This window comes from Arvicola amphibius, chromosome 1 (assembly GCF_903992535.2).
Source record: "Arvicola amphibius chromosome 1, mArvAmp1.2, whole genome shotgun sequence".
Taxonomy (NCBI): Eukaryota; Metazoa; Chordata; class Mammalia; order Rodentia; family Cricetidae; genus Arvicola; species Arvicola amphibius.
In genome coordinates, this window is record NC_052047.1 from 157,745,739 (window position 1) to 157,817,827 (window position 72,089).

At 42.9% G+C, this 72,089-nt stretch overlaps 1 protein-coding gene across 2 annotated transcripts; it reads right to left on the minus strand.

The window, feature by feature from the left end:
* Positions 1-10,181: 10,181 nt before the first annotated feature.
* Positions 10,182-45,331, minus strand: Cep78 (centrosomal protein 78). 2 transcript variants are annotated; one of them, XM_038310378.1, is made up of 16 exons: positions 44,951-45,331; positions 42,281-42,453; positions 42,117-42,189; positions 40,731-40,834; positions 35,988-36,162; positions 33,711-33,824; positions 32,778-32,842; positions 32,347-32,458; positions 27,500-27,635; positions 27,117-27,162; positions 25,443-25,571; positions 18,344-18,421; positions 13,482-13,648; positions 12,090-12,258; positions 11,606-11,659; positions 10,182-10,799 (listed from the first exon to the last, which is right to left on the minus strand). In XM_038310378.1, exons 1-16 carry the CDS (start codon positions 45,201-45,203, stop codon positions 10,248-10,250), a joined length of 2,400 nt encoding a protein of 799 aa, XP_038166306.1. In that variant the 5' UTR covers positions 45,204-45,331; the 3' UTR covers positions 10,182-10,247. The 2 variants fall into 2 exon arrangements, with proteins under 2 accessions (XP_038166306.1, XP_038166297.1); XM_038310369.1 differs by lacking the exon at positions 11,606-11,659.
* Between the last annotated feature and the right edge of the window lie 26,758 nt (positions 45,332-72,089).

Below are 72,089 nucleotides of genomic sequence, written 5' to 3' on the forward strand. Positions count from 1 at the left end.
TCAGAGGGCAGAGCTAGTGACTAGTTAACTATAAAGGTCTGGAGGTCTGTACAGACAGATAGGAGATGATATGGCTGGGCAGTGAGAGGAATATAAGTGGGGAGGAGACAGAAGGTCAGTCCTTTTTCAACTGAGGAGTTAGCAAGGTAAGAGCTAGCTGTGTCTTGCTCCTTTCTCTTTCAGATCTTTTGGCATTTGCCCCGATATCTGGCTCCAAGTTTTTATTTAGAGCAATTAGAACTTATGCAACACATTTATTTTTTGTGTGTGCACAGTTCACAGATGTTCACTCATGGGGGTCAGAGGACAACTTGTAGGAGTTAGTTGTCTCCTATCATGTGAGTCCGGGGTCATTAGGCTTGGTGGCAAGTGCCTTTACCTTACGGCGACATTTCATTGAGCTCCAAGGCTTTGTCTTTTAAGTTTTAAAAATACATTTAGTTTGATATAATTTACTTTTATTAATTTCTCCACTCTACATTCTTTTTAAAATAATTTTTAAGATTATATTTATTTATTTTGTATGTGGTGTGTCTGTGTCGATCAGGGGAACACTCGCACAAGTAAGTTCTCTCCATCCCATTCAAAATAAGGTTATCAGTTTGGGTACTATACCCAGCAAAGCTATCTGCCACAGTAGAAGGAGAAATAAAAATTCCCCATGGCACAAAAAGCCTGAACACTTCATGCCTACCAAACAACCCTAAAGAGAATATTGGATGCAATACTTTGAATTGAAGAGAGAGATAAATGAGAGAATCTTAAAAGAAACCAAATAAAGCTATAGTTAAAGATATATATAAAGCACAAACAAGAACATAAACATCAAAAAATGATGGCAATCAACTCCTATTTTTCAATAATAACTTTAAATATTAATGGCCTCAACTCTCTAGTAAAAAGACATAGGCTACTTGAATGTATCAATGAACAAAATCCATCTTTCTTTTGTCTACACGAAGACAAAAAATGTCTCTAAGGTAAGTGCCACCTTAAAGTGAAAGGATGGGAAAAGTATTCCAAGCAAAAACCAGGGAGCAAGCAGGTGCTGCTAGCCTACCATCCATCCAGCAAAACCAGGGAGCAAGCAGGTGCTGCTAGCCTACCATCCAGCAAAACCAGGGAGCAAGCAGGTGCTGCTAGCCTACCATCCATCCAGCAAAACCAGGGAGCAAGCAGGTGCTGCTAGCCTACCATCCAGCAAAACCAGGGAGCAAGCAGGTGCTGCTAGCCTACCATCCAGCAAAAACAGACTTTAAACTAAAAGTCAGAGAGAGAGGGTATTTCATTCTAATCAAGGGAACAGTTAATAAAGAAAAATTATTATCCTGAACATTCATGCACAAAACTCTGATGCACACAGTTTCATAAAGAGCGTACTTTTGGAATTAAAGCACAGATTAACACCAACCCAATAATAGCCAGTGATTTAAATGCTCTCCAATAGGGAAGTCATCCACACAAAAAGCAAACAGAAACATCAAAATTAATTGACATCAGACATCAAATGGATATAACAGAATATTCTACCCAAACACCAAAGAGTACACATTCTATTCAACAACCCACGAAAGCCTCTCTAAAATAGGCCATGTGTTGGGACACAAACCAAGCCATAACAAATTCAGAAAAAGTGAAATAATTCCATAACTACTACCTGAGCATTATGTGATAAAACAAATCTCTAGTAAGTGCATAAACTCATTACTGCATGATGACTAGATCCAAGAAGAAACCGAGAAAAAAGCTAAAATATCCCTGGAACTAAAGAAAAATCAACACAGTAACACAGCAAAACCTCTGCTACAGGGGCTAGAGAGATGGCTAAGGAGTTAAAAGTACTATATACTCGTCTAGAGGACCCAGGATCAGTTCCCATCACCACATGGAGGTTTACAAACATCCTTATCTCCAGTTCTAGAGGATTTGGTGCCCTCTTCTGGCCTCTGTGAACACTGCATGCATGCTGTGTACAGACCTATGCAGGCAAAACTCTCATACAGATAAAATAAAAATAAATCTAGAAATTAAGTAATCCTCTAGAACATACTGAAAGCACTTCTAAGAGGGAAATTTATATCCTTTTTCTTGCCTACAATTAAAAATAACAAAGCACAAATAAGTGATTTAATGATATAACTCAAATATTTGGAAGAAGAACAAACCAAACCCAAACTCAATAAATGGCAAGAAATAACAAAAGTCAAAGCAGAGGACTGGAGAGATGGTTCAGAGGTTAAGAGCACTGGTTGCTCTTCCAGAGGTCCTGAGTTCAATTCCCAACAACCACAAAATGACTCACAGCTATCTATAATGAGATCTGGTGCCCTCTTCTGGCAAGCAGACAAATGTGCAAGCAGAAAACTGTATACATAATAAATAAATCTTTAAAAAAAAGGTCAGAGTAGAATTAATAAATTAGAAACAAAGAAAACAATAAAAAAATCAGTGAATCTAAGGGCTGGTTCTTTGAGAAGATAAACAAATTGACAGACCCTTGGCTCAAGTAACCAAAAGAAAGAAAGGGAGACAGAATCAGAAATGAGCAAAAAAACATACATTACAGCTGTTACTAAAGAAAGTCAGGTTGGGTGGTGGTGGCACACGCCTTTAACTCCAGGAGCCAGGAGACAGAGGGAGGCGGATCTCTGTGAGTTCAAGGCCAGCGAGCTAGTTCCAGGACAGCTAGGCAGCTAGGGCTATTACACAGAGAAACCCTGTCTTGAAAAACAAAAAGGGGGGGGGGTGATATTGTAAAGACTGTATCCATTAAGTTGGAAAACTTAAAAAGAAGTAGATGAATTTCTAGAGTCACCCAAACCTCCAAAGTTAAACCAAGAAGAGATCAACACTCTCAACAGACCCATAACATATGAGGAGATTGAAGCAGCAATAAAACCATTCTGACTAAAAAAAAATCCCAGGCCCAGGTGGATTCACGGCAAAATCCTAGACTTTGGAAGAAGATCTACAGCCAAACTTTAAATTATTAAAAAACAAACCAGAACAAAAAGAGCGCCCCAAACTCATTCTATGAAGCCAATATTACTCTAATATCAAATAAAAAAAAACCTACAGATGCAATAAAATGCTAGCAAACCAAATACAGACACGTATCAAGACCATCCACCATGGTCATGATGGCTTTGTCCTGGAAATGCAGGATGGCTCAGCACATGGGAGTCAGCAAGTGTACAAGTCATACAAATGGATTTGGAAATCATATGATCATCTCATGATGAAAGTCCTAGAAAATAGGTCTGGAGGGAATAGACCCTGATGCAATAAAGGCTGCACATGACAGGCCCACAGCCAGCATCTTCCTAAATGAAGAAAACCCAAAGCAATCCTATTAAAATCAGGAACGAGGCATGGCTGTGCACTGTCCCCTCTCTTCTTCAGTATAATGCCGGAAGCACTCGCTGGAGCAATAAGGCAAAAGAAGGAAATAAAAGGGAAACCAATAGAGATCAAAGTCAAATTATTCATAATTGCAGACATGATTTCCCATGTAAAAGTTTCCAAGTGAGTTCAAGACCAGCCTGGTCTACAAGAGCTAGTTCCAGGACAGGCTCTAAAGCAACACAGAGAAACCCTGTCTCAAAAACCAACCAAACAAAAAAGGTGAACAGGCCTTTTGTTGTCTGCTTTCACTATCTGGCAAGGAAAGAACTTGCCTGGACTTTTGAATTCATTTAAATCTATTTTATATTAGTTTTAAAAAGGATTAGATTTTTCTGTGTTTTTTTTTTCTAAAAAATTTGCTTTTTAGGGGCTTTGCAACTTAAAAGTACTTTTTCTTTGCCTTTAATGAATCACTTTTACAAGGTCCTATGGGTGTTCCAAAAGAATAGGCTCAGTGTTATGATGGATAAAAAAGCATCTAGGTTAGATGACATCATCATCTTGCCTTCTTGGATTTTGTAGGCTGTTTTCCCCCTCCCACCTAAGCCCCTAACCACTTGACTACAAGAATGCATGGCCATCCCAACATAGAAGTAAAAGGTCTGACTGTAAGTTTTAAATTATTATATAGTAAAACTTGTTTCTGTGGTATAGTGTTATCTCTATTTTAACACATGTTAAGTGGATCCAAGCTCCCAGCAACCATAGAACAATTCACCGGTACCCTCCCTCCCCAGGTAAAACCAGGGCCTCTCCTTTGAGAAACCCACACCCATGCTCTTAGATGTCTTCCTTTCTTCCTGGATGTCTTTCTCATAGCCCTCATGCTTAAAATCTGTGTTAAATCTCTTCACAGACATGTGCTCCTGCATGCACAATATATATTTAAAAATGCAACAAAATTATTTTTTTAAAGTAAGGGGGCAGGATAGCTCAGTAAGTTAAGACCTTGCTGCCAAGCCCGATGCCCTGGAACTCCCATGTTGGAGGAGAGAACAACTTCTACAAGTTGTCCTCTGACCTCTATACATGTGCCATGGCACACAAACACACATATATTAAGTATATGTAATGATTAAAAAGTAACAAAGTTCAGCTCGCTTTGAAAACAAACAGCACTCCCAAACAAAACCACAAAGCCCTCCTTTGCATTGATCGACACTTTAAGGGAAGCAGCTCAAGCCTGCTAGGCTGGGACTCTGCTCGGTTCAGGTTGTGCATACAGCACTCAGTTGGTTAATAATGAAATTAGTATTCTGAGAGCCTGACCTGAATGCACAATCTGTTCATACCCATCCCTGAGTGAGGTGCCCAGAAACCTGTCAGCAACAGTGTTGTTTCTGCAATGAGCAGCACACCCACCCAAACAACGGAGATTTTCTTCTTAATGCCAACAAACCTGGCACACTTTCAAGAATTGGTTTACTTAAGATTTATTTTTAATGAGTGTTTTGCCTGCCTGTATATATGTGCACCACATACATGAAGTGTACCCAGAGGCTGGAAGAGGGTGTCAGAGCCCCTGGTACTGGAGTTACAGAAGATTGTGACCTATTACATGGATGCTAGAAACAAAACCAGATCCCTCTCCAAGAGCAGCAAGTAATCTAAACTGCTGAGGGGGGGCATCCTCACTTGCAGGGGTTCTTACCTCCCACCAGGTGGGTTCTAGGGATGGAATCAGGTCACCAGAGTTGGGAGCAAGTGCCTTAAAAATCACTGAGCCATCTCAGCAGCCCAGTCTTGAACAGTTACAATTCAAATTTATCCCCAATACATCCTGGTCCAGGATATGAGGGTCAGTTCAGCCAGAATTGGATATATGCAAAGCTATGTCTCCAAATGAACTTTTAGGGAGAATCCCGTATTTGCTACCTTATGCCTGTAAATAATTGGAACATACATACACGATTAAAAGCAGATGAATTATGGGAAGGGACATATGGGTGAACAAAGGATGTTAATCAAAATAAGAGAACTATTCAAACTATGCTTCTAATAACCAAACCCCTCCCTTTTAAACCACACCAAACAAAGTCCCAAGCACTAGACAGAGCCCTTCAGCATCTTCACTCCCGTGCCTTCTTGTAATGTGTTTGGACTGTTCCATGTAGGCCTTTATTTATTTTGTTTTATTCTTGAATAAGAGGCCAAGGACCTGCAAACACCCAGGCCAGAGTCTGGCCAGTGGTAGCCAGGAGGTAAGAAAATAACATTCTTTCCTATCTCAAGGCTAAAAGGTTTCCCTCTCTACTTGTCCTTTCCACTCCGAGGTCTGTGGCTCACAGCCGGCTGAACCGGCAAGTCTGGATGGAAACCTCACCAATGGCATTTAGCTGTCTAACCTGAGCTCCTTGCTCTCAGTAGACAACAGATGTTTGGAAGACAGGAACTGCCAAGCAGAGGTAGTAGAGAGGGGTTCTCATTTAAGGAGGGAGTTTACTTGCTGTCCCAATAAAAGTTTAATGTTCCCACCTTTATTCTGTGTCTCCTTCCCTTTAAATCACCTGCATGCTCCACACACAAGCTTGGCAACTATTCGAGTAAAACCATAGCACAAGAATAAATCATGTGCTTAATGTCTGAATTTCAGCAGCAGACACTTTGTAATTTAGACACATATGAAATTAAAGGAAAAGCCGGAGAAACAAAACAAAACAAAACAAAAATCTAAGCTGCACATTAGGCTCTACTTCAAAGAACAGACACAATCTCAAAGGAAAGCAGGGGACCTCAGCGTTTTAGCTTCAGGGACAGAAAAAACTAGTAGAATGATTGCAGGTCCAGGTAAGACCAAAGGGAGACGCAGAATGAAAGGGAAAGAGAAGAAAAAAATGGCAAGTGGCCGCAGTTGGGCTTTGTGGCAGCCGCTGTCATCCCCTGGCCAGGACACAGCAGGGACTACAGGAGGACGGACAAAATGCCAGAATCTGGTCCTGGGGCAAAGTGGGTGAGTGCCCAGCAATGGCTGCTTTACCCAAGATGGAGATGGTGATGAAGGGGAAGATGAGCAAGTGTTGACAGAGGTTTCTGCCCTGCCAGGTCCCGCAGTCGTTCAGGCCCAAAGAAACACGCAGAGGCCTACATTAATTATAAACTGGTTGGCCTATTAGATCGGGCTTCTTATATTGTAAATTAGCCCGTTATTCTTGTGTGTGTTAGCCTCATGGTTTGGTACCTTTATCAGTGAGGCATTCTCATCTTGCTTCCTCTGCGACTGAGTGACAACTGAAGACCGAGGCTTTCCTCTTCCCAGAATTCTCCTGTTCTTTTTGTCTCACTTCTACTTCCTGCCTGGCCGCCCCGCCTCTACTTCCTGCCTGGCTATTGATCAATCAGCGCTTTATTAAAATACAAGTGACAAATCTTTACAAACTAAAAGACCATTGTCCCACAGCAAGCAAGTGCCATTTCTGCTTTGTAAAACAAAACCTAGGGGCTGGAGAGATGGCTCAGAGGTTAAGAGCACTGGCTGCTCTTCCAGAGGAAGAGTTCAGTTCCCAGCAACCATGGTGGCTCACAACCATCTGTAATGAGATCTGGTGCCCTCTTCTGGCCAGCAAGCATACAAACAGACAGAACATTGTAAACATAATAAATAAATAAATAAATCTTAAAAAAAAAAAAAAAACTAACTTGGAAGTGGAGGCTGGAGGATAGCCATGAGCTCAATTCTAGCCGGAACAAAGCAAGCTCAAGGTCATCTTGGGCTACATGAGACCCCATTTCATGAACACAAAACAGACTGAGTAGATCATACAGATTAGAATCCTAAGGATTTTGAGGCAGCTCACCTACATACTTCAGTAGAAATTCTTAGATCATCAATAAGTCTGAGAAACAGATAAAATCAGAAAGGGTCAGCTTGAAAAATATGTAAAAATGATTACTTGCCATTAGAGTGAGCAGACAAGGAGATCAAAGTGGAGCACCTGAAAGGAAGTCCATACCTGAGAATCTCTTCTCGCTGATGACAAACCTAAAACAAAAAGCTTGCTGCTGTTTGGCCTGATGTACTTCTATGTACCATGTATGTGTCTGGTGCTCGCAGAAACCAGGAAAGCACACCACATTTTAAATGAAGGCACACCCTGGGAACTAGACTTAGACGGCTGGGAGATGCCGTGTGAGTACTGAGACTCAAACCCAGGTCCTCGAAGAAGCAGCAAGTGCTCCCAACTACTGAGCCATCTCTTCTGCCCCTGACTATTTTTTAAAGCATACATACACATACATACATACATACACACATACATACACATGTACACATACACACATATGTACATACATACACACATACATACACATACATACACATACATACATACACATACATACATACATACACACACATACATATGTACACACATACACATGTACATACATACACATACATACATACACATACATACATACACATACACATACATACACATACACATACATACATATACACAAAGCTTTACAGTTAGGCCAGATGAGGTGGCTCACCAGGTAAAAGTGCTAGTTGGCAAGCCTGACGACCTAGGTTTGATCCCTGGAATCTACAGAAAGATACAGAAAACTGCCTCAAAGTTAAGGACAGCCAGGCGACACACTGAGATAGTTTAGAAACGCAAATACGGAAGCTAGAAAGACAGCTCGGAAGTTAAGAGCTCTTGTCCTGGCAGAGGACCTGGGTTCAGCTTCCAGCACCCACACTGTGGTTTACACTAGTCCCAGCTCCAGCGGAGCCACTGCCTTCTGACCTCTGTGGCATCAGACATGCATGCACATGCATGCAGGCAAAACATTCAAACACATAAAATAAATACATCTAAAAATCTCTTTTTCTTAACAAACAAAAGTGAAAGGCAAAACCAAATTACAGGCTGGCATACTTCTAATTCCAGCAGGGTGAGGGTAGGAGAGGGCTTTGAGACACAGCTCAGCGATGCTGATGAGCTAGTGTGGACAAGCCCCGGCTTCATTCCATAGCCCACGTGTATGTACACACACACCACACTAAATAACAAAACAACAACGAAAACCCCAATTATCAAAAAAACAATTAAGCTGGGCGGTGGTGGCGCACGCCTTTAATCCCAGCACTCGGGAGGCAGAGGCAGGCGGATCTCTGTGAGTTCGAGGCCAGCCTGGTCTACAAGAGCTAGTTCCAGGACAGGCTCTAAAAAAGCTGCAGAGAAACCCTGTCTCGAAAAACCAAAAAAAAAAAAAAAAAAAAACAAAAAAACAACAAAAAAAAACCAATTAAAAAACAGCTGGGCAGAGCAGCACATGCCTTTAATCTCAGCCCTTGGGATTAAAGAAAAGAAAACTCATCTGCACTTTAGTATATAGTCCACAGGTTTTTAAAATGTAAACCTGGGTATTTGAGGCCTCAATCCTGAAATCTCAAGCACCAAAAAGCTAAAAATAAAAATGGAACCCATATACGTAATTTTGGCTTTCTGCTCCCTTTTCCTACCCCCAGGTGCTAAGATCTTCTGTGGTCTCCCGGCCTCCACCCGTATGGCTTCAGTGGGTGAAAACTTGTGTCCGTGTGTGCTGCTCCCGTCTCAGGGATCTCCTCTCCATTTCCTTAGTCACCAGATTCTAACCAGCGGGTAAGGACTCTACGGAGGATGTGCGGTGACCACTTCTTAGATGAAGACACAAACCTTTATTCTCTTTAGACGGCCTCCCTCCTCCACAAACTAAATACTATGATACTGTATAAGACACCTGCATGTCTTCCCTTCTATTGAAGGGCTGAGACGATGTCTTGGGCAGTTTTTCTCTGTCCCTGTGATACTCCATCCACGACTAATGAATCCACAGTCTCCTTAACGATCAGGCAGGGCAGTCTACAAGAGAACGCCCTAGCTTTTCTCACATCTCGCCGCTGACGTAGCCCGGCTGTAGTAGAGGATCTGTGTTTTGCCAGGCAGGACAATTAGCCTAGAAGTCAGTTCATGTGCCTCTGACAGCCCCGCTCTAGCACTGTTGGTGCTCAGTGGCTTTTCTTTGGCATCTCCCTTGTGCTATCCTGCTCCTAGCTGGGAGACAGGATAAATCAATGATTTGGGGCCCAGTCCAAACTTAACTGTACCAGCTCCTTCCAAGCTGTTAGAACCCCGCGCCGTTCACGGGCTGCTTCCTCTTAATTCATTTATAAAAAGGCCCAGCAAACCCTTACTAAGGCTGCTGCAAACTCAACTATAAAGGACCTAGAAAGACTCCTGATGCTCTGCTTAGGAGTAAGATGTGGAAGCGGGTTCTGGCCATGTGACGCCTGCTTCTACACTTAACCAAATGCTGCAACCATCAGCTAAAACAGCCTAGTCCCTTTCTAGCAGCAGGATTTAGGGGGGATTTAGGGTTTTGTCCTCCACACAGTAGCATTTCCATGAAGGTAAAATCTTATTGCTGGGAGCCACCACACCCAGAAAGTGTTTTTTTAAATTTTTTTTTTAAATATTTATTTATTTATTATGTTTACAACATTCTGTCTGCGTGTACGCCTGCAGGCCAGAAGAGGGCACCAGATCTCATTACAGATGGTTGTGAGCCACCATGTGGTTGCTGGGAATTGAACTCAGGACCTTTGGAAGAGCAGGAGGTGCTCTTAACCTCTGAGCCATCTCTCCAGCCCCCAGAAAGTGTCTTATGAAGTAGGCCTTCCATAATTATGTGCCAAATGAATTATGCGAGGGAAAGAAAAAACATGGATTTTAAATAATAGCATAGATAAATTGCCTTATAGTGGTTCCAACTCTATTTCAAGGTATCACACATTATAGTAAAAACATAAGAAAATTTATTAAAATTTGAAGGTAAAATCATAATTTCAAAGGGTAGACCTACGTCAGGTGTGCCGATGAATGGATGCTTTCCTGAAATTCAAAATCAGACCCAACAGTATCATTCCCAGAATGTTCTAGAGGATTGGGTTTACTTTTGATTGTCTTGGATGAGACAGTCACTATTGTGTTTTCTTTCTTGACAGAAACGTGTTTTTTCAAAGATTCACTTTTAGTTGGCTCATTAAGCAAAGACCTTTTGTCCCCGATTCCTTTGCTTTTTGAGTTCACAGGGGGGTCAGGGTTGGAAAGCAGGTCCTTCCCAGAGTGCTTCTCAGTGGAGCGCTTGCTTGTCACACTGCCTTTCACGGAAGAAGATCTGCTGTGTCTGGACAACACGGCTTCTTCCTTTTGACTCCCGCTTCCAGAGGTGCCATCTGCTAAAGGAGAGCCTGTTCTAGCAGCAAGGCCTGCTGCAGGGCCCTCCTGCTGCTCAGGGGCTGGGACTCCAAGGCTGTCTCTGGAGGCCACCGCTGCCTCTCGTGCAGAAACGGGAACTTGGAAGGCTTCAAGAGGCAAAGGAATCCTAGCATCACTTCTAATCTTCTGAAACTGCAGGGGAAACAAAGCTTGAATGAACAAAGTGAGCCGCTAAAGAGCTGGAAACATCGCTGTTCCTGAGCTTTCCAGATTTACTTTTTATTATTGTCAGTTAGGGGTGTGTATGTGTGTGACGTGTACATGACTGCAGAGGCTCCCATGTTGCTATATGTATGTGTGTGACGTGTACATGACTGCAGAGGCTCCCATGTTGCTATATGTATGTGTGTGACGTGTACATGACTGCAGAGGTTCCCATGGAGTTATAGTTACAGGTGCTGGGGAGCCACCCAACATGGGTGCTGACGAGTCTATTCAAGTCCTAGGGATGAGAGTAGCTCTCATAAGTCAGGCCACCTCTCTGGTCCTGTAATTGTGATCTTATTCAGCAGTCAGCCCACCACTCAGAAGATTTTATGGTCATTCATTTTCCTAATTATACAAAGCCATGTGACTGGCAACTCAAAATTCACACACACACACCTCTCCAGAGTTAGCTGTGCAGTATTTTTAGAATTTTGTGCTTTATATCATAACCTTCCATTTTCCACATTTAAAAAACAAAATAAAATCATTTCTAAGAAACCAAGTTTCTAGCCTCTATGTGTATGTGAGAAGTATCCAATGTGTAACATTACTGAGTTCTCAACCCAGCAGCTCCTCAGATAAGTCTTAGACTGGTTAATGGGGCTCTTGGTGAAAACACTTCAGAGGGTCCTGTGAGGGCCAGCCCGCCCCATCCAGTAACGGAGCAACTGAGAGAGACTGCCTGCTAGGTCTGTCTAGATCACTGTGTTTAGAGCTCTCTGCACCGGTACCTGTGCCTTCATCAGTATCCCTTCATTGTAAGCTGACTGCATACAGATAGAGACCTAGACGAGACATGAATATAACAGACATTTAAACAACTTTAGTTTCCTATTATTTTACACTTTGATTTCTTTCTTTACTAAAGATAACTTATTCTAAGTACAAATTATCAAAAACATTCCAGTTTTTGTCCTTTTTTTTTTTTTAAATTTTGAGATAAGGTTTCATCATGTAGCCTTGGCTGATCTGAAATTCACTATGTAGACCAGGCTGGCCTCAAACTCACAGGCACCTGCCTGTCCCTAACTCCCAAGAGCTGGGATGAAAAGTATGCGCCATCATGCCTGGCCCCATTTTTTAATTGGCAGTGATGCAATTTCAGGAAATGGACACAAACTTAAGTCTGCTAGAGACAGACCAGCATTCCTTTCTCTGCCCTGGGGAACTCTTGCTAACGACCTGAACCAAGCAAGGTCTGTGGGGTCCACTTACGTGGATGTTCTGCACCTGTCCCCCAGGAGCCTGTCCCGGGTCTAGCTTTTCCTCCTCGAGGGCTCTCTGGTCTTCCACAGCTGCACTAACAGTAGAGTTCATCTGAGGACGGCCTAGTAGGTGGAAATCGGACTGATCTATACCAGCCATACTGGCAAGCTGCCCAAGACTGCAGAGAGGAAGAAAGGAGGAAAAGGCAATCACTTAGGAACAACGAAATTCACCCACACCTACAAGCATGAAATACATGTATAAATGAACACCAAGATTTAAAACCTCAGAAGCCAAGAACCTACTTCAGACAACAGCCCCATGCCAATGGCCGCCTTTCGCTCATGCTGAGACCACTGGGTCAGATCATCCAAGCTCTCAGCACTCCTATTCACTCAACAACACATGAAGTATCACTTGATTTCCATAGCAACCACCATCCCTTCATCTTCAACAGTCTCAGTGGCTTCAACCTCTACCACCTCCATGTATATGACCCTCTTTTCTTGACTTCACTCTTTCCTAGCTATCCCTGGCCTATTCCCCTAAAACACTGCTCCATCAACTATCTTCAGCTTTCTTTTTTATTTGATTTTGAGACTCATAGAGCACAAGCTGGACTCAAATGTTTATGCAGTTAAGGGTTACTCTGAACTCTTGATCCACCTTCCTCCACCACACTGGTGCCTGACTGGCATCTTCCTTTGATCCTCCTATTCTCAGGTGAGAACCTCTGACCTGCTCCTGTGTCTACAGCACCCCTGGAGATTAACTACCATCCCAAAGCCTGGGGACAAGAACAACTTGACTCAGGCTGGAGAGATGGCTCAGAGGTTAAGAGCACTGGCTGCTCTTCCAGAGGTCCTGAGTTCAATTCCCAGCAACGACATGGTGGCTCACAGCCATCTATAATAAGACCTGGTGCCCTCTACTGGCCTTCAGGCATATGTGCAGATAAAACACTGTACACATAATAAATAAATCTTAAAGGAAAAAAAAAAACTTGACTCAAACTTACTTAACAAGCAAAATAAATAAAAGGCAGGAAATCTATATATTCTAAATACCTTTAATAAAAATTATCCTTAGTCTTTTTTTTTTTTTTACCATGTCAAGGGGTATATTTATAGCAGACAAAATTATAGAATTCATTTGCCCAATGACATTAATTTAGTCTTCATCAAGACCAATTACTCTTCAATACCTCTTTATGATGGATTTCTAATGAGAAAGTTTATCACTTTGTATTTCTTTTAAAACAAATTCTCTATTAAAAAACAAATCAAACATATTGTTGATAATCACATAGTAACATGTGTCATGGAAGCTAAGAAATGCCGAGTTCCTTAGCAAGCTACCATTAAAACCACTGAAGAAAGAATGCCCACCCTACAGATATACCCAGCATCTTTAAGGAGGTCCAGGAACGCGTGAAACTTCTGAAAAGAATTCTCAATGCTGCCCAAGACGCCTTCATCATCCAGGATCATGTTTGTCAACGACTGTGTGTGAAGGGCTTCAGACAAGGAGAAATTTATATTTCTTAGCTGGGCATTTTCATGTTCTAGCTACAAAACAAAGTTGAGAATGCAGTGTTATTTTTCTCAGTCATCTACAGAAAACTTTTCAGCACCTAAAAACATTTAGCAATGTAATTAACTGATAATTAATCTAACCCTCAATGAAGACAATAATCATGAGACAGTAACCTTCACCTGGAGACACCTGTTGACATTTCCTATATAACAAGTAGATGAAATTAAAGTTACTGTCTTACTGGTAACTTTCCAACGGTCAAACTCCCAACTGCTTAAATTCAGACTGGATTATTCTGTATCAGAGAAACAGTCACCTAAGGGCCACCTTTCATTAGAAAATACAACAGTCTGATCAAGCAAAATTATGATCCTCCTATAATTAATTCATTAAGGATTGATTTTAACAAGTTGTGGTGGTTTGAAAGAAAATGGCCCCCACTGGGAGTGGTACTACTAGGAAGTGTGGCCTTGTTAGATAAGTGTGTCACTGTGAGGGTGAGCTTTAAGGTCTCCTGTGCTCAAGCTATGCCCAATGTCACAGTTGCTTCCTGTTGCCTATAGATCAAGATGTAGCTCTCCCAGCTCCTTTTCCAGTACCACGTCTACCTGCACGCTGTCACGTTTCCCACTATGACAATAATGGACTAAACCTCTGAAACTGTAAGCCAGCCCCAATTAAATATTTTCCTTTATAAAAGTTGCCATGGTCACAGTGTCTCTTCACAGCAATACAAACCCTAACCAAGACACAAGCTAAACAATGGTTCTACATGTATGTATGTGTGTTCACACATAGGCATGCACATGTGCCACAGTATGCATGTGGAAGTCAAGAGGAAAACTCTTGAGAGTTACTTCTCTCCTTCCATCATGTAGGGACTAGAGATCACACTCAGGTTGTTGGGCTTGGAGGCAAGTGCCTTTACCCACTGAGCCATCTTGCCAGCCCCCCAAGCATATTTACTGTGCTTATGTTAAAGTCTTTAATGCGGGCTGGAGAGTTGGCTCAGGGGTTAACAGCACTGACTGTTCTTCAAGAGGTCCTGAGTTCAATTCCCAGCAACTGTATGGTGGCTCACAGCCATCTGTAATGAGTTCTGGTGCGCTCTTGCGACCTAGGGACATACATGCAGACAGAACACTGTATGCATAGTAAATAAAGAAAAGTGTCTTTAATGCACAGCTACCACTGTGCACTTTCTTGAGCAATTCTCTGTGGCTTCTTGCTTTCTTCGTCTACTCATGCGATCACACATCAGACCTGACCCTGGCATTTCTCAGAAAGGCAAATGTTCTTGGTGTACCCTTGCCTATTATCACACAGTGCTCAATACTTAAAAATAAACGTGTGTCCTCTAAAACATACATTTTGAAGTCTTCCTTACACTCATTTTGTAGTTTAAAAAAAAGGAAAGAAAAATCTACTTGTAAAACTCGTTAGTTTAATGCAAATTACTCTACTGGGGTAGTTCAGTGCTCATGGTATAGACTTTTATTTCCCATGGCACTCTTAGGAGCTTTTTCACTATCTTAGACTTCTAACTTTTATTTGTCTATAAAAACAACCAAACAACTGAGCCTGGCCAGACACAATCCCCTAGCCTTCGCCTTCCAAGTACTAGCTCTAAAGTCATGTATCACAAGCCCACCCTCTTAAAGATTTTTAGATTACTTGCGTTCCTAACTCACTGTGAGTAGACAGCCTCACCAACTCTGTTCTTATACACACAGTTAAGTCTTATACATACGTTGCATACGTGGCAGTCTAAGGGGTGGGGGCAAGCTTCTTCTTATATTTTTTAGAATATACTCACATGACACTAAATAAATGCAAGGTTAAGATGGTGCAACTCAGTTCACAACACACTATACCTGACCATTTTGAAGTTATTCGCACGCCTTTAATCCCAGCACTCGGGAGGCAGAGGCAGGCGGATCTCTGTGAGTTCGAGACCAGCCTGGTCTACAAGAGCTAGTTCCAGGACAGGCTCCAAAGCTACAGAGAAACCCTGTCTCGAAAAACCAAAAAAAAAAAAAAAAAAAAAGTTTATTATCATTACATTTCCATGCCATGTTTTTTTTAATTCATCATTTCTTAAATTTGTTTTAAATACCAACCACACTTTCCCTTCCTTCCTCTCCTCCCACTCCCCCCCCCCCAACTCCTCCTCCATCTCCTTTTAGATGGGGTCAGGCCTCCCATGGGAATCAACAAAGCATGGCATATCAAGCTGAGGCAGGACCAAGTTCCTCCCAGCTGCATCAAGGCTGAACAAGGCATCCTACCATAGGCAACAGGTTCTAAAGAGTCAGCTCATGCATCTGCATTAGGGACAGGTTCCGGTCCCACTGCTAGGGGTCCTACTAAAGACCAAGCTACACATCTGTCACCTAGATGCAGAGGGTCTAGGTGGGTCCCATACCGGCTCCCTAGCTATTCATTCAGAGTCCATGAGCTCCCACAAGCTCAGGTCAGTTGTCTCTGTGGGTTTCCCAGTCATGATCTTGACCCCCATCCCCGACCCCGACTTGCTCACATAATCAATCCCTCCAAACTCTCTTCACCTAGAGCTCGGCCCAGGAAGGCTCCATGATGACAATTAGGGAAGTCACCAGTCTGATTACAGGAAGTCCAGTTCAGGCACCTTCTCCACTATTGCTAGGAGTCTTAGCTGCAGCCATCCTTGTGGATTCCTGGGTATTTCCCTGGAGCCAGGTTTCTCCCTAACCCTATAATGGCCCCCTCTATCAAAGTATCTCTTTTATTACTTTCACCCTTCTTCCCGCCCTCAACTCGACCATCCCTTTCCCTCATGTTCCCATCCCCGCCAATCTACTCCCCGCAGACCCCAGTCTGCCTTGGACACCTCATCTATTTCCCGTCCCAGGGTGATCCATGAGTACCTCTTAGGGTCCTCCTTGCTATCGAGCTCCTCTGGGGCTGAAGATTGTAGGCTGGTCTAATATCCACATATGAGTGAGTATATACCGTGTTTGTCTTTCTCAGTCTGGGTTTCTCACTAATTTTTTTCTAGTTCTATCCATTTGCCTGCAAATTTCATGATATCATTTTTTTCTGCTTAGTAATACTCCATTGTGTAGATATACCACATTTTCTTTATCCATTCTCCGATCGAGGGGCATCTATCTAGGTTGTTTCCAGGTTCTGGCTATTACAAATAATGCTGCTATGAACACAGTTGAGCAAGTGTCCTTGTAGCATGGTTGAACATCCTTCGGGTATATGCCCAAAAGTGGTATCGCTGAGTGTTGTCCTCTTTTTTAATGGCTGCTGCCTTTTACTCTACGGATATCCTAGTCAGCAACTGCAACTCTGCCGCTACAAGCAGCAGCTAGGCTGCATGAGCTGCAGCCTGAGGAAATTCTGTTCCCGCAGGCACCAACTCTTTCAAAGCTACTAAGAAAAAGTATCTAAATCTCTGTACTGCTAAAGAACTCAAGAGTCAAAGGTTGAGGTAGAATCCTGCTTCCTAGAGAGGCTGAATAACTCTGAGTAGAAGCTCACCCAGCTCACCTCCCTGTATCTCCCGAGAAGTCCTTGTGCTTTTTTCTTGCCCCTCCTTATAAACCCTTCTCCACATGACTCCCACCTACAATTTCCTGCCAGCGAGTGGGCGACTCAGTCTCTGGACTGCAGGTGAATTTTATATAATCAAATATATCTTTGCATCATCAAACAAATGTTTCAGAGCATAAAATAGTAATATGCCTTAAAATAATATTCTACAACAGTTGGGTCTTGAGGTAGATTGATTCCCAATTTTTGGAGAAACCGCCATACTGATTTTCAAAATGGCTGTACAAGTTTGCATTTCCATTAGCAGTGGAGGAGTGTTTAGCTTACTCCACATCCTCTTCAACATAGGTTGTGATTAGCATTTTTTTTTATCTTGGCCATTCTGACAAGTGTAAGATGGTATCTCAGAGTCATTTTGATTTGCCTTTCCCTGATAGCTAAGGATGTTGAACACTTCTCAGCCATTCAAGATTCTTCTGTTGAAATTCTCTGTTCTAAGTCTATACCCCATTTTTTAATGGGATTATTTGGTATTTTGAGGTCTACATTCTTGAGTTCTTTTTATATTTTAGATATCAATCCTCTGGTTGGTGAAAATCTTTTCCCATTCTGTAGGATGCCATTTTATCTACTGACAGGGTCTTTTACCTTACAGAGCTTTTCTGTTTCAGGAGGTCCCATTTAATGTCGATCTCAGTGTCTGTGCTACTGGTGTTATATTAAGAAAGTTGTCTCCTGCTGCAATGTGTTCAAGGCTACTTCCCACTTTCTTTTCTATCAGGTTCAGTGTAACTGGATTTATGTTGAGGATTTAATCCACTTGGACTTGAGTTTTGTTCAGGGCAATAGATATGGATCTATGTGCATTCTTCTACAGGTCACCATCCAGTTAGGCCAGCACCATCTGTTGAAGATTCTTTTGGCAAAAATCAGGTGTTCATAGGTGTGTGGGTCTTTGATTCAATTCCATTGATCCACTTGACTGTTTTTATGCCAATACCGAACTGTTTTTTATTACTATAGCTCTATAGAACAGCTTGAAGTCAGGGATGATGATACCTCCAGAAGTTCCTTTATTGTACTGGGCTGTTTTAGCTATCTTGGGTTTTTTTGTTTTTCCATATGAAGCTTAGAACTTAAAAAACAAAACTAGCAAATAACTCTCAAAATATGAGAAAAAGACGTACCTCACTGACTCGCTTGTCAGCCTTAAGCCGTATGACTCTCTCCTCCTTCAGCTGCTTTAGGCATTCCTCCAGTTTCTCCTAGCACGAAGAGATGGAGTAAATATGGTAAGTAAGGTACTCTGAGGCCTCAACAACCCCAGCTACACAGTGAAATTATCTGGCACGAGTGAGAACGAACCATAAATAAACCCACTTAGGAGTTTATTAGAGAAGACATGTGAACAGGACTGGGAAGTTGGTGTGCAGAAAGAGAGGGCTGAAGATGGTACATTCAGCTTTTAAAGGCTGCCTAGCGCATGCGCACAGACGGTTGAGTAGCTACGTCATACACACATGATGGAGCTCACGCATTCACACAAGGATTTATGTAGCTGAGTCATACCTAGGTAATGCAACCATGCTGCACATAGGTCATGTAGGGCCTTTTAAGGTACCCGGAGTGGCTAAGTATTTTGCTTGAGAGCTTGTGCGCACATGCATGGCCCTGGAACCCGGAAGTGCCAGCCACGCTGTGTGGCTCGAATCATAACACACAGTCCACAAACGACTTAGTGGCAGAGCCAGAAGTAATCTCAGACAGTAGGATGACATAGTCACTACTTGTACACATACCAGCCAGTGCAGTTAATTACTAGAATGGATCAAATTAGCACATTACAGACTCACTTAAGTCCCACTCTAACTTGAGCTGCAGCATTTACCATAAAAAGCATATACATAAAAGAGTCAATCCCCAATATTTAATTAAAGCCATGGAAGAATAATTTCTTACTTATGAGTTTCTGGGTTCCTCAGAATAATGGAAAACTCTGTAACATCCTCTTTTGTTTTGTTTTGTTTTGTTTTGTTTTTCAAGACAGGGCTTCTCTGTGTAGCTTTAGTTGTCCTGGAACTTGCTATGCAGACCAGGCTAGTTTCAAACTCACAGAGATCTGCCTGCCTCTGCCTCCCCACGTGCTAGGGTTAAGTGCGTGCGCTAACACCAACTGGCTCTATAACTTTTTTTTTTAAAACAGGGTTTCTGTGTAGCTTTGGAGCCTGTCCTGGAACTAGCTCTTGTAGACCAGGTTGGCCTGCCTCTGCTTCCTGAGTGCTGGGATTGAAGATGTGAGCCACCATCGCCTGGCTTCTATAATACTCTTCACATACCTGAATCTTGTAAGTGCAACAAAAAAAAAATCCTTAAAAGAGCAAACACTTTTAAAGCACTTTATTGGAGGCCAAGCATTATTCTCAGTTTTCTAGGCACTCCCTAACTTAACCATCAACACCTACAGGGCAGCAGTTAGTGATCTAGCATGTATGCTGATCACTCCCTCTGTCTCCTCCCGAGACATGAGCAACTACAAAACCAATAATACAGAACCTGACCTCAGCTCGCATGGAAACACAAAGACACAGACATAGCCGTAACCTCAAAGTACAGAACCTGAACCTGAATTCAACTGGCACGGAAATACAAAGTAAGTCACGACTGTAAACCCGAATGTACAGAACCTGAACCTGGATTCAACTGGCACAACTGGTACAAAAACACAAAGGACCTGCCGGCACACAGACAAAGATACACAGACAATGTCTCACCTCCAACCCCCAAGTGGGTCTTCGGAGACAAGGGTGGTCGCTAATCCCGGACGAGCCCCCAAATGAAAGACCCCCCCAGTGTGCAGAGACTCTCACTCAAGTCTCAGGATAACACGACCCCCCCAGTAACTCACGAGAGACCATCCTTGCTGCAATCACACGAGGTTTAATGATGAGACGGGAACCAGTGCACAGGGGCCGAGACTCATAACCCATGCAGGGGGAAGAGTTCGACCCCCAGTGACCGAGAGTAGGGGTTTTTAAGGGAAGAAACCACAGCCCAGTGATCCGAAAGGGGCAGGGAGGGTGTCATAGAAAATTCCGAAAATACCAGTGATGATCACAAGGGGGCAACTCCCTGCCTCTCAAGATTATTCTCAAGATTACAATCTAACTTTATCTTCAGCTAGTTCCTGAAACACAGTCACTGAACTGGCTAATCCTAGATTTATGATTCTTCTCTTCCTGCTTAGATTTTTGGCTATTTTCTTCCTGCTGGGGGGGAAGGTCTGGATTTATCCAGGTCTTTCAGTTTCTTCATCAAATGTAGAGCTCACGAACATAGGTAGTGTTGCTCGTCAGCTTGCTCTGAGGAGTCCCTCTCCACATCTGAGGCTGGAGTCACAGGTGGGCCATCACATACACCTGACATTTACGCTGTTTCTGGGATCCAAACTCTAGTCTTTCAGCTTTCATGGCAAAGGCTTTAACCACCAAGTCTCTCTCCAGGCCCTGGGTTTACATTTTAGAGGCTCCTAAACATTTACTTAATCACAGAATTTTAATTTAAAAGTTTAGTTTGGGGCCATTGAGACGGCTCAGTAGCACCACAAGGCAGCTCACAACTGTAACTCCAGTTCCAGGGGGCTGATGCCCTTTTCTGGTCTTGCTGGGCACTAGACACACATGTAGTACACATATATACATGAATACAAAACATCCATGCACATAAAATAAAAAAAAATTCTTTTAAAAAGTAATGTTATGTTTTTAAAGAGAGATATAAAATATCCAAAAGTATGTGCACACAGTTGTTTTCCTTTCAACAGATTGTTTTCAAATAGTCCTTCGAAAATAATGTCCAACTCTTTATCTCCTTAAAGACTCATCTTTAAAAAAGCGTTTACTCTGTATGTGTGCAGGGGTGGATTTCGCATGTGTGTACAGTGACTGTGGAGGCAGAAGAGCACTCTGGGTCCCCTGGCACTGGAGTTGGGGGGGCTGGGAACCACTGACAACAGTGACAGAAACTGAACTCCAGCCCTCTGTAAGAGCAATACACGCTCTTAACTTCTCGGCCCTCTTTCCAAAGACAAGATTAACATTTTCTAAAAGTAAAATGTTCAGTACATTTTATGGCATGCTGTGTGTGTGTGTGTGTGTGTGTGTGTGTGTGTGTGTGTGTGTGAGAGAGAGAGAGAGAGAGAGAGAGAGAGAGAGAGAGAGAGCGCATACATGGAGGTCAGAAACCACTTCTCCTCCACCATGGGATCCCGGGCGCTGAGTCCAGGCCATGAGGCCTAGCAGCAGGCATCTTCACCTCCTGAGCCACCTCACTGCCACAATCGCATTCCTTCATGTTAAACTAACCTAGCTCTTACGGTAGAGGGGAAAAGACATCGTAAACTCCTGTATTTAGGATTCACAAAACAGCTTTAACACACTGCAGCTGGAGAAAGGAAACTGCACTTTGCCTTTGATCTGCAAGCCAATGCTTTCACCAGGCTCGCTTACAGGACACAAACAAGGGGTTAAAGGGACGCGGGTGACTGCATAACAGTGGCAGCACCCCGAAGTCCTACCCAATCACGACAACAGTCTCCACATCTCCATTTCTGACCAGCTCTCCACAGCACAGCCAAGTGCAATGACACGAAACAGCTTCTCCCCCTAGTGGGTGAATCAGACTCAATGTCACATTTGGATGAAGTGTTCAGAGATAGTGGCTCATTATGTAGCTATGCCTGGCCTTAGACTCCCCAACCTGCTGCCTCAGCCTCCTGAGATTTAGAGGTGTGTGCATCAACAGACATATTCTAAGGCCCTGAAATACCTGTATCCCAAAGCTTTCTGATACTGTCCTAGGATTGGCACTGCTACCAGCAACAGGGCCTATCACTATGATAGGGCACGTCTACTATGACTACTGGCTCACTTTCCCCTATAAGCTGCAAGATGTGTGAAGGAGAGAACTATTTTATTAAACATTTATCCTATTGCTTCCTGTGCCTAGAATAAAGCAAGCAGGCAATAAATAAAGAACACGGAAGCCCTGGCCACATAAGATGTGTTTAAGATCGTAGATGTCTTCAAATAAACAGGTGGCAGCATGCTCTTTTCTTCAATCTCCATTTCTTTACTACTAGTTAGTAGTTAAGGTTTGGTTTTTTATTATTTTTTCCTATAAACTGAAGACTCTGGTGCAAAGTCCTAGTCCATTAGCTGGAAAACTCTATAACTCTGGGTCCTAATTTCTTCATATAGAGATTAGAGATAAATACAGGATGGTTAAATGAATTAACCCAGATACAAACTCAGAAGAGTGCTTGGAATATATAGTTGATCAATGCAAAATGAATGAACACGCGAATTCAATTAAGATAGACAGCTCATAATCAAATAGTCTGCTCCCACTCACACATTCGGAACTCCAGGGCAGCCACACCTAAGGCGGGCTTTTAGCCACAAAATACTGATATACCAAAATGTGCACAGAACAAGATCATCAGAGAATACTCACACGATGACCACCTCAGACCCACTGCCCAGTACCACCTCAAACCCTCACTGCCCAGAACCACCTAAGACCACCAATGCCCAGTACCACCTCAGACCATCACTGCCCAGTACCACCTCAGACCCCCACTGCCCAGTACCACCTCAGACCCCCCCACTGCCCAGTACCACCTCAGACCCCCCACTGCCCAGTACCACCTCAGACCCCCCACTGCCCAGTACCACCTCAGACCACCACTGCCCAGTACCACCTAAGACCCTCACTGCCCAGTACCACCTCAGACCCCCACTGCCCAGTACCACCTAAGACCCTCACTGCCCAGTACCACCTAAGACCACCACTGCCCAGTACCACCTAAGACCCTCACTGCCCAGTACAGGGAGCAAATCCTAGTGGAGTTAGGCTCCCTCCAGGCTGCAGGCTGTCCCTGCGTTTATTCCAAGAGATAGCTTTCCATATGTACAGGCTCAGTTACATTTCTTTCTACCCACTGTCCTTTTAGTTAAGCGAGAATCCCTTCTATGGTCTTTATTGTGGGTGTACACATTTTAATTGATTCTCAAAATGAAGAAATGCTGAGAGGGTCCTCAATACACCTTGAGTAAGAAGCTGTGTAGTTGCAGTTCCTAACCTTTGTTGTCCTCACTGACTAGAGATATTTTTACCACATTATCCCCCGGGTTGGGCCACAGCAGTAGAAAGCTTGCCTAGAGCATGCATAAAGTGTGATCTGTAGCATTTCAAATAAACAGAAGGAAAGCAATATAGAAAAACCCCACAGAACAAATCGCCCTCTCTCTTAGACCCCTGGTGAAGGAAACCAACACAACACATGGAAACAATGGGGAGGGCTTGATGCTCGAGAACTTTTACTTCTCTGTGCATCTTAGCAATAAACCACTCAGGTACGAACTGGAGGCGCTGAACTCACAAGATAAAACATGTTCCCAAATGGTCCACATGGATTCTCTCCCAAGAATCTATAATTTTCTAAGAAATTACTTTAAGAATTCTCTATATAAGTCAATTTTAATTAAAAAAATGAAGTTGTGGCATTCATCACTGGGGTGGGTAATGCTCTGGATTAAACCTAGGGCATTATGTGCTCGCCAGGGAAGGGGTTTATGATTCAGCTGTATCCCTCAGCTGGCTTTCATGTTTCTAAATCAAATAATGATTGCTGCAATCATATTTTTTAAAAAATTAAGTAAGTGCCCTTCAATCATGTAATAACATTTTAAGAAGGTGCTATCTGTGAACTAGAAATCTGGGTCCTTACCACAACATACCTGGTGGACGTTGATTTGGATGTCTTGGCTCTCAGAAATGTGAAACTCAAGCCTCTGCTGTTTTAAGCCAATGAATAAGTAAGAGATGGAGAGCCATGTCTAGGTTTTTCAGCTCTATACTGAGACAGGACTAGTTCTAAGCAGTCACTGTTGGGCTGTTGGCATGGCTCAGTGGTAGTATGTGTGCTGAACAGCATGAGGCTCTGAATTCAAACCTGAGTCCCCAGCAGCCTCCCCTAATTACACAAGAATCACATAACATACAGGAAAAGCCAAGCCCTTCCAGAAGGCAAGGTCTCCCACAACTAAATACAAATCAGCATATAAACGGTATGCTTAAGTGCAAAAATTTGCTATGTAAGTTCATTTTCCTACGGCCTACCCAAACAGAAAAATGGAATGACATTAGAAGCCGAGTTTTAGCTAGATGGAGGTGGTGCACGCCTTTAATCCCAATTCTTGGGAGGCAGACGGAGCTCAGTGAGTTTGAAGCCAGCCTGGTCTACAAAGTGAGTTCCAGGACAGGTAGGACTATTACACAGAGAAACCCTGTCTCGAAAAAACAAAACAAAACAAAACAAAAACAAAAAAAAAACAAAACCAAAAAACATAGTTCCCTACTGCAAAAGGGGAATATCAGTATCAGTAGCAAAAGTTTTTCCAAAGCCAGGGGTGGCTTACATGGGAGGCTAACAGAAGACCAGGAACCCAAGGCCAGCTTGAGGTACAGTGACTTCAAGGACAGCTTGAGCTACGTAAGACTCTATCTCAAAACAAAAGAACCTCTTTTTAATTTCACTTCTACTAAAAACAAAGTCATATTTCTCACATGATAAGTGAGCTCAGCGGGCACTATCAACTTTCTGGCCTTTAAAGTAACAGCACTGGGCTGAGGAGACAGCCCTGTCAAAGTCAGGTCCCACACGCATAAGGATCTAAGTGTGATCCTCAGAACAGGAAAAAAGGCCGGGTGTGGTGGTGCACACTAAAATCCCAGCACCCAGGAGGCAAGTGGGCGACCTCTGGGGCTCACTGACCAGGCAGCCAAGCCTAATTGGCAAATTCCGGGCCTGTGAAAGACTTAGTCTCAAAACCAAACCACCCAATGTGGACGCCAAGTGAGGAGCAACGCTAAGGCTGTGTACACTCTCCTCCACATGCATGCATTCACGTGTACGTATGTATGCACGTGTGCACGGACACTTACACACACACAGAGCACTGAATTAGCTAACCATATGTCAGTACTCAATTTCCTTCAGATTATTTTTGATCATTAGAGTTCTCCTTACAGCTAACATTCTGATTTCTAAGAAGAGGAAAAATTGGTGCCATGTTTCTCTTTTTATTTTTTGGAATATACACACTGTCATCTTCCCTTATTCCTCTTCACCACTGAATAGACTAGAGTCCAACAAGCTGCCCGTGCCTGTATGACAGTCGTTACTTTGCAATGGTCTTCTGTACCTTGAACGGAAGAGCTGCGTACCTGTAACGTTTCTTGTCTTGTGCTGGTTTTCTGAGGTGTTCCGTGGACACTGTCTGAAGAATCCTCAGCCTCATCAGTTTCAGAGGATGAAGGACTCTCTACTGTCACAGTCACAGGGAAATCTGATTGCTTAAATAAAGAGGACATGACTTATTAATGCTGTAAGCCAAATACTAAACACCAGAGGCCACCTAATTATATTGACCTGTCTGAAATATCAAGCTATTACCTATAAATGGATCTCACTGCTCCTTAATGTAACACAATAACAACAGAAAACTGCCACTAACTTTTTTTTTCTTTTTGGTTTTTCAAGACGCGTTTCTCTATGTAGCTCTGGCTGTCCTGGAACTTGTTCTGCAGACCAGGCTGGCCTTGAACTCAGGAATCTACCTGACTTTGTCTCTGCTTTCCAAGTGCTGGGATTAAAGGTGTGGGCCACCACCTCCTGACTACTAACTTATTCTTGCTGTTACTACAGAATCCTCTATCACATATGGCCGACTACTGTTTGGCATTGCCCATATTACTTTGTTAAATTCCTCCTAGAAAAATGAAGTGAAGAGCCAGGATAAACACTTCTTTTCAGGTCAGTTCTTGCACTGTGGATGACAAATTTACTCTCTAATGTGAGACATGAAGCGTGTGGAAGTATAATTTTAGGAGGAAGAGAATGAACAAAATATAAAGGCAATGAGCTTACCTGTAATTGGTAAATACTAGAATGGTTTTAAAAATTAAATCACATACATATCCACAACCACCAGAAAACCTCATCTGCACTTCTCCGCACCCCGAACTAGTGTAGTAACAGTATGACTCTCCTGGCGAGCTTCAGTGAGGTTTCCCTCTGGCAAACAACCTACTGAAAATGTATAGACTGACAGTGTGGGGACAACTCTGCCGGAGATGCAAACCTTCGGTGACAGAAGGAGATGACATTGTAACGTCTCAGTGTGTGGAGTAGTGCTGACACACAGGGTGGTACATCTGATGTTCCCCTCTCCTTTTTTGAGAATCTGTGACCTCCATGAGTGACTACAGAAGACACAGCACTATGGCAGAATCAGCCTGATCCATAACTGAGGCAATGGGATAGGGAATGTTTGTGACCTAATGTTAACACGTGGTGGGTGTGGGTGTGTGTGTGTAAAATGCATGCACACACCCCAAAGCAACATTTTTTTGAAAACTGGAACATTTTTGAGTGGCCATCCCCATGACAGCAAGAAACAGTATTCAAACCTATTGTGAGCATCAGCTTATTTGGTGCCTGGAGAAATAGTATCTACATAGAAGGCCTCTTCCAATGTGTGGCGCTGGAACAGAAATCTGGAGAGCTTTAAATACATTCATTCAGGGAGGAAAATCCATTTTTTTAAAAGTAAATTTTTAGAGGCTTATATATTTAGATTTATTTATTATGTATACAACACTCTGCCTCCATGTATGCCTGCAGACCAGAAGAGGGCACCGAATCTCATTACAGATGGTTATGAGCCACCATGTGGTTGCTGGGAATTGAACTCAGGACCTCTGGAAGAGCAGCCAGTGCTCTTAACCTCTGAGCCATCTCTCCAGCCCCCCAAAATCCATTTTATAATGCTCTATTCAGTTGCTCCTACATGTCTCCTACTCTAATCCCCTATCGTTAGAAACATGACAAATACATACCTTCAGATGATTAGATAGATCGCGAGTTTTGATTAATGGAAAACCCCTAAAAGGATACCAACAAATTAAGTTATATTTGACATATACACACTACATGATTACACTTATTTGTATTATGCACAGTAGCCATATAGAACCAGAGTACTAAATAACTCAAAATAACCTATGGAAAAAACCTGAGCACACTGAGCAGCATGCCTCAGTGACAGGTTACTTAGACATGTTGGTTCCCAGGGAATGGTGGATATAGTCTGCTTGTGGTCTTTCCTTAGGGCCCTCCTTGGCAGAGGCTATGCATGAGCCATCCTTTCCACTTACGAGATCAGCAGAAGCCCCCATGTGACGGCTGTCAGGGCTAAGGCACAGGACAGAGAACACCTTACCTGTTTCTTTTTGCACGTTCTGCAGTGCGCCACGGCAGGAAACCAGACACGCCTGGCGGCAGAGGATCCGGAGCATAGCAGTCTTTACTGAGCCCGTGCTTTCTCCCATTACTCACAGGTTTCTTTGTAGCTAACCCTATGTCCAAGGAAGTGATAAAAGAAAATCAAGATGCACTAGAGTCTACAGCTTGCCACTCACACACTCCTAAGGGAACACAGATGAACGACCTACTACGAGGCCAAGGCAATTACACTGGGAGTGACTTTGTTTGCCCTGTGTAGTTCAAGCTACACTTCCAACTCACGACCCTCCTGCCTGTGCCTTAAAAGTGTGTGCATTACAGGGATCCCTGCCTAGAAGAGCTGAAGGCAACCGGGTGGATGTTGTCCTCATTTTGATGACTTTCAGGCCTCACAAGTGTGGTGATACCGTTTTTTGTTCTACTTCAAAATACATACATAATATTTTATTATGAACACCCCAGTACCAAGCAAAAAAAACTTCACTGTGAGTTGTTGATCAAGGGAGTCCAGCAAACTCTCAAAAGGCTGCTGCCATTGCCTTTGGTTACCTCCAAGATCTTGATGGTAAGACCCTATTGCTGAAGACATCATGTAATTCAGACACGGGACGTGGAAGAATCAAGTGACCACTGGTCTGGAAGCCTCGTCCCTGAGGACTATCCCTCATAGTACCCAGTTTGGTGATACTGTGTTTGTATAAATAAAGCTTGACTGAAGATCAGAGGGTGGAGCTAGCTACTAGCTAACCATAGAAGTCTGGAGGTCTGTACAGACAGACAGGAAGTGATACGGCTGGGCCGAGAGAGGAACTGATAAGGCAGGAGACAGGAACTCAGTCTCTTCAAGTAGGTAAGGTAGCTGCGGTTTTGCTCCAAGTCTCTCTGATCTCTCAGCATTTTCCCCAATATCTGACTCCAGGCTTTTATTATTAAGGCCTATTAGAACTCATGACACACGTGAGTTTAGAGAACACACACACATACAATCAGAAGGATGAAATGAGGGGCTTACCTTAAAGTTAACGCTAAGAGTTAAACATGAAACTTGCAGCAGCTAAACCCATATAGTAACACTTTATTAGAACAAATCATATATTAAAGTTCACATTTAAGTTTTTGTCTCTGATATCACTGAGAACAAACAGCAAAGGTTTACTAAAACAGCTGTATTTAATCTTATCCCTGGAGAACAAGAGTTCTAGACCAGCCTTAGTAAGATCCTGTTTCTAAAAGAATAAAAAGTAATAAAAGTAAAATAAAACAGAATGATGGTGTATGTCCCTCTGACCTGTTATACTATCTAAGAACTCCTTCAGCAGTGCTGGGATGGCACCTAAAGGAAGCATATACCGTTATACAGGGCATATTTTTTTAAAAAATTAGTTGGCGATCAGAAGTAATCTCCTTCTACCGTGCAGGTCCTGAGAATGGAGCTTGGGTCATGAGGCTGGCCGCCTTCACTTGCGCCCTCTCAGTGCCCAAGACGGAATTGTTAAATTACAGGAACTGTGTTCATCCTGTGCTATTGCTCATTTTATTACTATTATTTTTTAAGGCAGAGTCTCATGTAGCCCAGGCTAACCTCAAACTTGCTATGTAGCCAAAGATGCCCTTGAACTTCTGATTCTCCTGCCTCTACCCCCAAGTGCTTCCATTTTTGTCTTTAAGTTAATTACCTTTACAAAACAAACATTCCGGTCTTTGGCAGTATACATATACTATTTGCTACAAATAAACTGCTTAATGCAAATATACTTCTTTTTTAAGACAGGGTCTCACTGTGTAGCTCTGACTGGCCTGGAACTCACTATGTAGACCAGGCTGGCCACAAACTCAAGAGATGCACCTGCCTCTGCCTCCTAAGTGCTAAGATTAAAGGTTTGTACCACCACACACAGCCCACATACGTCTTTTATATTACAACAAAAAAACTGCATTTCTATGGGTGTTTACAATGAGGTTTGTTTGTTTCTGCTCCAGTAGAGGCACAGAAGGAGGGATCCCATGCTTAGGAAAAGTGAAAATCCTTTAGGACAAACTGTGTCTTTCACAAGTCAGAGGTAGACTCGGAGTCATACGCAGCACAGGACACCGCAGAAGCTTGAGGACCATAAAACTCCCAAGTGTAAGATCAGATTTTAGAGTTATTTACTATTTAACTTTTCTCAATATTTCATCAACTTCAAACACTGCTCCACCACCTCAGTGAAACCCTGAATGCACAACTCTGCACTCTAAGAGCACGGCATGCAGTGACAGAATGCCAGTCACATCTAGGGAACTGTGTGGAAAACACTGGAAAGGACCAGTATAAAGGTCCTGGAGGTGCTCTTTAACTATCCCACTGTTATGCTAATGTCTTCATGTAAAACCTGAACAAAAATCTTCAAACACATTGTTCTATAACTATACTAAGCACGCATGAAATAAAACATCTCTACATTAATCACTTTTTTAAAAAAATGTTTTTTTGAGATAAGAGTTTGTGTGTGTGTGTGTGTGTGTGTGTGTGTGTGTGTGTGTGTAACCCTGGCTGTCCTGGAACTAGCTCTGTAGACCAGGCTAGCCTCTGCCTCCAGAGTGCTAGGATTATGGGATTAAACACATGGGTCACCAACACCCAGCTTCATTAGCAACCTTTAAGTATACAAGTTCAATGCTACTATGTTAAGCATCCATTTTTTAGATTTCAGGTAAAAGAAATAAATAAAACATTATTTGTTATTATTGTTCAGTTATCTTGATATATGTGGCACCACAAACATCATTTTGGAAGTGAGTAACAGGAAACATAAAACTTACTTGTTGTGGCTATTGTAGACTTTATGGTTCTCCTCTGAAGATTCTAGAGTACATATGTAAAAAGCCCTTCTTATAGACCTGGATTCGTCCCCACTGTCATTCTTACCACAAAAACATTAGGTGTGTGTGCTACAGGTAGTGTGTTCCAGCTGGAGTGCAGCTCAGCTGGTGCAGTGCTGCCCAGCATGTGTGAGGCTCTAAGGTGCATCCTTACTCAGCACCACGTAGGACTGGGCATTGTGGTGTACGCCTGTCTGCAACGCCAGCACTCAGGCCACCAGGGCTACACAGAGAATCCCAAACTATCCTGGGCCGAGACAAGGCAAAGTGCTCTAGAATACAAATTACTGCCACATTTATGCCTGTAATCCTAGCATTTAGGAGGTAGGATAGGGAAAGTCACCGCAAATTCAAAGCCAGCTGGAGAAATAGTTTGTCTCAAAACAAGTCAAGGACTTCCAGGTCCAGAACAATTTGTAGGAGCTGGTTCTCTCCTTCTACCTTGTGGGTGTAAGGGTGAACACAGGTTGTCCTGCCTGAAGGCAGTGCCCTTATCTATATGCTAGTCCCTGAGTGTTACTTTTATAATAAGAACTTTCCAGTTTGTACTCAATTACAAAACTAATAGTTTGAATTTTAGATTAACTAATTTATTTATTTATTTATTTATTTATTTATTTATTTATTTATATACTATAACATATATAGTATATTTATAATATATATTATATACGTTATATATAAATATTGTATAGTTATATACTAGAGAATTGTGCTGGCTAGTTCTGTGTCAATTCAACACAAGCCAGAGTCATTTGGGAAGAAGAAACATAAACTCATCAATTATTGATTGATGGGGCAGAGTTATCCTCACTGTGGATGGTGTCACCCCCGAGCAGGTAGTCCTGGAGCATCTAAGAAAGCAGGCTGAGCAAGCCATGAGGAGCAAGCCAGTAAGCAGCATTCCCCCATGGCCTGTGCCACCAGCTCCTGCCTCCAAGTTCCTGCCTTGAGCTGCTGCCCTGACTCCCCTGGATGATGGACTATGATGTTGTAGTATGAACTGAAATAAACCCTTTCCTGCCTAAGCTGCTACTGCTCATGGTGTCTTGTCACACAATAGAAACCCTAAGACAAAAATGTTTTCTTAGCTGGGATGGTGATGTTTACCTGTAATCCGAACTACCCAGGAGTTTGAGAAAAGAGGATTACAGGTCCCAGGGCAGTCTGGGCAACACAGCAAGAACAAATCTCAAAAACAGCAAGCCTTCCTAAAGCGTTCCAGCTCTAGGCACTGCTTTACACCATTTTAAGGCTTTTTTTTAAAAAAAAAAAAAAAAAAAGATTTATTTATTTATTATGTATACAGCGTTCTGCAGGCCAGAAGAGAGCACCAGATCTCGTTAGGGAGGTTGTGAGCTACCATGTGGTTGCTGGGAATTGAACTCAGGACCTCTGGAAGAGCAGCCAGTGCTTAACCTCTGAGCCATCTCTCCAGCCCCATTTTAAGGCTTTTACATCACTGAAATGTGTTATCTATTCAGTCACTCAAAAAAAGAAAAAAAAATCAAGCTGTGGATGTGGCTCAGTGGTAGAGCACTTGCCTCCCATGAATGGGGTCCTGGATTCTATCCCCAGCACAGTGCTTGCTAAACCTGCATCAAAGGGCATTCTAAATCTCAACTACACATTATGAAAAACATCATCATTCAGGAAACAGTCAAGATGATGAGTATTTATTTATATAAAAAAGGTAATTAAATAACGTTAAAAATAACGGTAATAAAAAAAATAACGGTAATAAAAAAAACAAAAAAAAAAGGAAACAGAAATTCTTCCAAATGATTCATTTACTATTTCTACACGCCATGAATTTTCACATCAGGATGTGAAAATTAGGCCTCAGAATATGCTGCAGTCAATACTGGTTACTACACAAGAGATGAGACTTTAACATTAGTGCCCTAACCACACGCTAGGTCTAAGTTTTCGTGATGCTAAAAAGCCAGGACAAACACATACCAATTCTAATGGTAGCTTTTCCTTTCCGACTGCTTCCTAGGACTATCGTTCTCCTTTTCTGCTTAGTAGTTTTGGGTGGCTCCTTCACTGAGGGGGACGTTATCCACTGGTACTGGAAGAGAGAGCCAGGAGACATCAGCCACAGGTCACAAGAGGACTCCACTCTAACTGGACATGAGGAAGATATTCTACACTAATAAAGTTTTGCAATTTTCAGTTCTCAGATCCCAAATTAATTAATGATAGAATATTTAACAAAACAGAAAAGCCACCTGATCTGGAGGCAGCTGTGCTCATCACTATGCCACCAATGTTCCAAAGCCACTTGATTTTACTTCAGATAGCAGAAAAGGATCGTGACACTTTACTAAAAACAGAAGAAACTTGTAATTACAGAGAAATTCTTTTCAAAGGACTGAAACGAGTTATACCTCTGACTTCGCACTCCTTCCATTCTGGAGGACCTTTCTGATAACCGCTTTCATTACAGAGTGATCTAAAGTAAAAGAAAAGGAGACGTTCAGGTGTTTTCCAGGGACCGAGTGCGCCTATGAGAAAACCCCACTAGCCACTGCTTTCCCATAAAACTAAAGCACACACTCGCCCCTGCTTCTGAGCACGCCTGTCCCTCACTTAGTTCACTGTAACACTGCCTACCTCCATCGGCACTCAAGGTCTGAAGTGGCTTTGGAAACCTCTGCACAGAAAAGCAAGGGTTGTACTAAAGACAACTAATACAGTCAAACCAAAGTCATAAATGTCCTTCCTCAAAGAAGCTCCTCTCCAGCTTCCCTTTCTCAGTAAAAGGCACCACCACCCTGTCAAGGACATCTGAAAACAGCTATTTCCTTCATAGCCAACACCTAATCTATCTGCAAATCTTCTCGCTCCCTGTTTCAACTTTCTGCCACCATTTGTCTTCTTAAACTCTCTTTGCACTTCCTAGTATTCAAAATTCCTTATCTACTTATACATTTACATTTGAACCCCCTTACTGAAGGAGAGCAAGACTTTGTCTAGCTGGTACACTGTAATATGCTTAGTATCTGAACCAGTGTTGAGACACACACAAAAATGAAAATTTCTTTACATATTAGCAAACAAATGAAATGTTCTTCCCAAGAATTCAGAAATTCAGGGGATGTGAGGAGAGTGCTCTTGACAGGATCAGTTTTATTATCTAGGCTCACTCAGAATAAGTAGCCACCAAAACAATTGTGAAATACAACTCATTTAAAACAATGCATTATCTGCTAAAAGCACAAAATTACAAAACTAGAAAATAAATATGTTAAGCTTAAAAAACTTTCAATATGCAAATTCATTTTGTTAGGGCATTTACTAATTTTAAAGAGATGACCTACCAATAAGTGGGTTTTTTCTTATATCCAGAACGACCAGGGTTCTGTTGGTTTCTAGGGCTTCCAGCAGAGCCTTGGCTCCTTCACTGGTGAGGCCGCACTGTTGCAGGTCAAGAGCTTTGGATGAGAGACAATGGGTCACTTGCCGACTCCACACAGTCTAACACACACACAATTCTCATTCATGCTTAGGACATTCCTGAACAAGACTACTCACAGCAGATTCTAAATCTTGGGCATAAAAAAAAAAAAAAAAATAAAGAAAGAAAAAGAAAATCAGAAAAGCATATGAAAACATATAATTAAAAAAAAAACTCTTCTATGATGTGCTACAGTGATGTTACCCCACCCCTACGTAAAAAAACAAAACAAAAAAAAAAAAAAAACACCCTCCTTACAACATGAGAGAAAACATCGCCCAGTGAGAATCATTTCATGATTAGCAAGGAAGGCAGTGGCAGTGTAAACACGCACTTCATTCCTGGACTCATAATCCTGAATTCCAAAGGAATCTCAGAAAACCACACTTTTTAAAAAGAGGGGCTGGAGAGATGGTTAAGAGTATTGCTGCTCACTGGATGGTGGTGGCACACCTTTAATCCCAGCAGAGGCAGGCAGATCTCCGTGAGTTCGAGGCCATTCGAGGCCAGCCTGCTATACAGAGCTAGTTCCATGACAGCTAGGGCTGTTACACAGAAAAACCTTGTCTCAAAAAACAAAGAAAAAGAGAAAAAAGAAAAAAGGGTATTGCTGCTCTTCCGGAGGACCAAGGTTCCATTCCCAACACCCACAAGCAGTTCACAACTGTCTGCACTCCAGCCCCTGGAAATCCAGTGCTCTTTTCTGGCCTCTGTGGGCAGTAGGTATGGCTGTGGTACACAGACAAAGCACCACATACAATAAATAAAAAGAAAGAGTTCCTGCCTTGACTTCCCTCTGCAAAGGAAGTAAGCTATAAGGTGGAAAAATACCTCTCCTTCCCAAGTTGTTTTGGTAAGTGTGGTGGTTTAAATAAGAATGGCCCCCATAGGCTCATATATCGGAATGCTTAGTCATCAGGGAGTGGAACTGTTCAGAAGAATTAGGAGGTGTAGCCTTGTTGGGTGAAGCATGTCACTAGGGGTGGACTGTGAGGATTTAAAAGCCCACGCCAGGCCCAGTCTCTCTCTCCCCCTGCTGCCTGCAGATCGGGATGGAGAACTCTCAACTACTTCTTCAGCATCACTCTGCCTGTGCGCTGCCATGCTCCCCTCATCCCCAATGCTGACAATGCACTAAGCCTCTGAACCCATAAGCAGCCCCCAACTAAATGGTTCTTTTCTAAGAGTGGCCGTGGCCATGGTGTCTCTTCATGGCAACAACTCAGAGAGTGAGTCTTTCATCCAGCAACAAGCAGAGTAAACTAAGAAAAAGGGAGGAAAGGCGGCCTTGCACAAGCCGGAGAGAGGGAGCTGACTCTAAAGCTGGTCTGCTGGTGCCTCTCCCAGAACTTTCCAGGCCCCAGAACTAGCAGAAATAATCTCTGAAGTTTAAAACATCAGTTCATAGCGCCCCGTAATAGCCCAAACTAACACCCTTGACATAATTAATAACTAGTACATTTCATTAGAACATCAAATGAACCACAGCAATGAAACCTGGGGCAGCCAGGATGGCTCAACAAGTAAAGCACCTGCTGTCAAGTGGACCCCTCAGGTCTCATCCTTGGAACCCACATGTTGGAAAAAGAGAACTAACTTTGGCAAGTTGTTCTCTGGCCTCCACATGTGAACTGTGGCTGGACATGTACTTGGAACCACATCCTAAGTAAATAATACATCGTTTGTTTTAGTTGTGTGAGTTTTTTGTTTTTTTTTATTTTAAAATAGCAGCCAGCACTTAGGAGGCAGAGACAGGTAGATACCTGGGAATTTGAGGGCAGTCATATACACAAGTTCCAAGTTAGCCAGGACTACCCAGTAAGACAAACAAACAAACACTCCACATAGATACATATCATCTATTTTATACGAGATCACACACACTCCCACATACACCTGTAAACAAAGACAGTAGGGTTAGAAAACAGCAAGTTTGCTATAACTATTACTATAATCTCTAGGTGGACAGACACATCTATTTTTTTAAAGACTAAAAATATGCCTAAATGAACAGCAGTTACTTCTAGATGTTTTGATTACAGGTAACACTGTTTTCTGTGGAGAATATATGTGGCTTTACATTAAGAGTACAATAAAAGCTACTAGAGGATTTTCAATTTCTGAAGCGCATTTAACATACCTCTAAGCCACAAATCCTCACTAAGAGAATCTGCAAAAGCACTTGCACCCTGGTCACCAATTAGTGTGTTGCAGTTCAATGTGATGCGCCGTAACCCAGCCATGCCATCAAAATCGGGTCTCCTGTAGCGCAGACTCTCAGCCCAGGTTTCTTCATGCCTTCTCATGGTCTGGTACTTCAAAGATAACAGTAGGGAGTCAGGTGCTGGAAGGAAATAGGAAACCTAAAGGGAAACTAGCCACAGCTGATTACATGCACCATACCCCCTAAGTACAAATATGCCAGCAGTCTGCCCGTAGACAGTCCCAGCACAGAGTTCCAGTTGTGAGAATAGCCAATGGGTGACTGTTACTCAACAGTTATATAAACTGACAATTTACTAAACTCTCAAAAATTGTATTTTCCTTTTCTGCCACATTAAAGAACTAGTTTAACATTGCTATCCTTCTAAACTTTTATTCTGTCCTTTTGGGGCTTCCAGTACAATTTAAGCACTTAACGTGTCTCATGGTTATTAATAGGCTACATAAAGCTATAAAAATATCTTACGTATGTTTTACGTACACAGAAACAACAGGACCTATGTGTGCACATGTATGGTGATGGGGATTAAATCCAAGCCTTCGACATGCCCAGCAAAGTGTTCTACTGCTGAACAGCCAGGTCAACAGGTACAATGTTCAGATGATAAAAAGATACATTCGGAGGCTGCAACATCATATTTTAACCCAGTGGCTCTTGGGTACTTCTCAGGGCACACATACCATCTTTAGAGTCCTCGAATAAGCAAGGAGAGTCTGACAGGCATTAGGAAAAAATGGTTTGATTTTCAGACACAGTCGTAGCCTTTAAGACTATAGCCAATTCTCTATATTCACCAGGTGAGTTTTGCCAATATGGGGCATTGATGTTAAAAGGAAAAACACCTCCCTGCTTGAACATGAAAAGAGCAAAGCATGTGTGACATGACACTAAAAGGAGCCATGTTAATGCCATTTTCCTATTAAGAATAACCACATAAAAGCATGGAGCCACAGCAGACACTATGCAGCACACGAAACCCTCAGAGTGAACTGTGACTTTACAGAGGTGAAGCAACTCGTCCAGGTTCACACAATACTCAATGAGTCAGGGCCTTCCTTCAGGCCATCTTGCTTCAGCATCCACACGCTTAGTTAGGCTAGTAGTTAGGTAGGGCTAAAATCTGAGCTACTCAGTAAGTTGAGGCAGGTACATGACAGGTCCAGTGAGGGCTAAAGAGTGAGTTCAAGGCCAGTCTAGGCAACTTAATGAGAGCCAGTCTCAAAATAAAGTCAAAAAATGCTGGGATGTACTTGAGTAGTAGAGCACTTGCCTGAAGTGTGAGATCTCAGTTCAATGCCCAGCATAAAAACAAATACCATTCCCCCAAAACCAAAACAACAAAAACCTTACAAAATTCAATCACCACACCAGAAAACAGAATACACGCTCTTGACCACTATTTATCACAGGGGTCAAAACATTTACTTTGTAAAGGTCTAAAAGTAAATATTCCCAGCTCCCTGAGTCTCAAACCAACTACTCAGCTCTCCTGATCTAAGGCAGAAGTAGCCAGCTACCATGCAGACAACTCGACGGGGCTGTGTTCCTTAGCATCCTTACTTGCAAAAACTATGTGACAGGCCAGATTCATTCCATAGTCCTTAGTTCTAGTCTTTATCCTTGCTACCAAACTACACAAACAAGCCAGCCAAGGTGACATACACCTCTAATCTAGCATCCAGGAGGCTGAAGGAAGGGGACTAAAGCAAGTTCCAGGCCAGCATGGACAGCACAAGTCCAACCTGGCTAGACCACATAGCAATATTCTGTCTCAACCCCCACTAGACCCAAACAAGCAAGCAAACAACAACAACAACAACAACAACAACAACAACAACAAAAAAGCCTACAAAAAAGGCTTCATATCAAATTGTTAAATAACTTTAGTCCTAACAGTAGCTATAAGAACTATAAAGAATGTATTACTGTTTCTTATCAGCTTATAAATTACAGTAGTTAGAATGACATCAGCGATTGGAAACTGTAATAGTATAAAGTTTCTTTGGGAGCTACCACATCTTCAACAACTAACACAACAAAGGAGTATTATTTATAAAATATTATACTGCAGCACAAACAATAAAAACCCAGAGACAGATATTGGGGTTCAACTCAAAAACCAGAAAAGCAAAGCAGCCAAGCCACTAGAGAAATCATACCTCTGCTAAGGCTGGGCAATTACAGACCAAGCAGACTAAGCAGATTAAGCAGCCTAAGAAGACTAAGCCCCTCTCTCCTCCCATTTTATAATCCCTCTAGTCCTGGAATTAAAGGCATGACTCCCTAGTACTGGAATTAAAAGTGTAAGCCGCTACCACCTGGATTTATTTCTACATTGATCTTGTGTAGCCCAGGGTAGCCTTGAACTCACAGAGACCCATCTGCCTTTGTCTCCCGAGTCCTGGGATTAAAGGTGTGTGCTACCACTGCCTGACTTTCAGTGGCTTAGCTTTGCCCTTCTGATCTTTAGGCAAGCTTTATTTATTAAAATATAAATCAAACTCACTATATGTCCCCTTTTATTTTTAAAATAAAAAAGTCTATAACTAATATAAGAAAAACTATATATAGTAAGTACAATAACTATATACAATATATAAGGCAATAAATGCATCAACAATGTCTAGTCCATTTGTATTTGATAAATTCATAAAAAATATTCCATATCCATCCTATGTTGGTAAGTCCAAAGTCTTGTACCTAATTTACTTTCTATCATAACTTGCTTTCTGCATAGGTAAACAAAGAACACTAGTCTTCATCTCCCTCAGAAACCCAAGGAGGAAATAATATTAACTGAGTAAGCAGAGAGTGTGAGCAAGCAACTTCCAAAAAATGTGAGAAATGACAGAAACAGCTGGCTGCCTGGACAGTCACCCAAAGTTCCTCTGCAACACTGGGGCATATCAGACTTTTCTGTAAAGCAGGATCGTCTGAAGGTCTATCCTTCCTTGTCTTGACTATGTTTGGCCTTCACTTTCTTTTGTGTTCTGCTTGCCCAACTAGAACAGCATACTGTCAGCAATAGAGACAAGGGCATTTTCTGGCCCAGTGGTTTACTTCTGCCACAAAGAAAGCTAACTCCATGTGGAGTTTCTTTGATGTCCATTATCTTCTCTGAAGTAGATTGATGCTGCCAGGAGCAGGCATGTCTCATTGTCATTAAAAAAAAAAAAAAAAAAAAGAGTCTATGTTACTAAAACATCTTAAATGCTATATTCTGTAGATCTCTGAAGTGTTTGAAGATGACCTATCTAAAATATCTCTGCTTGACCTTGAAAACATACCTACTGTAGCTACAAGTTCAATTGTAATAGGTGACATATTACTAACCTGCATTTCCATATTATTTGAAACAGTTGGTAATAACTTTCAAAGACTAAAAATTTGCATTACATTGTTAAATGAGCTATACAAGTACAATACCTTGAACAAGATTAGAACAGTATGTTTTAATAAAAATCTCAATTTGTATCAATATACAAAATTTGTATGTAATATATAAAAGTCCAATCTAATGCAAAATATTTAAAGCTAGTAGTTGCTTTTTAAAAGTATATTCAATAATCTACCTACCGTTTTATCTTATCTATATCCTCCCCCTTTTTTTCAGTCAATTCAATAATCTACCCTTTTATCCTATTGTACCTATAGCCCCCCTTTTTTTGTCTAAAATAAAAAAAAAACACTCCACGTTGGGCGCTCTTTTAGATGGAAGTTTCTATCCTGCCCAGTCCCACAGGCATTCAGTGCCAAATAAACAAACAAAGGCTTTTATTAATTATAAACTGTTTGGCCTAGTGCTCAGGCTTATTACTAACTATCTCATACTAATGTGGGATTCCCCTCTGCATGTTATGAATATGTTTTATTACTAATAAAGAATCTGCTTTGGGCCTATGGCAGGGTAGAGTATGGCAAGGTGGGAATTCTTAGCAGAAATGAAGAAGAAGGCAGAGTCAGAGAGACGCCATGTAGCTGCCGAAGGAGACAGACACCCCAGAACCTTACAGGTAAATCATGAACCTTGTGGTAAAATATAAAATAATAGGAATGGGTTAATTCAAGATTAAAAAGATTAATTTTAGTTAATAAGAAGCCTAAGATAATAGGCCAAGCAGTGTTTTAATTAATAGTTTCTGTGTGATTATTTTGGGTCTAGGCGGCTGGGAACAAACGAGCAGCCTCTGCCAACATCTTACAACTGAGATTAACCCATACTTCTCATCTATGTTTAGCCATGTGGCTTGGTACATTTTCTCAATAAGGCATTCTCATCTTGCTTCCACTGCTTCTGAATGACAATTACATCTCTCCTTTCCTATTCCCAGAATTCTCCTAGTCTGGTTGTCTTGCTTAAACTTCCTGCCTAACTACTAGCCAATCAGTGTTTTATTAAACCAATATGAGTGACAGACCTTTACATGTACAAGAACATTATCCCACAGCATTATACTTTAAAGTCTTATTTCTAAGATTAAATGAGTATCTTTAAGTGTCAGAATGCCAAGCTAAACAACACTTTACATATCATGCAATGAAACTAAAACTAAAATCTGTGTGGATAAAAAAAAAAAAAAAATCACTGCAACCCCATATAAAGGTATTAATGTGCTTCAATCACATCAGCCATTCAAGGCTAAATGTACAGTCAGTCACCTTTAAGATCTTGGCCATATGACCGGCTCCTTGCCATGTCAGATTACATCCTGTGAAGTTGACGGTCTTGAGAGTGACAGAATTCTTTATGCCTTGACAAATAGCTAAAGGAAAAAAAAGGACACACAAGTAAGACCAAGAGCCTATCAACTTGGCCAATCTTGGTTTATTCACGGTTGTCAGACTATGCTAGTTTAGACCGTGTTCCTAAAAGCACTTTACAACTCGCCCAGACACTAACAGACTGGCTGCAATTTATCAGTAGCAAAGCACTGATCTATATTACAGCAAAGGCTTAATTCCACTAACTCGCCAAAACTGAAGACTATTGATATACGGACACTACAATCATATTATTAAGCCAAGCATAGTGGCGCACGCCTTTAATCCCAGTACTTGGGAAGCAGAGGCAGGTGGATCTCTCTGAGTTTGAGGTCAGCCTGGTCTATATAGTGAGTTCCAGGCCAGCTACGTATTGAGACCTTGTCTCAAAAATAAATAAATAAATAAATAAATAAACAAACTGGGGATGGAGAGATGGCTCAGTGGTTAAAAGCACTGGCTGTTCTTCTAGGATTCCTGAGTTCAATTCCCAATGACGACATGGTGACTCACAACCATCTAAACTGAGACCTGGTGCCCTCTTACAGCATGCAGGCACACATACAGACAGAATATTGTAAACAAATAAATAAATATTAAAAAACAAAAAAATTAAAAAACAACTGCATTCCAGCTGTTTTACTTGGAGATGGTCATGACTTTCAATTCTCTTTACCCTACTATTGCCCTCCTCCCAACAGTTTTTGATATTTTGAGACAGGGTTTCTCTGTGTAGCCCAGGCTGTCCTGGAACTCGCCCTATAGACCTGGCTGGCAGAGATCTGCCTACCTCTACCTCCCAAGTGCTCGGATTAAAGGTAGGCACTACCTTGCTCAGCTCCCACAAGTATTTCTTTTTTTTTTTTTTTTTTCGAGACAAGGTTTCTCTGCAGCTTTAGAGCCTGTCCTGGAACTAGCTCTTGTAGACCAGGTTGACCTGGAACTCCCAGAGATCCGCCTGCCTCTGCCTCCCGAGTGCTGGGATTAAAAACAGGCAGCACCACCGCCCGGCTCCACAAGTATTTCTTAAAGGAAAATCATAAACTATGTGCAAACACAAACAACAGAATATAAAGATGACAAAACTGCCTGTTTTATGGCATTTTACAACCTTAAATAAAGTTCAGACAATTTTAGGCATGATAAGCTTTCCCGGCAGAAGTGAGAACAGATCAGCATCTGAGCAGGCACAGAAGGCAGCTCAGGATGAAGGAGCTCAAAAGTTAGACAGGTCATCACAGCACACAGCAAACATGACAACTACAGTTAAATGGCATGACTCACTTTCTAAACCTTCATCTCCAATTGGACAATTGGCAAGAGACAGGTGCACCAAAGATGTCGATTTACTTAATCCCTTAATAGAGGAAAAAAGTAAAATATGAATTGAGTATTTTCCCACCAAAATCAGAGATTAGATGTCTGCAGGTCACATGAACAAGGCTTACCTTTGTTAGACTAGCCAGATCTCTCTCTCTCAGAGTCAGCCCATTCAGCTCCAGATTTCTGAGCACACTGGATGTGCTTAAGCAGCCTTTCAGAGCCTTACACAACTGGAAGCTCACATCCTTGGATCTTATCGCAGGAACTCGATTTCTGCAAGCTCTGTGTGTATCAGAACCTAAGACAAATTCATTGTAAGATCAGTGATGTCAACCACACAATTTTAGTATTAAACTCTTCAGTGCTAAGGTATAGAAATTAACCATGCCCTTAAAGAGGAAATTCAAAACCACATGAGATACAGAAACATAAACGGTGCATGGTATGGTTTCTTATGGAGGCAAAGAATTTGCACCTAAGGGATGTCTAAAGAAAAAAAAAAAAGCCCTCAATTTGTATATAGAATAAAGAGGGAGAGGGAGTGAACTGTGTGAAGGGGGTTCAAGCCTGATACCTGCTGGACAGTATAAATACTGCAGGTGTGAGGGCTAGACCCTTCAGGATAGAAAAATGAGGGAAATTCACAGCCTGTGGCAAGTTGGCTTTTATAACACTCGTGAGGACCAAGGCTGCCACTGGCTTAGAGAATGGTTAGAAAAATATGCCCCACTGTTGGGCCAGTTACACAAAGGGAACCAGGGAGAGGCACCTGAACCCCACAGATTGGGAAAAAGAATCTCCCAGCAGGCTTTGGCTACGGTGCAGCTCATATTCCAGTGCCTCTGTAAAGGATGACACACTGCAGCCAGCAGGTACTGGATCTGAGTAAGTGAGATCGGCTGCACAGAGGGAAACCGAGTCCAGGAGCAGCAAAGCCAGTCAGGAGCTTCTTCAACAGCACAGGCTCACACATCTGAGAGATAAACAAGTGGCGTCTAAGAGGTTAAAATTACAGCCTAGACCCACTGCACACAAGACTGGAAAAGCTGCAAAGGATGTCTGAAGGGAAACGGTCCAGACTGTCTCCTTATATTCAGCATAGAATACTGGGTAAGATTAGGTATGACTGCCTCAATTCTAGATACCGCTCATCTTTCCTTTAATTTGGGTTATTACAATGGTAATCAAGGGATTCCTCAGAAGTACAATACTGTCCTTGAAGAAGGATCACAAACGGTGGCGTTATCTCAGACCTGGAAATGGGCCAGGCTTCTCCAAATCTTCCCTTTTAGCTGGTAACCTGCAGATACCTGACATGCGCAATGCACTTTAGTCCTAAGAATTCTCAACAGGCTTGTTTCACTGCTTTTCAGATGTGTGAGTATTAAGAGCTTAAAATATGAAATTCAAACTCTATGTTACTAACACCTGTTTCTCTTACATGATACTATTCTTTAAAAAAAAAAATGGGGCTAAGATGGTCAAATGGATAAAAGCGCAAGCAAGGAAAATGTGTGAGGACCCAAATCTGCACCACCTGCAAGGGGAAAGCCAGTAATCCCTGAGAAGGGACTAGAGATGATCCCAGGGGCAAACTAGCTAGCCAGACAATGGAAGCAGCAAGTCCCCTGAGTTCAGAAAACAAAAACAACCCTGTCTCAGTATATAAATTGGAAAGCAATAGAGAAAGATATCCAATGTCAATTTCTAGCCTCCATGCACATGAGAACATGGGTCTAGATACAAAAACATGCACATGCAAGCACACACATGCCACATACATATACATACACAAAATTATTTGCAAATCTAAAAGTAAAAGAGTATGTGAAAAATTGTTTAGCTGCTGGGAGGCATTTGCTGTACAATCTGGAGGTCTGGAGTTTCAGCACCCACATAAGCTGGGCCTCAGGGCAGGGCTAGTAACTTCAGTTTGGCAGGGGGCGGAGAAAAGTGGACGGTTAGGGTTTGCTGGTTTCTAGCCAAGCCAAGTCCAGGGGAGAGACTCAAAATAACGGGTGGAAAGTGACCAGCGGACACCCAACACCTCTTCTGCTTTTTTTGTGTGCATATGTGGCGATACTAAGATTCACAAATATTTTGAGAAAAAAATTAGTACAGACCCATACATAAAGGATGATAAAACTTTTTGGCTTCTGGGCAAGTGTTCATGAATGACCATAGAAGCACCAGAAAGACTAAATAAGTCCTTTGGGCTGGATAGATGGCTCAGAGTTAGACTAATTGGCCGTTCTTGCAAAGGATACAAGTTCGATTCCCAGTACCCATATGGAGGCTCTCAATCATGTGTAATTCTACTTCCAGGATTCCAACGCCTTTTCCGGACTCTGCAGGTACTGCACACACATATATGCACGCACACTCATACAAAATTTCCTAAAAATCGTAAAACACATCCCTGGAGGGTTTTTTTTGTTTGTTTTGTTACACATTTTTCTTTCCATTTTTAAACTCTATTCTTTTTCCGTATTAGGCTTACAATGAGGAGATTGTAAATTTAAAACCCTAAAGCAAAGAAGAGGCAAAAGCATTAATGGTTAAATCATTAAATTATCCTGCATATTCCCCTAGGGGAACGTAGTTGGTAATCCTCGCTGCGATAAGGGCCAATCTCGAGCCCTATTATTCTTTCTTTCGCTACTTTCCCAGCCAACTGCCTGAAAAGGAGGCGGCGGCAAAAACTCCTTTGTGGATGGGTGAGGCCGGCTTCGCAGGCTCCGTTGCACCGGACTCCCTCCTCTCAGACCGAACCCTCGCAACTCCCGGCTGCAGACCTGTCTCCCCGAGCCAAGGCTGGAAGGAGCTCTTGATGGCCACCAGCGGAAGGTCGCGGTTCACCCTGAGCGTGCTGAGCAGCGGCGCCCAGTCCACCACGCGCAGCCGGTCGGCATTGAAGTCCAGCACGCCGTCCCGCAGGCAGGAGCGCACGGCGGGCAGCGGCACCGAGTCCTGCAGCGCGCACAGGTACTCGTAGTGCGAGAAGAAGTCAGCCGCGCTATCGCGCCGCAGCTTCACCGAGTCGATCATGACACCGCCGCGGCCCAGGAGACACCACCAGCCGCCCCGCGCCTCCTCCCGCCGAGCCCCGGGCGGTTGGCGCCCGCTCCGCCCGCTCAGTCAGCTCAGCGCGCCACTGCCGCCGTTCCAGCCACCGGCGAGCTCCCGCGGGCGGCGCGCGCACACCGCGCTGTGCGTCGGCGCTCTCACTGTGCGTCAGAGCGCAGGCCACGCCCACCGGGGGGTGCGTCACCGTCTGTGCGACCCTCCGGCAGAGATGCAGTGAAGGCGCAATAGCTGTGGGTACCACAAATGAGTTGCGGATGGCGTGATGCATCTGAGAACGGGGGTTTGGCCTCGAGGAGATTCTTAGAAGCACTCCACTGCTTATGCTTCGCCACCGGGAGAATTCACAAGAGAAATTTCTCAACTCCGTATGCAAACCAGAAGACTTACGTCGTTTCCTCTCAACTTTGGGTTAGACAAAACTGGAGTTTAGCTTAGTATTTTCCATTGATACTGGTTTTCAATGTTAGTTCTGTAAATGTACTTGAGGGTGACTCCTGTATCAGAGAGACCATTTAATGATTTTAGTAGAGTCGGTAACGTTCAGCCTTGTAACTATTGAAAGTCAGTTTAGAATTCACTCGGCAAAGTTCAGAGTTATATGCCTAGGCATTGCCGTGTTATTTAATTGTACATTAAAATAAATTATTTTGGGCAGAAACAAAGTGAACTCTGGGTAATAAATACAACAGTTTGCTTCAGTTCTTTTAAGGATTTATTTATGGGTATGTGCCTGTATGCTGTCTGTGTGCACGCGCCCGAAGAGGCCAGAAGAAGGCATCAGATTCCCCGAGAGCTGGTGTTCCAGGTGGTGGTGAACTGTCCAGTGTGGGTGCTGGGAACCAGACTCGGGAACTCTGAAAGAAAAGCAAGTGAACTTAAGGGCTGAGCTGTCTCTCCAGTCCCCATCTCCATTACTTTTTTAAAATATTTTTTAAAAATTTTTGTTCATATTGTATGACTTTATGTTTGTGTGAATGTATGCCATGTGTGCGCAAGTGGTTGGGGAGGCCAGAAGAGGGTGTCCAATACCCTCTAGGTGGAGTTATAGGTAGTTTGTAGATGTGCAACATAAATGCTGGGAATGGAACCCGGGTCCTCTGGAAGAGCAGTAAGTGCTCTTAAGTGCTAACCCATTTCTCTGGAACACTTTTTTTTTTTTTTTTTGGTTTTTCGAGACAGGGTTTCTCTGTAGCTTTGGAGCCTGTCCTGGAACTAGCTCTTGTAGACCAGGCTGGTCTCGAACTCACAGAGATCCGCCTGCTCTCTGGAACACTTTTAAACACGATGATAAATTGCTGAGGTTTGAGTTTGATTTGCTGTTTATAGGCAAGAGGTGTTATGAATGACTGGCTAAAATGTTCTGTATTTGTAAACTCTTTTGTGTCCTTGTTCATTTCTTTAAAACTCAATCTTGTCATTTTTTTTGTAGTGGCATTTCAATTGTATTTTAATAAATAAAGCTTACCTGTAGATCTGAGAGTAAAACAGCCCCCACTGGTCAGCCTTACAGACCAGGTAATAGTAATACACACTTTTAATCCCAGTATCTACAATGACATGTACCTTTAATCCCAGTAGCCACACTAGCTGCCATAGAAACTGGGTGGTGCATGCCTTTAATCCAGCCCTAGAGAGGATTATAAAATGGGAGAAGACAGCTCTCAGTCACAGTTTCATTCTGAGATTCCTGGAGGCGGGATCACCATTTCAGATTGAGGTTGAGGAAAGAGCCAGTGGCTGGTTGTTTTGCTTTTCTAACCTTCAGGTTGAACCCCAATTTCTCTCTCTGAATCTTTATTAATCATGGCTTCAGGGTTGGTTTTTGTTTTTTTCTGTCGTTGGCAAATTGTGAAGTGTTCCATAAATGCAGGGCTTTATTTTTGCTTTTGTTCCTTTTGCAAGAATGATGAAGATGAGCAATGAGATGATAGCTGACACAGGTAACTAGGACTGTTTATGTCTGTGACCTGATTTTCTGCATTTTTTTTTTTTACTTTTGATACAATGTCTTGCTGTGTAGCCTAGCCTAGTCTTGACTTTGTCATCCTCTTTCAGCTTCCTGAGTTCCAGGATCATGGGAAGGTACTGCTACACTCAGTTAATCGGTTTAAGTACAGAGGGTTTCACTTTTCTCCACAAGGAATATACTGTTACATATCTGCTTTACAAATGTGGAAAATGAAGAATTGTGAGGTTAGCTTAAATCCTAAGAACTGGCCTGACGTATCCAGTCTCTAGAATAATGATAGGCCTCCATCAAACCTTAGACACTATGTTCACAACATTCCTCTCCCACCAGCTGAGTTCTGCAACCTTTTGCCAGCACCACACACACCACAAAGGCACCTACTCCCCTAAAATTCCCTATCAATGGCCAACTGCTTTTCTGTACAATATTTAAGTTAAAATAGATAGTGACTTCATTTATCCACCAACTAGTTTAGAATGAAGCATCACCATTTCTATGGGGGAGCCCATGTAACTGTTCTCAGCACAACCAGTCTTCTCCGACGCTGAGACAGCGTCTCTGAGCTTACTGTGCCTCCCTGCAATGTGTGTCTTAATATCGCTGCCATTTATACACGGATTTTATCAAGGTTTCTCCTGTGTGTTCTCTTTGCTAGGCTCTTCCATGTTGATGTGTGGTACTCTACTCCAGTTCCTTTGCTGTGTAGGGTTTTGTGTATGAGCATAAAATCGTTCATCTGTTTTCCTAATGTCCCTCACTCTCCCTCTCCCTGTTCTCCTTGAAGTTAATTTTTTATACCATGTCAGTCCCTTCTCAGTCTCTCTTCTCTTCTTGCTTGCCCTATCCTAAGTAGAAAACCAGAGATTTCTCATTGCACTTGGGGTCATTTCTGTGTTCTTTAGCTTGGCAGTTGGATGCTTTCTTCATTGGAGTTCTTTGTTTTGTGTCTTGCTACATTCCTCTCTGTATGTCTTCTCTGAACACAAAACATTGCTGGTAGCTTCCAGTATTCTTTCCTTTCTGCTGGGCCTATCCATATACTGCTCTTCTGTTTAGTGGGACAACTTCATTCCCCATTCTCCAAAATTAGCATGGTGATACCATTCCTGGGGGGCTTTTCCCTTAATCTCTCTCTTTCCCTCCTTCCCCCGTCTTGTTTAGTGTCCCTTGCTCTGCTCCAGGCATGCTGTTGTCATAGCACTTTGTACATACAATTATTAGCCTATTAAGATGTAATTCCTCTGTAGTTTGTAGCCCTTACAAAGTGAGGTTCACATCTCAGTCATGCCTAGCTGGCACAGAATTGGTACTGGGAATGATGAATACCCTAATTATTAGAATGACTTCCTCTAGCTCTCTGCATACCATTGCCAGACTCTGGTGGCTGCCAGTGGACATAGCTCAGGGAAGGCTTAGCTTTATAATCAATAATCTAACATTTTAATTTGAAATTAATTTCCACAAGCTTACCAATTTCCAGTGTGACAAGATTTCTTTGAATGTTTTCTTGACTCTTTTCTTTGGTTAGATTATGACTGTGGTGGCTAGTTTTATGTCAACTTTACACAGGCTAGAGTCATTTGAGGAGGGGACCCCTCAATTGAGAAAAGGCCTTTGTAAGATGGGGCTGTAGGCAAGCTTTTCTTAATTAGTGATGATGTGAAGGGTCAAGCTCATTGTGGGTGGGGCCACACCTGAGCTGGAGTCCTGGGTTCTAGGAGAAAACAGGCCGAGCAAGGCAGTAAACAGCACTCCTCCATGGCCTCTGCATCAGCTCTTGTCTCCAAGTTCCTGCCCTGTTTGAGTTCTGGTCCTGACTTCCTTCAGCGATGATCTGTGATGTGTAAGTGTAAGCCAAATAAACCCTTCCCTCCCCAAGTTGCTTTTTAGTCATGGTGCTTCCTTGTCACAATAGTGACCCAAACTAAGACACTGGCCTTTTTAATAGTGATTTTACTTCTGTCAGTCTCCAGTGGGCTCACTCACCCACGTGCTTCTCTGTACTTGAGAGCGAAAGCTGCTTCTTTGTAGGTGCTAGTTAGCGTTTTGTTTTGTTTTGTTTTGTTTTGTGGTTTTTTTGGTCAACTTCAAACAATTTAGAGTCATCTGGGAAGAAGGAGTCTGTGAGAAAGTTCCTCAGATAAGCCTGTAGGGAAGTCTATGCAGCAGTTTTCTAATTACTGATGGACGCGGGAGGACCTAGGATGCCGTGGGGGTTGCTGACCCTGGGCATGTGGTCCTGTGTGCTACAAGAAAGCAGGTGCAGGTCACCCAAGGTCTCTAGACCCTGGCACTCAAGAGAATAAAGCAACAGTTCTGTTACAGGAGCCTTTAAGGCTTCCATTCAGGTCAATTAAAGACACAAGGATGAGCTAAAGGGAGCTAAAGATCTGAGGGGTAAGAAGTCTACTCACAACAGTTTCTGTCCATCCAGGTTCCAGGGCTGGAATTCTTTTGCCCCATCAAAAAAATCAGATAAGGGTTCACACACACACACACACACACACACACACACACGCACGTCTGGTGAACTCCTTAATAAAGAAAGTTAGTTAAGAAAGGAATTAAATCATCAGGGAATTCTAGAGGGGAAGGCTAGTGTGCTACACTACATTTTTAGGTGGTGGTTAAAAGAGCTAAAAGGTTTATTTTCAGTACAATCATGAATAGGGCAGGGATTGTTTAAATCAGAGTGCCACTTCTTTTCTCCCAGCATGCATAGAACCGGATAACCAAGCAACCCATGTAAATGGTCAGGGGGACTCTAATGGCTCCTGGATCTGATAGCACAGCTGCAGTTTCTACCCGCCTAGCTCTGGAGTTTTGCTCTGGGTGGTAGAAACAGAGAAGGCCTCTAAATTATCAGCTCCAGGGACCTGCTGTTATCAGCCGTTCCTGTCCTGGGTGTTGAGGGTCTTTCTCTGGGTTGCAGTTAGTTATCTCTTCTGCTGTCCTTCCTGAACTAAAATCATCAGTAAACTGAAGTGTAGGTGAACACAAGGATTTGCATGAAAGCAGGACAGCTGACCCCACTCCCCCTTATGTGCCCCCCACAGAAATCAGGAGAGAGGGCCCTGCACCTCACCTGAGCAAAAGCAATAGAGCTGGCCCTGGTGATGTGAATGGGTGAGCTGGACCTGAGGACTTGAGAGCAGGAGAACTGGCCCCACTCCTTGCTGCACGCTGCGTTGGATGAGCCAGCAGGATCAGTGCTGGAGAGCTCACCCAGGTAGTGATGAGGGAAAACTCGCAGCTGACCAACCCAGCTACCACCCAGAACCAGGGCCATGAGTTAGCCCACCCCAGCATCCACCTCATCTACGAACTGCTGGAGCATGTGAAGGGCACGGACCTACAGATTCAAAACATCAGGATCTCTACCACGGAGGACAACAACAGCATATCCAATAGGATCCCCAATGTGAGCTCATTATTAGTGATGTAGCAGAAGCCAGAGGCATCCAGTCAGACCAATGACTCCAGTGACTCGTGACGGTGAACACTTGTAACTAAAGGGTGAACTGCGTGACTCAATGGGCCACACTACAGCCTCCATGAGGAGATTCTTCTTCATTTTTGGTATTTGGTTTTTGGTTTTTCATTGAATTTTTGTTTTGCTTTGGGGGGGCAATTGCAAGGGCAGAGGGTGGAAGCGAGGGGATGGGGAGATAAGTGGGATTGGAAGACACAAAGAATTAATAAAAGTTTAAAAAACACAGCAAGCAAGCTGTAAGCTATGAAGAGCAAGTCAGTGAGCGTTCCTCCACGACACTGCATTGGCTCCGGCCCTGGCTTCCCTGAATGATGACCACAAGCTCTAAGATGAAATAAGACCTTTCCTCTCTTACTTCGGTCATGATGTTTTATCACAGCAATAGAAACCCCAACTAATGGGGCTGGAGAGATGGCTCAGAGGTTAAGAGCATTGACTGCTCTTCCAGAGGTCCTGAGTTCAATTCCCAGCAACCACATGGTGGCTCACAACCATCTGTAATGAGATCTGGTGCCCTCTTCTGGCGTGCAAGCATACAGGGGAGGAATGTTGTATACATAATAAATAAATAAATCTTTAAAAAAAAAAGAAACCCCAACTAATATAGCTAGGAAGTTATGAACAATTGATGTTATGGTCGGTTGGGCATGAGGCCAATGGATCAGAGGCAGGGTAATGTTACTTAAATGTATTTTAGTTGGCTCTCACTCACTGGACTTCCAGGAGAACATAGCTCTGGTGCTGCCCTGCAGCATGTCACTCTCAAGCCACACGCCTTCAGGAAATCAAGGCATTTTGTCTCGGGCCAGGTTGGAGTCTGACTTGTCAGAGGATCTGGAGATGCAGTGGTGTCTTGGGCCAGGTTGGAACCTAACTTGTCAGAGGAGCTAGGAGATGCAATGGTGTCCTAGTTTGCTTTCTATTCTGTGATAAAACACTGACCCAAATCAGAAGAGGTTAATTTCAACTTTCTGTCCATTGCTGAGGAAAGTGAGGGCAGGAACTGAAGCAGAGGCTGTGAAGGAGCACTGTTTGCTGGCTTCTTCTCCAGGCTCACAGTCAGCTCCCTCTTCTGTTGGGAATTTCATCGTTTGTTTTGAGACAGGGTCTTACTATGTATCACCAAACAAGAAAAGTCCACCACAGGCTTACCACATGCCAATTTCATCTCAATTGAGGTTCTCTCTTCCCGATAACTCTAGATTGCGCCAAGTTGACATAAATTTAGCTAGTAAACTAGCTAACCTATCTTTCCATTGAAACACATGTGAATGTTGTTGCCTATCTCTGACATCCACTTCTTGGCAACTGCATTGCGTTCTATTGGTTTTGTGAGAATACCACATTTCACTGGCTCAGTCACAGAGGGGTCACCCTGGACAGTATGGAAGGCTGTCTTATTTCTTATTGCCACCCTCTTCCTTATGACTGCTCACACGGTCACCCCAAACCTCCACTCTTCACATTCCACTCTATCCACCATCTCAGCTCGCCCACCTTGAGGGGACAATTCTGGTTCTGACAGGATGCAGTTGCCCCTCTTTCTTCCTCTAACTGTAATTACTGTCCAATCCACAATGCCTCTGCCACCTTTCTATCACCCACTGTGGCCTCCCATTGCTCTTAGGAAACGCACAAGTCTTCACTGTGAAGTCTACAGACAGGCTGCTGACTGAGAAGTCTGTGTTCTCATGCAATAAGGAACTACTTCAGAGGGGACATCAAGTCCTCCGCACACATACAGTTCATTCTCACCAACACTGTTTTCCAGACAAAACTTTCTTGATAGGAGAAGCAATGGTTACTCCCTGGAAAAGCTCCTGTCTTCCTTGTGCACGGGCTCTTGTAGGACCCCTGTGTACCAGGTACCACATCCCCAGGACAGGGTGAGCCTCAGTAGTCCAGCCCACAGGGACATCCAGGGAGACTGTCGGTAGCTCATTGCCTCCCTCTGTAAATGTGATTGAGCTCAATGTGCACCTAATAAAGCACCTCCCCTTTCTCAGCTCTTGTGTACTTTTAACAAGCAAGCATTTCCTCATCCCTGACTCATCAAATTGTTCGCCATGGGCTTTCATACAGCCAGTAGCTCTTACTCATGGTTGTCACCCCATATCACACATATTTAGGATGAATATTTACCATTATGGTCTGTGAAAAAGGAGATCGCATCTATTTCGCTCACTCTCAAATCCCCAGCAATGAGTACAGTTTCTGACAATAGCTATTGAATTCGTATGTCAGTTAATAACCGGGCAGCTCTGGTTAAAAGCATCTCCCTTGCTCTTCCGGTCTCCTTGCATCACCATCACTTCAGCTGAACCATTCATTATTTCACAAGCAAGGGCTGCTCCCAATGGCAGTTCTGCTTTCTATACCCAGGCTCTCCTTATCCTTCATCTCCCAGAGTTCTTCCGTTCCTTCCAAAACCGGCCAGGACCCTTATTCCCAACAGAATGTAATCTAGTTGTACTTTTTGTTTATTTGTTTGTTAAAATAGAAGTCTTTTATTGCATCGTGCATATATCCCAAATTAGTTTTATAATCTGGAAATTTGTATTTATAGCTGATAACTTAGATCATTTTATGGGGGTGGGGGTTGGGGGACAGGGCAGAGTCTTATATAGACAGGCCTTGCTGTCCTGGAAATTACCATGTAGACCAAGCCAGCCTCGAACTCATGGAGATCTGTCTGCTTCTGCCTCAAGAGTGCTGGAATTAAAGGCATCTGTCACCACACCCAATGATAATTTAGGTCTTATTCTATGGTCTGCTATATTCTTCCTTTTTTCAAAAACAGGTACTATGGTGGTTTGAAAGAAAAAGGTCCCTAAAGGACACTATTGGGAGGTGTGGCTTTGCTGGAGTAGGTGTGGCCTTGTTAGAGGATGTGTGTCACTGAGGAGGTTTTTGTTTAAGCTTTCCCCAGTGTCTCAGTCAACTTCCTGTTGCCTGCAAGATGTAGGACTCTCAGCTACTGCTCCAGCCCCATGTCTGCCTGTATGCTGCCATGCTCCCTGTCATGATGATAATGGTCTGAACCTCTGAAACTGTAAGTGAGCCAACCCGATTAAATGTTTTCCTTTTAAGAGTTGCTGTGCTCATGGTGTCTCTTCACAGCAATAGAAACCCTAAGACAGACAATTTCCAAGAATTACCTGATGTTCTTATTTTATTCTTTAGAAAAAAAATTGTGTGGCTTGCCAAGTCCAAGCAGTTGGATTTGAGATAGATTCAATATCATTCCCTTCAAGGATTAACTCATCTTTCTGGTTTAAGATACTGACAAGCAACACCTGTCATCAGATCCTTAAAAATGTACTTTTCACCCAGGTCATTTCAGATTTCAGCAAGAGACCATTAAGAGACTCTTAAATAGTCAGGCTGATGGGGCAGTGAGCACACACAGGCTGCATCTCAGAATGGAGTCCAGTGTGACACCCTGAGTGTGTCCTGTACCTGACGGCAAATGGTATCAAGTGACCAGTTCCTTTCCACTTCTCTACCATGTGTCAAGCTCGAAACTCTTTTTCTTTCTGAGAGGACTGAGCTCTATGTTGATGTAAGTGAAGCTCCCAGAGGATCCTGAGGCAGCTGGTCACGTTGAATCCAAAGCCAAGAAGTTCTGGGGCCTTTTACAATAACTGCATTCTTTTAAAGTGATGTCCACATTTCTAGAAAGTTGACAATCTTATTGCCAAAAATGTTTTCTTACAGTAGATGTGCTGGGGTGCAGGGGGGTGCTGTGGGGGAAGCATGCTGGTGCTCTTAAGGTTGCCGTCTAAGACCTTTCCAGTATTGACTTTGATGTTTTGTTGTTGTTGTTACTGCTGCTGCTGCTGCTGTTTTAATCCCATAGTGTCCATACTTTTGTTCTCTCTCAAGTCTGACTATCATGATACACGTCATTCTCATCACCATTCGGATTGCCTTTTTCTCTGGGGGAAAAACTTTTCCGTGAATCCAACAAAATAAGTCTCCTCAACACTGAACTTGCAAACAGTTAAATTAGGCTCCATAAGAAACTTCTGTGAGGTATCTGTCTTGCCTCTCTCTGGATCTGAACTCTCCTAGGCTGGTACCTCTGTTCTGTGCAGTCCTCAGCACTGTAGCATGTACAATCGGCATGGTCGATCAGTATCTGGTAATAAGTGGATGAGGGAGTCTCCGTGAGAATATGTACAATGTACAATCAGCATGGTCGATCAGTATCTGGTAATAAGTGGATAAGGGAGTCTCCGTGAGAATATGTACAATGTGCAATCGGCATGGTCGATCAGTATCTGGTAATAAGTGGATGAGGGGGTCTCCATGAGAATGTGTTCTCTGTCTCACTTTTTCATTTTCCAGTTTCTGTAGTTAGGCCTATGTTTAAATGGTGTAGTGCTTCATAGCAATGCAAGATCTAAGCCCATAAGGGTTGCGGATAGCTGCTAAGAGCTTCTTTCTACCCCCACTAGACCAGTTTGTTCTGTCTTGAGTGGAGAGAGCAAGATGCAGTGTCTATTAAATGTCTTTGTTCCTTTGACTCTTTGAAGCATTGGGTGCGTAGATGCTGAGCACTTGGGGAAATGTCCAAACTGATTGCAGTTTCCCCTGGGAATCACTGCCACTGTAGTTCCAGCCTTCCAGAGTCACAAAACACATCTTCAACACAGACAGGGAGAAAATGAATGGAGATAACTTTTAATCATACTGAAAATTTTGGAAGATATTTTAGGGTACACAAAATATGCAGAGAAACTTTACCCAACTGAAATGTGTTGGGGAATAACAAGAGTTTCAGAAGTCTCAAATTTTCTAAGTTGCTTCTAAACAGGCATGGTGGCAGCCACCCATGTAACAGTGATTTGGAAGATGTTGCAACAATGATACAGACCACCCAAAACTTTCAGTGACATACACAACAAACTGTATTTCTTCCCTTGGTCTGCAGGTTTGCTGTAGTGGATACTGGGCCTCTGGCGGGCTGACTTTGTTCCATGCTTTGGGTCATTTGGATGTCTATTTTACATATCTCACTCTGGGGCTTATGAGGCAAGCATTGGCTGCCATAGTTATATGTTAGCTGAACCATCTTCTTGAAGCACAGAGGCAAGCTCTTGTGTTGTAGTTACTGATGCATAAGAAGTGGACGGATTCCTCCAAGGCTGTAAAAGCCGCCGCTGGCTTTATATCTGTTCATATGTCAATGGCCCAGCTACACCACAGACTGTCTTAGTTACTTTCTTCGCTGCTGTAACAAAAATACCTGTTCAAACAGCTTGAGGAGGAAAGGGTTTATCTGGGCTCACAGTTCAATCATACAGTCAGTCATGGAGGGGAAGTCACCATGGTAAGAATTTGAAACAACTGATCACATTTGGATCCACAATCTGGGGCAGAGTTGTATCCTTTTTATTCTGTACAGGGCTCCAACCCATGGAATGCTGCAGCCCACAGTTAAGATGGCTCTTCCTACTCCAATTATCCTAATCTAGATAACTCCTCCCTGACATGCCCAGAAACTAATATAGTGTAGATGACACCTCAGACACACACAGAGGCTCATCTCCTGGAGGAGTCTAGCACCTGCCAAGTTGCCAATCAATAATAAGCCTTGCGCAGATCTAAGCTGTATTTACAGTATGTGCAGATATTTAATGTTGGGTGAACTCAGAGAAGACTATTGCATCTTGAGTGTTACCATGGTTTCAAAGCTATTTGGAAATGTTATAAACCCCATAAAGGCCTTTTCACCTTTTTGAAAATGCTAGCTGAATCCACAAGAAGAGATGAAGAAAAACAGGAATAAGTGGATAAGCCGACCAAACAGAGTCTCTCGTCATCATCTCTCCCTTCTTCTCTCAGTTTCCTGAAAAGAAAAACTTCATGAAGAATAAATAACAATGTACCCTTACATCAAGTATTTCCTCTAGAAACATACTCAGAGCTCACTAAAGGATTAAACATTACACTAGAAAGCATCCACCTAGCATTAACAAGTGCAGCAGCTGGACTTGAACATATTTTTTTATAGGCATGGTGCAACCCACAGCGATTTTCCATAATCCTGCTTTTCTTGGTCATCTAGTTGAGGCAGACACGAGTTCTTTTATTCTAATCTTTAATCATTAACTCATATCACACCTCATACTGTAAATCTCTGTGTGTGTGGTGTCGGGGGGGGGGAGGCTTCAGAATGGATGCAAAGGGTTAACGAGGCTGTAGTAGGGTTTCAAGAGGTTCCAGAAGTAGACAGGTAAAGATGTAAACAAAGTCCACATGGATAGAGTAAGGAACCCAAACTAGCTACCTGTAAGAAGCTGCTACTTTCAGAACTCTGCATCACAGCTTTAAGGGTGAATCTGAAAAGTTGAGTCCAGCTTCAGAGGCAAAAGGGCAGGGCCAGGGCCAGGGCCAGAAAAATGAATGGAAGGACAGACGGGGTGAGGTCCACATGGGTGGATACAGGGATAGAACACATCAACAATGAGATCAAGTTGGGCTGAAGTCTCAAGGGCAGTTGGGAGTTGGTCCTTTATACAGACACTGCTGTCATGAGACAGGTCGTGGAGGGCATTGCCATCACAGTGTTAGGTGTCCAGGTGAGGAGGTCACACCATTTCCTCAACCTAGTGTATTTGGTAAGTTCTTGGGTCTTGTTTCCTGCCATGTATGTTACTTTTTTAAAATTTCATTAACTTGACAAACTGGAGTCACATAGGAAGAGGGAACCTCTCTGAGAAAATGACCCCATCACATTAGCCTGTAGACAAACCAATGGGGCATTGTCTTGATTAATGACTGACAGGGGCAGGCACCCCACTATGAGTGTTGTCATGCCCAGGCAGGAGACTCTGAGTTGTATAAAAAACCAAACTAAGCAAAGCAATAATCAGTGTCCCCTTAGTCTCTTCTGCTTCAGTTCTTGTCCTGCATGAGCTCCCACCCCTACTTCCCTCAATGATAGACTGTGATTGGGGCGTGTAAGCCAAATAATTGCTTCCCTCAAAGTTGCTTTTATTGTGGCCTTTATCAAAGTAATAGAAAGCAAACCTGGACAGTTCCCATGTATCCCTATAGTCTTAATTCACCAAAGCGAATTTTTAGGGTAGCGTGCTTTCTGTTCCCAGGAGTATATAATTTGTATGCCAGAGAAAGATGGTCCTTTATCCTCAAAGTGGTATCAAAAGCTGCTTGTAAAATGGAGTCTCTCAAGGCCAGGCACAGCCTGAAAAACCACTGTTTTACACAATATGGAGTAACTCAGAGCAGGAACCAGCCTGACCTCAGCAACCCCATGTCCATTTTAGAGACAGAAATGCTTGGAGAGTTTGAAGACCTTAGCTCGGATCACACAGCCAGTGTGACCACTAGCTGCATTTCTGGATGACCGACTGGACTTCCAGAGGGTGGAGAGACGGCTCACTAGCAAAGGAAGTCACTAAGAATTTTTAGTACTCGGCTACGTCTTTACTCAAGTCGAGTTGAAGCAGATAACACACAGTCATCTAGCTAATCTGCTTCCTATGTTGTCTAGAGAAAAGACAGGGAGAGCCGAAAAAAACCACTGAAAGACACCGGACTCTGTTATGAAACAAATCTACCACAAAGGGTTTCAGATGTCTCCCATAGGGCAGTGGGGGCTGAGGTGTGTTCCAGTAATGAGATGCTGTTAATACAACCTCCCTAAAGCTTGCGGAATTAAAAATTGTAATTTCATTATCTTGCTCCTAAGTCTGTACATGAACAGAGATCAACGGTGTCAGCTGTCATCTGTGGGACACAGCTTCACCCCACACCAGCAGCAGAGACCCTAGCAGGGCAAAACTGAGGTTCATGGCCTCAGCAAAGGAACGCATTTCAGAGCTAACCAAATGTGAAAGAAAGCAGTGACTGAGTATGTGTGTGTGTGTGTGTGTGTGTGTGTGTGTGAGAGAGAGAGAGAGAGAGAGAGAGAGAGAGAGAGAGAGAGACAGAGAGCACCAATAGGACCAGCGTGATCTTCCCTATGAGAGAACGGTGCTTGTGTCCTTACAATGGCGTATATATTCTTGTGGTTTTCTAGCTTAACATCTCTAAAGGTTGCTAAGAAACCGGTCTCCTTTCTAACATGGCCCAAAGTGTGTAATTCATGAGAAGGTTAAAGGCTCAGCAAACGGGGTTGGAGTAGATTTATGAGACACACTCTCTGGTTTTAGGGAAGAGGGGAATGCCAGAAACTCAAGTTTTGTTGACATCAGGCTGTGTTCACTGTACATTGTGTAAAGCAGTGGTTTTTCAGCCCGTGGCTCACTCTGAAGGAGTGCATTTCACAAGCAGCTTTGACTGCATCTTGAGGATGGAGGATAACTGTGTGCCAGGGTAGACAGACACAGTGGCATCTGTCAGGCGCCTTCCAGGCAGCGCAGACTAGTAGACTACTTCTTTATGGCCATAGACAGAATGCCACCCTGAACAGGGTGACTACAGGTAGGGCTGCATGGAAGCATTAAAATCACGCCAGTGACAGCAGCCTGTTATATAAGCGTGCAAAGCTCAGTGTCTGACTGCTGGGAAGAGCTCAGCAAGCGCCTGGTGACTCTTCAGGTTGACAGACAGTTCAAAACTGGTTTTGTTCTCTTTTGTTTTCCTATAGGAAATAATCTTACTGCTTCCTGGCGGAAGTGGAATTTGCAAAATACATTCCTGCACAGCAACGAACTGTACAGCCACGCTGCTTGGAGCCTCCATTCCTTTGCTTCTAGTGAGAGACAGTAAATATTTACGACGGTTATGGACTCCTTGTTGCCACAGCTCACAAGGACATATGTAGTAAAGCAGGTGGCACAGAGCCAAGAGTGATCATGGAGTTGACAAGCTGGCATGAATTTTCTTTTATTAACTAGCCACAGAGCCCTTAGAAAACAAACAAAAGGCAAAATAAAGTCAATGCCAAATGTTTTAATTCGTAACTAAATATTTTTCTCTGGTGCAAAATATATCTCCAGTACTGAAGTGCACATTGACTATGCAGCTGAGGCCCTAGGTGGGTTCATTTGAAGTCTGTAGGACTTTCTGGTTTTGGAAAGACGCAGGTGATCCTCGGGAGGCAAGCTTCTGAGTCTTCATGTTTTATAGACGCGATTCTGAGGAGCCGTTGCTGGTAACTTACGGAGCCTTGCATATGTTTCAAGAATTCAGACGCCTTATGAATTTTAAAGTAAATGTGAATTTTGTCCACATGGGCTCTAGTTGAAAGAACGTTCTTTCAAATCCCGCTAGGTTTCTCTCTTTTTAGTTTCAGTGCATGCTGAAGGGAATGGCTCTTTTATATGGCTGTGCTTCATCAGCATCACTGTCTCTGCCTCTGTGCATGTGTGCAGTTCCAGGATGTGTGTAGTTCACATTACCAGGCTTCTGTGACAAGTGCCTTTGCCTGTGGAACTATCTCTCTGCCTGTCTCCCACCCCTGCGTTTTTTTTCAAAGGACTATTTTGGCTTTACTGGTAAAACTGTTCCTCCCTGTATCTTGCTAAAGCTAACAGACTGAATGCTAAGTAGAAACAACCAAAACCCACGTTTTCAGATCTTCCACTTGTCTTTGCCTCCAGTCGGGGAGAATACTTAATCTGCCACTAGGCGGCAGTGTTCCTTTACCAAGGACATTTAATAAGCCTTCAAAAACAAAGGAAACTGCTGCCTGGAGCCTCTTCATTAGGAACTTTTAAACCAGACTTCCTGGTTTCAGCTCCCTAGGAGACAGCAACATTAAACAGCAAGGCTATGGTGATTGCTCAGAACAAAAAGCTGTTTTTGCTAGCCACTGTATGTTGCAAAATAGGTAGATTTGTAATAAAGCAAGCTTTTTCCAGGAACTGAAAAACAAAACAATAACGAAAACCCCATCTTTTGTAAAGTGGGTATGTTTCTGCAGTGGTTGGTTGTGGTATAGCATTAATTTCATTTACAACAAATGTCTCTAGCATTGTAGTTACAAATATCTGTGTATGATGTGCCAAAGACTTACAGAAAAAAGATCTAAATCTGGAGTGTCTCCTGCCCCCAATTCCAAATAGAATGACCAAATATTGTAAATAAAAATACTGGTCACTCAGTTAAATTTGAATCCAGACATACAATGAATAAATGATCTCACTGCAGTTATGACCTAGGCAATACTTAGAATTTACACAGTAGGTCTACATGCCACAGGTTTGTACCTGCAGATTCAAACAACTGCAGAGCAAAAGGATTCCAGGACAGAATTGTATCTATATTGGGCTTATTCTTCCTGGTAACTGTTCTTTCAGAAGCACTAAACAACAACCATGCACACAGAGTCCCTACAACACTGCACAGTGATCATGTGCACAGCGTCTCCACCACATAGCAAAGCAACCATGCTCACAGCATCTCCACTTCACTGCACAACCACCATGCACACAGCGTCTCCACGGCACTGCACAACGACTGTGTGCATAAATTATCCACAGAACTGCACAGTGACCATGTGCACAGTGTCTCCATAGCACTGCACAACTACCATGCGCACAGTGTCTCCACAGCACTGCACAATGGCCATGTGCACAGCATCTCCACAGCACTGCACAGCAATGTGTACAGTGTCTCCACGGCACTGCACAGCGACCATGCGCACAGCGTCTCCACGGCACTGCGCAGCAACAATGTGTACAGTGTCTCCATGGCACTGCACAGCAACAATGTGTACAGTGTCTCCACGGCACTGCACAGTGACCATGCACACAGCATCTCCATAGTATTAGGTTTTGATGATTTGAAGTCTGTAAGAGGATACGCCCAGGTTACCATTTTACATGAGCTACCATTTTATGAAAGGTAATTTTATATAATTAGCATCCAAGGATTTGGGTTTGGGGTGGATAGAATAGGTGAGGGGTGGTCTTGGAACCAATCCCATGGATAGAAAGGGGATGACTGGACTGAAAACAGATTATTCATCCAGGAATTTCTATATCATAGCCCTGGTCCCTGAATTTTATTTTTGATACAAGGACCACTACTTAGCTCAGGTTGGCATCAAACTTTGTGATCTTTCTGCTTCCACTGCCCAAGGGCTAGATGTAGAGGTGTGCACCATGGTATCTTCAGGTGACCCCAGATTACACTCTCAAACAGGAAGCCCAGGATGTTGAGTACTTATTAAATGCTTATTATCCATTGTATCTATCTATCTGTCTGTCTGTCTATCTATCTATCTATCTATCTGATGGAGGACTCCCATTGGCTAATAAAGAAACTGCCTGTCCCATTTGATTGGCCAGCCCTTAGGTGGGCAGAGTAGACAGAACAGGAAGAAGGAAGTGAGGTAGATGGCTCAGTCAGATGCTATGCCTCTCCTAAGTTAGGCAGACTGCTGTGCCTCTCCTCAGGGAGAGAGATGCGATGAAGCCAGCCACCAGGTCAGATGTGCTGAATCTTTCCCGATAAGACACCATCCGTGGTGTTACAAAGATTATTAGATATGGGTTAGTCAAGATGTGAGTAAGAGGCTGAAAATAATGGGCCAGGCAGTGTTTAAAAGAATACAATTTGTGTGATGTTATTTCGGGGTATAAGCTAGCCGGTGGCCAGGAGCTGGGCAGGATGAAAAGCAGGCCTGCCCACAGCTCATCACTACATCTATCTATCTATCTATCTATCTATCTATCTATCTATCTATCTATCTATCTACCTACCTACCTATTTATTTATTTTGTTTTTTGAGACTGTTTTTCTGTGTATCCCTGGCTGTCCTGGAACTTGTTCTGTAGACCAGGATGGCCTTAAACCCACAGAGATCTGCTTGCCTCTGCCTCCCATGTTGAATTGAAAAAGGTGTGTTCAACAACTGCCTGGCCTCCACTGTATTCTTATTTTGAGAGCTTTACATTCAGTTCCATATCCCACATCCTAATGGGTTGTTTTCTTCATTTTCAATTTGTAAATTCGTCATATACACTAGACATTAGTCTAATAAATGTTCAGCAGCAAAGATTAATTTTTCCATTCTGTGGGCTGCCTTTACACTTGATTGAGTTTCCTGTATAGAAGGTTATAGTTGTTGTTGCTTCACTTTATTCATTTATTTGTTTGTTTGTTTTTGAGACAGGGTTTCTGTTCTTATGTTGGCATTGTGTATTTTCAATACCGTGAGTCTGGGTTATAATTTGAGATAAAGTGGGGTGATACCAGCTGTAGAATCATTTTCGGTCAAGATTGCACTGACAATCCTTAACTTTTGATCTTGCTACATAAATTTTGAGATTTTGTTTTCTAAGTCTGTGAAGAATGGCCCTGGGTTTTTGATTGATTGAACTGAATATACTGATTGCTTTGGGTAGGATGCCCATTTTCATAAGATTAATTCTTCCAATCCCTGAGCACAGGGCATCTTCCCATCTTCTAATGTCTTCTTCACTCTTTCTCCAGTGCCTTACGTTTCTCACTGAGAGATCTTTCATTTCCTTGGTAAGGTTTATTCACGAGTGTCTTGTTTTATTATTTTATTGATGGCTATTGTGGATAGGACTATTTCTTTGATTTCTTTGTCAGTATGATTGTTTTTGGTATAGAGGAAGGTTACTGAATTTTGTGTGGTTATTTTGTAACCTGCTACTTTGCTGAAAGTGTTTATCAGCTCTACAAGTTTTTGGTGGGTTCTTCTGTGTCTTGTATGTATAGAATCATATCATTAGCAAATAGGGATATTTTGTCTTCTTTCCCTATTTGTGTCTATGTTTTCTTTTCTTTCATTGTTGCCTTAAGACATCCTGTATTGTACAGGAGTAGAGAGAGTGGGCATCCTTGACTTGTTTCTGATATTCCTAGGAATGTTTTGATCCATTTAGTTTGATGTTGGCTGGTGTTTGTCTCATATATATATATGTATATATGTATATATGTATATATGTATATATGTACATATACATATATATATATATATATATATATATATATAGCCTTCGTTAAGGTACACTCCCCATATCCCATGACTTTTATCATGAAGTGATGTTAAACTTTTTCAAAGGTAAATCTCTATTGAGATGATCCCGTAATTTCTGTCTTTGTCTTTGACTCTATATGACAGGTAAAATCTATTTTATGTTGAACCATCCCTGTATATCTGAAGCAAAGCTAGCTTGGTCACAATGAAGGAACTTTTGGCTGTCACCTTGAATTCATCTGCCAGTGTTTTATTGAGAATGTTTGCATTTTTCATCAAAGAGATAAATTTGTAGTTTTTCTCTTTTGGTGGTATTTTATCAGGTTTGGATGTCAAGGCAATACTGGCTTCATAAAAAGAATTTGGGGCTGTTCTTCTTCTATTTTATCCAATCACTTGAGTGCTATATGAGTAGCCAGTAACTCCCAACTGCCTGTAACTCCAGTTCCAGGATGATTCAATACACTCTTCTGGCCTCTAGAGCATCCACACACATGTACATATACACAAACACATATAAAAATAAGATAAATATTTTTAAAAAGCAGTAAAGAAAATATATTGTTAAAATTACAATAAAAAGGAGAAAACAGAAAAACAAATGTAAAAATAACGATGATGCTTTGGAGCATGGTCTTTCTGAAATTCTCTAAAGTTGATCACCAGGTAAATAGAGTCAGCTGAATCGGTGGATTCTTGTCTTTCCCACCATGTATGCTGGTGCTGGTGCTCTTCTTGGCAAGAGCCTGATGCTTACCAGAGTGCCCTTAACGTCTGTCACATCTCTTCTTTGTGTACCAGCTTCTGCTGGTCCCACTTAACTTTGTAGTCAGTGGAAAATATCCACAACATTGAGCTCTGTGAACTTGTCTCTCTACTCCCAATTCACTGAGCATTAATTACCCTACAAGAGTATGTCAATTAGTCCTTTAGGGCTTTGGAATTTCTGCACTAGTGGATCAGGAAGCAGATCCATCCACTGACCTCAGGCCCAGGGATTGTGGGATGTCTCAGTTGGCAAAGGAGCTTATTGTCAAGCCTGATCTGAGTTTGATCCTGTGAATTCACACAACAGGAGAGAACAAAATCCTGGAAATTGTCCTCTGACCTCTACCATCACACTGTGGAATGTGAATAATACACACACACACACACACACACACACACACACACACACACTTCTCTATTCACCCCAGATACAGAGATCCCAGCAGTCCAGAGTACAGATACCACCAAAATCCAACTTGGTAAACCAGTGTGTTTTATTGGGGTTACTTATAGTAGCAAAAATGACTCAAAGACAGGTACATCACCAGGGCCCACACCATCATGGGTGACAGCTCACAAAGGCTGGGAAGCTGGACCACATTGCACTGTCTGCAGGCCACTCAGAGGGTTGGAGAGTGTCCTTTCTTAGTGCCTCAGCTGAGCTAAACCTTTTCCAGGCAGCTTGGAAGGTTTGATTTCTGCTTCTTTCAGTAAGTGACTCTGGTCTAAAAGTTATCTTTGCAGCCTTTCTCCTCTGAGAGGGACTCTCAGCTTTTAGAGCTGGCAGGGAGAGGCCTAGTTGATCTGCTCAGTTTCAGGAACTTCCTGAAGCTATACTGAGTTGTTTACCTTCCTATTTAAAGAGTTTCCGAGTTGGGTGGAATGGCACACAGGTGCACACACGCAAGCACGCTTGTAGCACTTCCTTTCCACTGTTGAGCTTTTCTGTTAGAGGAGGCACTGTTTTAGCAAGACCTGGAGCTGGATTTGAGGCCTGGCCCACCCGGCTTCCTCCCAGATGAGGTGTCACTTCCTCTGCCCAGCTGGGAAGCCAGTAGTAGGATGTTCAGCTGCTGATTCTTCTCATCCTGCTACCCTTTTCCTCTTCTGTTTTTTCACCTGTCTGTTTCTCTTTTCCTGAATTTTTACAGCTCTTTCTTTCTCCCTTTGGAACTAGATCTAACTTTTTTTCTTATCCCGACTCTTTCCTCACCACATTACAGAGACAACCTCTAATCTGTCATCTTACTCAGAAGTTCCTGAGTTTTCAGAGGGCTCATCTTAAATTCCCATCTAGTCGTAAAAGGCTAGAGAACAAACTCACATAACACATATAAAACAGGGGAAATACTGCTGAAAAGTAGATGTATAGAAAATAGAAAATCAAACAGAAGAGTCAAACACTGAAAGATAGTTATTATGTGGGTCAGGGTTTTTTTGTTTTTGTTGTTTTTGTTTGTCAATTTGACACAAGCTAGCTTCATCTGGGAAGAGGTAACCTCCATCAAAGAACGTCTCCATCAAACTGGCTCGTAGCCAAGCCAGTGGGGACATTTTGTGATTAATGACGGATGTGAGAGGGCCTAGCCCACTGTGGGAGGTGCCACACCTAAGCTGGTCCTGGGTTCTTTAAAAAACCAGGCCGAGCAAACCAGTGAGCAGCACTCCTCCATGGCCGCTCTTCAGTTTCGCTTCAGATTCCTGTCAGTAGTTCCTGCCCTGACCTCCCCTCATTGACTGCGAGCTAAAGATGAAGTAAATCTTTGTCTCCCCAACTTTCTTTTGGTCCTGGTGTTTATTACAGTAAAGGAAACCTAACTAGGATCATTATCAAGTCAGAGCTTCTCCACTTACATCCATGATTCTCAACTGGGGGCCAATTTCCCCAGGGGACATTGGTTGTCTTGGGAGGTTTTTGTCTTGAATTGCTGTGGGTTGAATCTAGGGCTCTGCACATAGTAAGTTGCAAGAACATCCCCAGTCCACGGAGGCAGGTTTGGTTGTTGTAACTCTGTGCATGTTGGTGCTACTGGAAGTTGGTAGGTATAATCAGTAAATGCTACGAGAAAAGAACCCTGCAGTGTGCACAGGCGAGTGGCGCTCTCTCCGTCCACAGTCATGAATGCAGACATCCAAACCGCCCAGAATGCCAGCAGTGCCGGTGCTGAGAGGTTCTGTCCAGGGAATCAGAGCAAAGAAGGAGCAGCACTGCGCAATCTCTCAGTGCTCACAGGGAGCAAGTGCCCTAGTTTTCTTCATGTAAATCACCAGGTCTCCAAAGACCAGTGAACCGCACCCATCTGTAAGTACCCAGGCCCCTTTCTCACACATCCGGACATAAGAAAACTTCCACCAGGCTGGTCGAGTCTCTAAAACAAAATGCTGTGGCTGAAGCTAAGCCTTCCCACTCAACAGGCTGGGCCTCAGAAACATAAAGGCTGCGGCTACACAAGAGAGGTATTGAAGTTGCTGGAACTCCCTGATGGCTGGAGCAGAATCTCTATAACGGTTACCTTGTGTGTTTACAAGGGAAGGAGAGCCCACTAGACTGTACTCTTCAGGATGGAAACAGGTCTGTACTGGGACATTAGCATATGGTGACCAGCACTTTGGGTTTAGAGCCATAACCACTTTACAGCCTGTGCCCCAGTCATCTAGTTGTTGACACAATCAGTTGTCCTGCTGCTGCCCTCAGGACACCTCCGCAGACTTCTTTCATTAATAAGAGTAGGGTGGTATGTATGAGAGATCGCTGGGTCATTTTTCCTCTACAGAAAAGAATTTTGGTCTTAGACCAGGTGCACACCTTTAATCCCAGCACTAGGGAGGCAGAGACAGGCAGACCTATGAGTTTATGGCTAGCTTGGTCTACATAGTAAGTTCCAGGACAGCCAGGGCTTCATAGAGAGACCCTACCTCAAACACAAAACAAAACAAAAGCAAAACCACAAACAGAATTTTAGTCAGGCCAATGGAGGCTTCGTTCTTCCTTAGATTTGCCTGAGAAAGTTGGTAGAACGATGCAAACTGAACAGAGAGCTGGCCTCCAGCAGTGCGGCAGGTGTCTTCTCGATGATGAAATGACCGAATGCAGACAGTAAATGAGCTGGACTCCAGCAGTTCAGCAGGGCGTCTGCTCAGTGATGCGTACATGACTAAGTACAGACAGTAAAAGGCCCTTTGTGTAACCCACGTGCTAGTAAACGTGAAAACTTTATCCTGTTGTCCTCCTAATCTCTCATTCTTCCTCTGTCCTCGCGGAAGCTTCCTTTAGTGCCCTGTATTATGTCAAGACGTTGCCAGCTTCTCTCCTGTGCCACCTGGCACATATCTTCTTCCGTATCTCCGTTAAGGTCATCTGCATGCCCTTCAGGCTAAAACTTGGGGGTGGGAGGGGAAATGGAGAAGGCAGAAAAGTTCTTACTTGATTGGTATCATTGAGGAATGGCTTCCTTGCGCTACCCTTTTCTCAATGGATCCTCATGAAAATTCCCATTGCCTGTGGATCTTCCGCTTTTCATTTTTTCCACATAGGCAAATGGATGTCTTTCCTAACTGGCCATTTGCAGCTCCTTTGGCAATGCCTAAACACCTAGCACCTCATCACCAGCTTCCTTCTGCTCAAGTTCTGTTCCTCTTCCAGATGGCTCTTGTGAAGATTCCTGTGGCTTCCAGGCTAGCTGCCTCTCATGAGTGGCACGAATCTGGTCCTCAGGAAATACACTTCGTTGCCCACAGCCTCCTCATCAGTCAGCTTCTAAACATAACTGTCTCTTCGCATTTGAATCTTCTTGTAGGAATCAGATACTAATTTAGCCCCGTAAGCTGTGGATGACGCATCTTAGACTCTCCATGCGAATTCCTTCAGATCATTCCTTCATTCTAGAATCATTTTCTGCTCCCTCCCTGCACACCAACATCTATCCCCACAATTTAGTTTCTCCTTCAGTTACCCTGTGTACTCTATCTCTTTTCTATTTTGCTTGATGGATGGATTCTGTTGTCCTTTATAGATATTTCTTTTGACATTTGCTTTGCATCTTCATTTCTCAGTGGAAACACTCTCAAGGAACTTCCCACTTACATAAGCAGTGTTTGTGCCAGTCACATGGCCATGATTTTGTGTCAGGCATAAGGCTGAGGGGTGTGCATGTGGCACCATGGCAACTGCCATTCACCAGCTACCCGAGTAGTCTTTCACTCTTTATATAGTATTCGTTGCATTCCCTTGCAAGCTATCTGTGCGTTTTACCACTGTAGAGTGCTTGTCCTTAGCACAAGGTAGGGGCCGGTTCTCCCTTTTCCCAGGGTTCCTGGCCTCAGCCATAGAGTCATAAAGTCCTGAGCAAACTAGTCGGTTCACTCATTCTTTTGCTCACATCCTCAAAAAATTAGAACAAATCTCTTTATCAAGGGATAAAGATATTTTACAAACTGTAAATTCATACATAGTCACGGCAAAAAGATAGCATTGTAAAGGATCCTGGAAATGGAGAACAGTTTCCATCAGCAGAAAGATGAGTACCTGGGTTTGATGATCAGCACCGATGTGGTGGCTCACAGCTGTCTATAACATCAGTCTCAGAGAATCTGATGTCCTGTTCTCCAGGGATACTAGGCATGCATGTGTGCACAGACATACATAAGGGTGAAATCCCCACACATGTTAAAAAGAAAAGATAGCATGATGTGGGAATGCATGCCTGTCTCAAACAAAACAAAAAACCCCCAAAGATTATTGTGAAATGTGGCTTGAGAGGCAGGCACCTGCCATCAACTTATTCTCCATGCTTTATTTTTCTTGTATTTTTGGTTGGTTGAGACGTGAAGCGTGGGTTTTAGAACTCACTGGGAATCATTTGTTAACATGAGAGAAAACCTATGTACTAGTCTGCCCTGGAGGGATGTCTGCAAACCGCATTCATGATAGATAGTCAGTGGTGGAGATAAATTGGATCCCTATCTTCAGGAGAGAGCCTCACCATCCCCCAGTTCCCAACTCTCCTAAGAATGCACACTCTGGGGTAAGATTTAACTTTTATAGGTCACATGAGGGCACCAACATTCTTAACAGTATAGGTCGTAAATGCAAAGATTTTCTAATTCAGAAGCAACTTGTGGGTGGCACTGAACTTTGAGCAAGAGATCAGAGGAGTCTGGAGTTATTTCCTGAGAAGTCTCAAGGCACTTCTTATGAATGGTCACACCCACAGAGAACTCGATTATCATAGTCCTTTCAGACGTTCAGTCATTCCGGAAGAACAAAAGCAGTCACTGTCTTAGGGTTGCAATTGCTGTGGTAAAACCTTATGACCAAAGATATCTCATCTTGCACTTCCAGGTAACACTCCATCACAGCCAGAACTCGAGGAAGGGACCTGGAGGCAGGAACTAATGCAAAGACCATGAAGAAATGCTGTTTATTGGCTTGCTCCTTATGGTTTGCTCAGCCTGCTTTCTTACATGCCCTAGGACCACCTCTCAGGGGATGGTACCACCCACAGTGAGCTGGTCCCTCTCACATTAATCATCAACCAAGAAAATGCCCCACAGGCTGGCCTGCAGTCCAGTCTGACCCAGTTGAGTTTCCTCCCACTCAAATAACTCTAGCTTGTATCAAGTTGACAAAACACTCTCCAGCACAGTCAGGAAGGTTCACAATGCTTCTCCTTCTCAGGGAGCCTGACACAGCAGCAGGAGTATTAAACTTCATAGTAATAGTGGGAGAATTGTGTCTGGGAGACAGGTAGGAGAGTCACGTGCTTGCAGCACACACAATGCTGTAGATAGCTAGGATATAATTTACTCTAGAGTTATGGCTTAGTAAAACAGCTGCTAGGTCTTTATTAATAAAGCAGAACATACTGTCCTGGTAGTTTTACAACTGAATTTCAAGATTATTGGTATTTTTCTTTTACCATCCTAGGTGTTTTATTTATTTACAAACAAGAATAGGGTTTCCTTTCATATTATTTTGATTTGTGATGCTTGTGAGTTGAGAAGTAATTGTGGGTATGGGAAGGAGAAAACAAGCAAAGGAAAATGGGGAAATGTATATGACTGTAGCTTGGATTTTTTTATTCTATACTTTATTCCCTTTGTTCTCTGGATACTTTTTAATCTAAAATTGTGGGTTACATATGCTAATGTGCTTTGTATAGGAGCCACATTAAATTCCCTTTCCCAGGGAGTAGTTCTTTGCTTCCAAAGAGGGACCCAGAATGATTCCTACTGCTTCTATGTTAGAACCAATGACATTAATGCATTAATGAATCTAAGGATTGCTCCCACAAGACTGGTTTTCCTTTCTGTGCTCTGTGACCCTGGTGTGGCCTCTCCTTAGCATCATGTCAGGGATGGAGATGCGAACACCGTGTTTCCTTCCAGCCCACAAGTGTGGGCGTCCTTTTCCTCTGTTGACAGTGGTAGAGTTTTAACCCACAGCCTTGCACATGCTAAGCAAGCACAGGGCCACTGAGCTACATCCCCAGGTCCTGGAATGTGACTTTTAAAAGCATCTGCTAATCAAAGGTCTAAAATCAACAGTGAGAACAGCCCAAGACAGCCGATGGACTCCCACCTCCAGATTGATACCTTAGGAATAAATGTCAAGGATGAAAATGGAAGTCTTCTTTTCCAGGAGACCAAATCATGAGCGTTCTCAGGCTATTTTTACCGGGGAATGTGCTGCCACACTCCTGGACTCTTTTCTCAGAAGAACACCAGCCGGAAAGACATCACAGAGCCTTCAACTAGACTCAGCAGGAAAGGAAACACGCCAGCCCTGGAGAGGATTAATATTCAAACCAATAAATGGGGAAAACTATGCTTTCCTTGTATACTTTAACAAATCCTGTGTAGTCCCCACTTTCCTTTGTCTGATATGGAACCAGCTCATTTCATAGTTATAGCATCAATAAAATATCAAGGGACAATAGAAAGGAGGATGCAAAAGCAGACTAGTATGTAATTCTATGTAGCTAAATAGTTCTTTATATTTGCATTTCCGTTATGGTTTCTTGGATCTGTGATATATGAGGAGAATGTAACAATAATCCTGTGTGGTTGGTATTAGACCCAGGAAGCGAGATAACAACATAGCTAAGATATTAGGATTGCTTCACAAAGAAGTCTTCTCTTCCTGTTGATGTATATAGTTCCTTGTTAATTTTAAATAAGTATCTTCTTAGATACATTGCATCCTCCTTTGTAGATATAATGTTATTTATTTTTGTTGTAACAACGTTTTAGGTTTATTTAAATTTAAACAACTCCAAGTTTTAAAAGTGTGTGTATAGGGTGGGGTGTGTGTGAGATATATGTATAGTGGATGTGTGTATACATGTTTTATACAAGAGTCTGCAAGTGTATGTGCATGTGTGTGCATGTGTGTGCATGTGCATACGGAGGCCAGATGTTGTCGCTGGGTCTCCCTCTTTCGCTTTCTGCTTGTTGTTTTGAGTCAGTCTCCTTCCCTGAACCCAGAGCTCCCCAGCTGGTTGGAGTAGCTGGTCATCAAGCTCTAGGATCTGCCGGTCTCCACTCCCACTTCCACCCCAGTGCTAGGGTTATAAGGGAGCAATGTCACACCTGGCTTTTATGTGGGTGCTAAATTCGGGTCCTCACACTCACACGGCAGGCACAAATAAGCTACTTCTGCAACCTCGACAATTCCAGTTTTAACCAAGT

Bases quoted from the DNA above. Each gene is read 5' to 3' on its own strand.
- Cep78 (XM_038310378.1), bottom strand. From the start codon at position 45,203: ATGATCGACTCGGTGAAGCTGCGGCGCGATAGCGCGGCTGACTTCTTC. The intron at 40,835-42,116 runs GTGAGTCATGCC...TTTTTCCTTTAG, and splicing joins TGGAGATGAAGGTTTAGAAA to CTATTTGTCAAGGCATAAAG. The intron at 36,163-40,730 runs GTGACTGACTGT...TTATCTTTGAAG, and splicing joins ATATGGCCAAGATCTTAAAG to TACCAGACCATGAGAAGGCA.